Source organism: Rhinolophus hipposideros (assembly GCF_964194185.1).
Source record: "Rhinolophus hipposideros genome assembly, chromosome: X".
Classification (NCBI taxonomy): Eukaryota; Metazoa; Chordata; class Mammalia; order Chiroptera; family Rhinolophidae; genus Rhinolophus; species Rhinolophus hipposideros.
Genome location: NC_138046.1, coordinates 44,019,470 through 44,091,558, shown reverse-complemented (window position 1 = coordinate 44,091,558; position 72,089 = coordinate 44,019,470). Strand labels below are relative to the sequence as shown.

Here is a 72,089-nt window from a genome sequence, read left to right as displayed (position 1 = left end):
TGCCATAAAGACTGTGTAGACTGGCAAAAAAATAACTCTCAAAAAAAATCCACCAAAAGAACGGTTTATTTGGGAAAAGAAAAGAAACAAGGTCACCCCAGGAGTGTATGAATGCATACTTCTGACCGGCACCCCATCCTGCCACCCATGTGAGGAAAAAAGCCCGAATTCCAAAATGGCTATCCTATTTATTAGCCCCCTTCCCAGAAGTTACCTCAAAGTTTAACAGGAAGTCAGGACTAGAGAGTTAACAAGGGGCCCATCTCCACCGATAGTCCTCCCAGCTCTATGGTTAATTATCTTAAGATGCCAGTTCACTTTTACCATTCTGCCTCTTGATCAAGATCTTAAAAAGATCATTGATCAACAGTCAGATCTTCTAGTGTCAGGTTTCCCAGTGTCCAGCCTTTTGTCCCTAGATGTTTGTTCAACTTCTAGTATCTCAATGTCAGAAGGGCCTCTTTTGGGTGTCATCTCTTACATCATGGGGCAGAATGCATGGATCTGGAAACAGCTGATGTCCAGTGTTGACCGGTATCAAAAGCAGAGCGAGAGGAGTTTTCTACAAATCGTCACAAGGAGTCAGGAGGTAATGTGTTAATGTCAAGCAGCCATAAGGGGCTTCCTCAGTCTCAGGAGGAAGAAAATCCAGCATGATACTTCTCTAAGAAGTTTCTGTCTAATAAATGGGTAGGAGCAGAAGAACTAAGGAGAAAACAATATTAATATTAATCTCTTAAGGGAACTAGAAAAAAGGGAACAGGTTCAGATGCATAAACCTGTTTCTTCAAGATGATTAAGGGTAAGGACTGGTAAAAAAGCCCCTGTGATTCCTCAGAGCCCCATCACAGGAATTAGGAAGGCCTGAAAGAGACTGGTTCGTTGGCAGAGAGCATCTTGTATGCTTCAACTTATGGCAATCCCTTTCCCAATGTCCTTGCTCCTTGCAGTAGTGGCAGAAAGTTGGAGTCCTCTCATTTCCCACAGGATCTCCCATTTGCCACGACTGAAAATCAAAAGTCCTGGCAATCTTACTTCTAGGTGGTTCATCTAGGGTACTAGAAAGCTCATTAGCTATATTTACCAAGTCTAGAGTAGGCACAGTTCCCCATCTCATCCTGGATCTCTTAACTAGGAGGGAAAGGTTTTTATTAGCCCATTGACAAACAACGAATTAAAAGTTACACGTGTGGGGTTGCCGGTTGGCTCAGTGGTTGGAGTGCAGTGCTCGTAACACCAGGTTGGTGATTCGATTCCCACATGGGCCAGTGAGAAACAATGGCTTGAGCTTGGAGCTGAGCTGCTGGTGGGTGGCCAGTTCACTCAGTGGTTGGAGCATGGTGCTCATAGCACCGGAGTCGCCGGTTCCATTCCCACATGGGCCAGTGAGCTGTGCCCTCCACAACTAGATTGAAAAAAAACAAAACAACTTGACTTGGAGCTGAGCTGCACCCCCCCCACACACACAACTAGATTGAAAACAATGACTTGACGTGGAGCTGATGGGTCTTGGAAAAACACACTGTTCCCCAATAAAAATTGTTTGTTTTAAAAGTTACACATGTGGAGTCAATATTTGAAGAAAGACCAGAATTTTCCTTAAAAGCCACCTGAAACCTATTATAATAGTCATGAACAGATTCATCAGGCCTTTGTGAGCAAGTATGAATTTTGCTCCAATCGATAGACCTTGGAAAAGCCTTGGGAATTGCTCGATGTAGCTTTCGAGCAAGTTCCCTGGCTTCCTCCCAATAATTGGAGACTTGCTTTTCTCAATCCCTTTCAGGATGATCTCATCCGACAATCCTCATCCAATGTCTAGCTTGGCCTTCACCAACCAACGTATGGATTAGCTGGTACAAATGAGTAAACCCAGGTTGATATGCTTGAATAGTAATATCAAATTCCTCAGCAAACTTATTAGAATTCTCAGTTACCTTAGGAAATTCCTTTATAATGGTTCATAACTCAGCTGTTGTCCAGGGGATGTAGGAAATGTGGGGTTTATTAGGATCTCCAGAGGGTTTAATCTTGGAAAAGTACCGATAAGTTCTGAGGAAGAAGAGAGAGGAGGAGATTCTAGAGAAATGTGGCTGGGGGTTGAGTTGAAGGTGGAGGAGGTGATAATGAAGAGCAACAGAGGAGGCATCAGAGGTGGAGTGTGAGACAAAGGAACAGTGGAGGAAGGGCAAGCCAGTGCTGTAGAGAAAGAGCACGAGGTTTCAGGTGCCATTCTATCTCTTTCAGAATTTTTAACAGTCTTCGTTGAGACTTTATTTTGTAAAATGACAACTTTAGATTTGTAATCCTGTTTGGTAGCCTTGATATACCACTCCAAATAGGCATTCCATTCCTTTTTCTCAGTTACAACGCTGTTACTATCCAATTTAGTTTTAAGAAAATCAAGTTTGGGAATCTCAAAAGTTCCCCAAAGTGGCCACTGGTTTTTATAATTACTCTTAGTCAGACCTGTCCATTTAGTTAAATATGTGCACAAAAATTCCCTGCGGGTTTTAAACATACACTCCCTGGAGGAAGGACAGTTTTAGAAGGCTTAGACATCAGAGATCCTATTTTAAACACTGGGCCCTAAACAATTCACAACTCAAATAACCTGCAGGTCCTTCAGCTCACCTCACTCTGGAACAATCTGATCACTGTGAATCAGACCAAAGGCTAGAGCCAGTTCCAGACAAATAACCAACTCTCAGGGAGTTCAGTCACCAGCTGAGCTGAGTGGCACTCTGTTAACTTTCTCAATGAGACAGCACGATCTAAAACAGTCTAAAACTGACCAATTTCAGTAGAAATAACCTCTTATACTCAAAAGGGGCATTAGGCGAAGGCCAATTTTTTTTTCCTCAAAGGACAGCCTGCTTTTGAAAGAAATCAAGCCAATGTGCTACGAGTACACAGACAAAGAAATAGGCCTTAAAGCATCCACACACATTCATATCAATAAACAAACAAACAAATAACAATGACAAAAAAAATTAAAACAATTCCCAAATAAAGCCTGGAGAGTGCCAGATGCAATAACCCATTGGCTCAGATCCAGGAGCGAAACCCTCCTAAAGCTTCTAAGCTAGGGAGCAAAAGGATAGAGTGGAAACAGGCTCAGGCGTCATAGCTTTGCTCATCCCTCAGAAGCCATCGGAGTTCCGTTTCTCTCTGGATCCCAAATGAACACCCAAAAATGTTGACTGGCAAAAAACAACTCTCCAGAAAATCCACCAAAAGAATGGTTTATTTGGGTAAAGATAAGAAACAAGGTCACCCCAGGAGTGTGTGAATGCACACTTCCAACCGGCCGCCCACGTGAAGAAAAGAGCCCCAACTCCAAAATGGCTATTCTATTTATTAGCTCCCTCCCCCGGAAGTTACCATAAAGTTTAACAAGAAGTCAGGACTAGAGAATTAACAAGGGGCCCAGCTCCTCCCATAGTCCTCCCAGATCTATGATTAATTATCTTAAGATGCCAGTTCACTTTTATCAACTGCAATGTACAGAAGAGCTTCTGTGCCAGTGAAGTAAGTAGAATATACTCTGGAAACCAAGGAAGCACAGCCTTCAACACTGAACAGAGCAGAGCAAGGTAGGAGAAGGGTATATAGCCCAGGTGGGTCTGGAGTTCACAAGCCCTCCTCAGACTGTTTCCTGAACTTGAAAGTCTGCTCAGACACATTATCTGGTGCGGATAGCATTCTTATCAAGCTTTCTTTGGGCTGACTTAAGAACTTTTAGGTTGACTACCAGAAACTTCTGACAGCACCTTGGTCCTCCAGTATAGATACCAATTGCTAGCATTTCTTAAATTGTATTTCATGGAAACATACTAGTTTCCTATTAGATGTTAGTATGTAGTCATCAAAAAGAAAGAAAACAACAAAAATCCCTTCTCAAGTACATTTGGAAAACAGTTCACAGTAGATGCTTCTCCTAAAGATTCATAGCACATATGAGCTTTTAAGACAACTGAGAAGTACTGTAATAAATAATAAACCTGTTGAATATTTAAACCACTATTTCCCAAACATTTTTACTACCATACTGTTAGGTTTCTTTTCTCCCTAGCAACATCAATATATATGTGGTGGAACCCTAGTAGGCTGTATCAGTTATCTAAGGAATTGATAAAGACTGCCATAAGGCAGCATCCCACATATGCAGGATTTAGAACTGGGCTGAATAAGGAAGAAGTCGAGGAGATTTCCTCAACTTCAAGTGTGATTCGACTATCTCCAAAGTACCTGGAGTGATGATTTCTGCCAAAAGGTTAAACTAAATTTCAAATCCGTGAGTTCAAATTCTTTAAAACTGCTTACACAGAGCCAGCCTACTTCCCACTTTAGTTCCATAACTATTATTGAAGCTTCAGTGCCATCACTGTCCAGGATTGATGACTGAACCCTCTTATGCATGACTTCCTAGGCTACATTTTTCTCTTGCCTAGGCCTCTGAAAGACAGACACATTGATACGAATTTGGAAGAAAGATGAGAAGCAAACCACCTTTCAACTGAATACAAATAATGTGATTACCAAATAACATTGGCAGTCCTAAAGTTTCCCAGAAATTTATGAACATTACATTTCATTATGGACTAGAACAACATGGGATTGTCAGCCTACTTTAGCAGGAATGTGATGAAATCTAATGTCCTTGCTTGAGTGAATAGAACATCTCATTCTGGACAGATCTACTGGCACCATCAATTATATGAAAAACTCCAGAAATATCAGTGAAGCTTTCTAAACATTAAGTTTCTCATCCTATAAGAAATAAAGATGCTAACTACCAAGGTCCAGACCATTATCTATACATCAAAAATATAGCATAAATTGCCTAATTTTCTAGGGTTCAAGAGATATGAATGTAGACAATACCTAGGCATTCCATGGGAAACCTGTGGCATAGTGTTAAGAACACAAACATTGGAGTCAGATAGACTAAATTTAAATCCCAGCTCTGCAAATGAACATTTCTGTTACCTTAGCAAATTATTTTAAATAGAGTATCAATACACATCTAAATAGGGTTATTGTCACATAATATATATAAAATATCTAACATAATGCCATGCACATAGTAATAATAATAGAACCATTGACTGTATAACAAATATGTGTTCGTTGTGCTAAGTTGAGCATGGGACAAAGCTTTGCCAATTCAAGTTCTTCCTTGAGGTTTCCAATTTTGAGATAGAGAAAAAAGGCCTTGTTTTACAGGTCATAAATCTAGAAGATAGGGAACTACGAGCAATCCCCTTCCCCGCCATAAGGAAAAACCTACTTTACTAGAAGAAAATGAGGCCAACAAAGGAAAGCAAAGGCAAAAGATGGAAAGAGTTATTCCTGATAGCATCATTTGAGTACCTGGTCCATATATTCCAGTTCTACCTCTCGTTTCCTAGTTATGTGAACCAATAATTTCCTTTTTCCCCCAAATGAGTTTGATTTGGAATTAAGTCATCTGCATGTGTACTTTCCCATAACTGCCATTGTCTATCTGGTTGCTTGGCTCTCACCATACCTCATATACATATTCTGTCTTCCAGCAACTCTTGCTCCATTTGTATAAACAGGACCTCACTCTATACCTGGTTCTTTGTGGCCCACTACCATTGAGCACCAAGCCAGTAATATTAGAATCCACCTGATAATGGAGAAGACATTTGAAAAGCAGCCATCCAGTCAAGAAATTGGTTTTCAGCATCAGGGCAGTATACAGTAGGAGCAGATAGAGTTTACAATGAAACAACAGGACATCCTAATAGTGGACATGTTACAATAATGAGGAACTCCAGAGTAGACAATATCTATAATATGAGAATAAGAAGTTAAAGATGAGAGGAATGTGATTTTCACTTTTTTGGTGTCGTCAAGTTATTCTAGTTATCTCTAGTTAACTATTTACCTAGTTACCATTAGTTATCTAGTAACTCTTAGTTATTCAAATAAAAAATAGAACATTAGAATTGAATGGAATGTGTGTTTCTGATCCTCTCGGCTTACTCCAGTTATTCTAGTTGTCTATAGTACTGTGTTTCCCCGAAAATAAGACCTAGCTGGACAATCAGTTCTAATGCATCTTTTGGAGCAAAAATTTATATTAAAATAAGACCTGGTATTATATTATGTTACGTTATGTTACGTTATGTTATATTAGTTATAAAGACCTGGTCTTATATTACAGTAAAATAAGACCATGTCTTATATTAATTTTTGCTTCAAAAGACGTTTTGGAACTGATTGTCTGGCTAGGTCTTATTTTTGGGGAAACATGGTAGTTCTTACTTGTTATTCTAACAAGAAATAAGAAGTTAAATTTGAGAAGAATAGGTTTTTTAGCTTCTTGCTTTACTTTACTTATTCTAGTTATCTCTAGTTAACTATTTGTGTAGCCAACACTAGTTATATCCAATTATCAATCGTTGTTCAAGCAAGAAATGAGAATTTAGAGTTGAGACTATCATGCTGATCCTCTTGCATTATTCCAGTTATTCTACTTTTCTAGTTATTACTTAGCTAGTTACTAGTTAACTTTCTCCTCTATTTTTTTAGTTTTCTACAGTTCTCACTTATTCTAACAAATAATAAGCTAGATTTGAGAGGATTTTTTCTTTTTAGTTTCTTGACTTTATTTATTTCTAGTTACCTCTAGCTACTAAGTTACCTAGTTACCTCTAGTTATATCTACTTATCGATAGTTGTTCACTAAGCTTGTTTCCTTTTCTTAGGGATACAAATGAACTATTTTTCCCAGTCCTCCTTTGCTATGTGGGACCATCTTCCTATGCAAAATGAGCAGAAGTGATGTGTATCTTCTGGGCAGAGTCAGGTATTGTAAGATTGATGGGGTCTAGGTCCCTGAATGACTGGCTGGAGTGGAGGACCCTCTGCCTCTTTCTGACCACATTGGATTAGGAAAAAAACCTTTCCTGAGTCAAGTCACGGATATCTTGAGGTTTGTTATAGCATTTAGCCTGTCTTGTACTATGTGATACATCTTATAGTATTTATCATACGCTATTGTAAATTGCCTGTTTTATTTCTCCATCTCCTCCATTGGACTGTGAGTTCCTGGAGGGAAGGTAGCGCCAATGATTTATTCATCATTGTATCCCTAGTGTTTAGTGCAGCACACAGTAATTACAATAATGGATATTACTATAAGAATAAATGAAAGTATATGCACTGACAGGATCCCTCTTATTGTCTCACTAATAAGGATAACTCTTCACTAAAGAGAAGACGCTAATTCTTCACTAATGAAGACTCAGTGCCTCTCCCTCAAGTTTTGATTATAAGTAGGTAGAAGAGCTTTGTAATGATTTTGATCTAATTGATAAGGTTCAAAGATCAACCAGTGGCTTACTCACAGTAGACTTAAGACCCTTATTTTACATAGTTGAGTCAAACTTTAAGTTGCTTATAAGCAGCCAACAGAATTTTTCTAAAAAGCTGAATTTCTTTTATGAAGTCTATAGATGTCAGTATGTCATAAAACTAATGCACTGAAAATTGACTTCATGGGATATAAAGTGTGCATAGCCAGGATATTTTGACATTTATGTATATGAGGGTTATGAAATGAAAAATTGATTAGCCATTCTGTATAAAAATACAACCAAACAAACACAATTAGCCAAACTAGTATATTTGTCAATATACAACCAAAAATAAATCTGGTTATTAGAGAGGATTTTTCACTTTCACAGATTTAGCAATCATACATATAGAAATGAGCCTAGTGTTTTTAAAATCAGTGTTTATAAACAAGCAAATTTAAGGAAGATCTCATGAATCTCTAGCAAATATTTTTAAATGCAGCAGGCATTTTTTAACCTTTTAGAAACAAGAAACTTGCAGTGTTAGGCAGAAATGTTTTGTATTGAGACTTAGAAAAAAAGGTCACTGAAAAGATTTCTGAGAAACTTCTACAACATTCAGACTATGCTGTTTCTTGAATGGGTTTGTTCAGTTGAAAAGGAAACTGAATCCAATTTAAAAACCAAAACAAAGCAAAACTGGGGGTTATCTCAAGGTCTGTTTCATGCCAAATAACTATTTTGCGTTTATTTTTCAACTATCCTTTTGGCTTTGTTTGATGCAATTTGAGTACGTATGGTATTAGAGTGCTACAGAGCACTGATTGACTCTGCTATAATTCAATACACTGGGAATACTTTTTTAAAACTGCTCTACACATAGTTTTAAATAGACCTAAGGAAAGTGCAGAATGACAGGCAGCTATTGTGCTACTAAAAGACAATGAAGTTAAGGTTGCAATTTTCCAAATGAAAGTTTTTAGTTATAATTACACACATGGCACATTCCTTAACCCACTTACATAGAAGACATTGCTAATTACTGCTGAGATTCAAAAAGGGACAATTAGGTCCATATGCATACGCTAATAAGCACTGCATTATCTAAACCTGATTTTCTTTTTAAACTATGAAAATTAGAATTGAGCAATGGCAATGGAAACATAAAAGTAGTAATTACTTTCTTCAAAGTGCAGCTTTTCACATAAACACATTTCAGCTAGGAGGTTTGGTAGCTATTTTCCACATTGAAATTTGGTGAATAAACCTCATTTCCCCCCGTAGAAATAGCCTTTAAAATACAGAATATCAAGTTACTTCAAAAATCTCTCTAAGGAAAGCAAAGTTTGTTACAAATATTGCAAATTTCCCTTTCTTATTTTTGAAAGCCTGCCTTAGTGAAATATGCTACAACCTCTATTTCTTTTTTCCTTTTTTGAAAAAAAAAAAGAATCAGCAGGAAGGGGAGCAGAAGGTATCCCTAAATTCTAGTTAATTGGTGTTTTTTGTTAGACACCAAAGAGATTGGGGAACATGGCTATTTTATGTCTTATAAATTAATCCCAATAGATCTTACAGAATATCTCAATTTTGAGGTGTGACTCACAGTGAATATTCAACAGGCTAATGTTTGACATTTGTTAGGAGGGCTGGTTGATAGTTAATAAGAATCAAGCCATAAGAAAATTACTCCCTGACTTGCTTGAGGAGTAGATTTTAATTCACCAAGTTTATCAGGAAATAAACAATCATGAAATACAAACAAATTCACGCCTTAATCAGGGTGTTTTGTAGTACTTAGGTCACACTGCACATTGAGTATTTGGCACATAGTGTTTAGCATTAGCTCGTTAATGAACATTAGCTATCACATCTGCATCATGCCAATATCACCGACCAACCTTCATGTGTGCTGCTTCTGCACAACATCTAAACATACTGAAAACACTCGTTGAAATAAAGATGATCATGCCGCATACTGCTGTGAGATTTTCCTCTCAGGATTTATAGGGGAAAGAATAGTGAGTTCTTTAAATACCTCCATTCCTCATTTATCTAGCACAAAAGACAACGGATTCTTATGCATATCAACTAAGAGTGCAAGCTTGGGTAAGACATTTAACATTTTTGTGCCTGAATTTTTTCATTTATCAAATGTCTATAATAATGAACTCCTGTTCCACAGGGTTGGTGTGAGTATCAAATGAGATAATGGAATGTAAAAACCCTTTGTAAATTGTAAAGTGCTGTACAAGTGCAATGTCTTAATAATAATGGTCTGTTAAAAATGGATGTGGCTTTCATTTCTGCTGCTGCCTTTTTGCCTTAGAGGAGCTAGATATTTGCCCTTTAAAAAATCAGAAATTCAAACAAATATATGGTGATGGAAGGAGAACTGACTCTGGGTGGTGAACACACAGTGGGATTTATAGATGATATAATACAGAATTGTACACCTGAAATCTATGTAATTTCATTAACAATTGTCACCCCAATAAATTTTTAAAAAATCAGAAATTCTGAATCAATCGAGCTGCCTACTTTTGTGTTTATGAGGTTGCACCTGGGCTGCCTCAGCAAGCACTTCCCACCCCACACAGCCGGAAAAGACCTTCGCTTCCTCCAGCCTATGCTGGTTAGAGAACTGTCCACATATTCCCACCCCTCCACGGGGGTTCAGCTCTCCAGCAGCTGCACGGTTTTTTTCTCTGCTGGTCAGAGAAACTTCCACATCTTCACACTCCTCCACGGAGGTCCAACTCATAAGAACAGTGGCCCCCGTGCACTACATGCTGTGTGGGGGCCACATGTCCTCCTGCCCAGGCGCAGACGACTCCCTTACCTGAATGAGAAAAACCTGCTCACTGAGCCAAGTGTAATGCAGGGTTTTCTGCTCCTGCTCACAGCAGGTGAACACAGGATATGGTGAGGCTTGAAAGGAACAATGGAGTCATGGATAAGGGGTTCATACCAGTATATTCTCTCTGGCAGTCAGGTGAGACACAGGAAGTAGAATCCACATGATGTGCACCATCCACAATCCACAGTCCACACTTGCTAACCTCGCTTGCTGACTGCGCTTGCTGCCCCTCTTGCTGACCCCCATTGCTGACCCCCCTTGCTAATCCCCCTTGCTACTGTAGCTATGGCAGTTATATACAAAACAGTAGTGGCAAATAGCCAACTGGTTACAGCTGATGGCCAACTGGTTATAGCTGATAGCCAAATGGTTACAGCTAATGGCCATCTAAGAACCGAGCCAGCACCTTTCCATGTGAGGTTGAGAGCCTTGAAAATTTTCTCTAGGCCCTGTCCCTACAGCAATGTATTGTTAGGTCTGCAGGAAAACATTGCTTTGGAAAGCTGATTATGTAGCTGATCCGAATACTATGATTCCTCAGGTGCCAAGTAAGCCTGCTGCCCTTAAAAATGTGCCTATCCAATAGTAGACTGCAATCTGAATGTTCCTTTCTAGTTGGACCTTCATTCTATGATCTTAAGAATTTTAGTCTTGATTACATATAGAAATGGCAGTGTGAGGTGAGACTCTTGAAATCTCCCCTGGAATTTAAAACAAATTAAACAGCTATAATTTCACAAAGGACTCCCTGCACAGCAGAGAGGCAAGACTAAGAGATGTGCAATTGAAATCGCCTAAAGTTAGGCAAATTGGGTGAGTAGGGGAGGCGGGAAGGGGGAAGTGCGGGGACTCAGGCCAAGCAAGCTTAGAGCTCCCAGCTCCCTGCATTCAGGAGCTTCTGCAGTCATGGGAGAGGGGAGAATTCAGATTGCTAGCACTCCCCTTATGACCCACAGTCTCATCTGAGGGTTCAGCATATAACACAACTGAACCCAATCCTCATAGCAGAGATGTAGGAACAAAGACTGAGGAAAAAGGCTGAAAATTGTGGTCTAAGCCCTCACTGCCAAGCAGAGGACAGAAGGCATAAACACAGAGCCTAATGAACACCTACCCACATCCCAGAGCTCACCCCACCCGACTTTCTCAGTGCTATAGCAGAACAGTAGCAGTTTCAGATTGAAAAAACAGAATATTAGCATTTCTGAGAACTGTGGCCCACAGCTTCAGACTCCTGGCCCAACAAGTTCCAGTAAAGGGGACGGAGCCTTGGGTACAGGAAAGGCTGTGCTGGTGGTTGCCACAATTGCTCAGAGGCAACTCTCACAACACACCCCATCTCTGCCCCCACCTATCTGGGCAGATCGATGCAGGAGTAACCAGAACCATGGAAACACACAGGCCCTGAATTTGGAAGAGCTATGCAACTTCAGGAGCTCTGTACATCCGCCCCCCCACCTTAGACTGATATTCTGACACCCAAGTGACCTGCTCAAAGAGAAGAAGCCCACTTTTTCGGGAATCCCTCCATTGTGAGAGAAGCTGGAACAGTGCAGAGAAAATATAAACTACAGTTTGAGAGAGAATAAAAGGCTGCAATAAGAGAGAAAATAGAACACTCTACCAACACCTACTGGAGAGCAAAAGAAAGACCTCTTCCTACCCACCTGTTGCAGAACCGACTCCTGTACATACCTAGGAAGAGAAATAATAATTCAAAAATTGACATGAATAACCAAGGTAACAAGGCAGCTCAGAAAGAAACTGGAAAAATCCAGAAAATGAACTTAAAGACATGGAAATATGTGACTTAAATGACAGAGAATTCAAGATTGCAGTTCTGAAAAAACTCAACGAGATACAAGACACCACACACAGGCAGTTTAATAAACTCAACAAACATATCCAAAGAACAAAATGAACATTTTAACAAAGAGAATGAACTTTTAAAAAAGAACCAAATACAATTCTGGAGATAAAGAACTCAATAAAAGAAATGAAGGAAGAAAGAGCCAGCTTAGGTAATAGAGCTGAGCAAATGGAGGAAAGAATCAATGACATTGAAGATACAAATCTGGAAATGACACAGATGGAAGAAGAAAGAGACTTGAGACTTAAAAGAAATGCAAGAACTCCACAAAAACATTCTGATTCCATCAGAAAGCGTAATATACGAATGATGGACATACCAGAAGGAGAAGAAAGGGAGAAAGGAACAGAGAGTATATTCAAACAAATAGTCAATGAGAACTTCCCAAATTTGTGTAAAGAACGGGATCCTCGAATCCAAGAAGCAAATAGAACACCTAATTACCTCAATCCCAACAAGCCTTCACCAAAGCACATTGTATTGAATCTGTCTAAAATTAACGACAAAGAAAGAATCCTCAAGGCAGCCAGGGAAAAGAAGACGGTAACCTATAAAGGAAAGTCCATTAGATTATCATCATATTTTTCTGCAGAAACTTTATAAGCCAGGAGGGAGTGGATTCAAATATTCAAACCATTGAAAGAGAGACATTATGAGCCAAGAATAATATATCCAACAAAGATAATCCTTTAGATATGAAAGAGAAATAAAGAACATTCCAGACATACAGAAGCTGAGGGAATTTTCTAACATTAGACGTGCACTACAAGAAATACTGAAGGAGACTATTTGACCTGAGACAGAAAAGCAAAAGAATACAAAACCATGAGTAGCATTATGAATAGACAGAGGGAAGCAGGAAATGGCAACCCCTCCACCAAATGAGACACTCTACAATTAAACAAACATACATAATAAAGAAGAAGAAAAAATATTTTAAAAAGGGGAAAAATACAACTTGCTATTACTGTGCAGTAATCAACTCAGCACAAATAGGGATAACCAAAGCATAAAAAGGGAGAGAGCAAAGGTCTGAACCTGCACAAAGAAATGGACAAAATAAGCATACTGAAGAAAATGGAATAGTCTAAATATGAAAACGTTTTCATACTTAATGGCAACCACTCAAAAAGCAAAATCTAGAACTGAAATATATAACACAGAAAAAGAAGAAATAGAGGGGAATATCATAGAACACCACTACACTAAAATAATTGGCAGCAAAAAGAAGTCAAAGAAACAAATGGAGACACAGTCTTACCAGAAAACCAAAGACAAAATGACAGGAAATCCTCATATATCAATAATCACCCTAAATGTAAATGGACTGAACTCACCAATAAAAAGGCACAGAGTAGCAAATTGGTTCTAAAAACTAAACCCAGCCATATGCTGCCTCCAAGAGACACATCTCAGCTACAAGGACAAATATAGACTCAAAATGAAAGGATGCAAATTGGCACTCCAAGCAAACGGGATTCACAGAAAAGATGTGTAACCACACTGATATCAGATGAAACAGACTTCAGAATTAAAAAGATAACAAGAGACAAAGATGGACGTTTCATAATGATAAAGGGGACTACACAAGCCAAACAGTCATCAATATTTATGCCCCCAGTTAAGGATCACTGAAACATACAGAGCAACTGCTAACAGAACTAAATGGACAAATAGACCAAAACACAATTATTGTAGGGGACCGAAGTACATCATTGACAGCTATGGATAGATCATCCAAACAGGAAATAAATAAATAGCAGCCCTAAATGACACATTAGATGAAATGGACATAATTGACATTTATAGAGCACTACATCCTAGAATATCACACTATACATTCTTTTCTAATGTACGCAAAACATGCTCAAGGATAGACCATATATTAAGACATAAAACTTGTCTTAGCAAATTTATGAAGATTGAAATCATGACAGGCATATTCTCTGATCACAAGGCTTTGAAATTGGATATCAAGTGCAAAAAGGAAACAAAACCCACAAATATGTGGAGATTATACAACATCCATTTAAAGAAGGACTGGGTCAAAGAAGAAATAAGAGGAGAGATCAAAAGATACATGGAAACATATACAAAAATAAATTCAAAATGGCTTAAAGACTTAAATGTAAGATCTGAAACCATAAAATATCTAGAAGAAAATATAGGAAGAAACTTCACAGACATTACCCGGAGTAAGATTTTTACTGATATATCCCCTCGTGCGAGGGAAGTAAGAGAAAAAATAAACACGTGGGATTACATCAAACTAAAAAGTTTTTTCACAGCAAAGGACACCATCAATAAAACAGAAAGGGATCCTACTGAATGGGAAAAGATATTTGCCAATGATATCTGATAAGGGGTTAATATCACAAATCTATAAAAAACTCACTCAACTCCAAAAAAACAAACAACCCAATTAAAAAATGGGCAGAGGACATGAAGAGACATTTTTCTAAAAAGGACATACAGATGGCAAGCAGACATATGAAGAAATGCTCAACCTCACTAACCATCAGAGAAATGCAAATAAAAACCACAATGAGATACCACCTCACCCCAGTCAAAATGGCTATCATCAATAAATCAACAAACAACAAGTGCTGGCACGGATGTGGAGAAAAGGGAACCCTTGTGCACTGTCGGTGGGATTGCAGATTGGTGCAGCCACTATGGAAAACAGTATGGAGGTATCTCAGGAATCTGAAAATGGAACTACCCTATGATCCAGTAATTCCACTCCTAGGCATCTATCCGGAGAAATCCAAAACTCCAATTCAAAAATCTATATGCACTCCTATATTTATTGCAGCACTATACACAATAGCCAAGACATGGAAACAACCGAAATGCCCATCGGTAGATGACTGGATTAAGAAGCTGTGGTACATTTATACAATGGAGTATTACTCAACTATAAAGAAAAAAAGAAATCTCACCATTTGCAACAACATGGATGGAACTAGAGAATGTTATGTTAAGTGAAATATGCCAGAAAGAGAAAGACAAGTACCATATGATATCACTTATATGCGGAATCTAAGGAAAAGAATAAGTGAATGAACTAATCAGAAACAGTTCTGGGGACAAAGAGGAAAAACTGAGGGTTGTTAGATGGGCGGGGGTGTGAGGATAAGGGGAAAGCTGAGGGGATTAGAAAAGAGTCGGTAACCACAAAATGGCCTCAGGGTTTTTGAAAAATAATTTCGGGAACGTAATTAATAATGTTGTAAAGATTTTGTAAGGTATCTGATGAACACAGGTCCCATTTGGGAGACCACCTCAGGGAAGATGAAGATGCTTGATCAATGTACTGTACACCTGAAGCTGAACAATAATGAATGCCAACTATAATTTTATATATATAATGTGATGGCTCAGTGCGATGTTGTAGGGATAGTGGAAGGGGGGGTGGGGGAGGAGGGGTTCACAGTGTGAGGGACATAAATGATGAACGTCTAACTATTACCTTGTCTTGTGCACCTGAAACTAATAATAATAATAATAATAATAATAGTAATAATAAAAAAAGATACATGGAAACAAATGAGAAAGAAAATACATCCTACCAAAATATTGGGGATGCAGCAAAGCAGTTTTAAGTGGAAAATTTATATAATTAGAGGCCTTTGTCAAATAATAAAAATTCCAGATAAATAGCCTTACCTTACACCATAAAGAACCAGAAAAAAGAACAAATGAAACCCAAAATCAGCAGAAGGAAGAAAATAATAAAAATCAGAGCATAACTCAATGAAATAGATTACAAAAAGGGAGTAGTAAAAATTAATGTGGCAGATTAGTGGAAAAAATGGCAGCGTGAGGGGAGCCTCTGTAGCGCTCCCATGGAATTTACAACGAATCGGACAACAATAACTCCACAAAGGACTCCCTGCACAGCAGACAGTCAAGACGAAGAGGCCCACTACTGAATTCAAATCCTGGTGGGTGAATCGCACGAGCAGGGCAGGAGGGAAGGAGAAGTGCGGAGACTGAGCCGCACGGGCGCAGGACGCAGACCTAGCTCAGTGCTCGGAGCCCGCTGCTCCCAGAACTACCACATCTGCGAGAGAGGGAAGGACTCGGACTGCTAGGGCTCCGCGTACAGCCCACAGGGCTGAGGGGGCAGCATATAACACGGCTGAACCCAACACTCGCTCACGGCAGACCTCGGAGCAAAGACTGAGGGAAGAGGGCTGAAAACCGTGGTTTAAGCCCTCAATGCCTAGCGGAGAATGGAAGCCTTAGGCACGGAGAGTAGCCGCCCACTTCCTACCTTCCCAGAGCTCGCCCCGCCCACACTTGCCCGGTGCTAAATAAAATAAAGTAGCAGTGTCAGATCAAAAAACAGAATATTTGCTGCTCTGAGAACTGTGGACCGCAGACATAGATTCGCAGCTCAACTAGTTCTGGCAAAGGGGAAGGAGCTGTGGAAGCAGGACTGGCTGTGGTGGTGGTCGCCAACATTGCTGTGGGCCACCTCTCACAACTCACCCCGCCCCTGGCCCCACCTATCTGGGCGGATCCCTGCAGGAGTAAACCCAACTGCTGAAACATACTGGCTCTGAATCTGGTGCAGAAAGAGCTTTAGAACTTCAAAAGCTTTTCGCATACCTATCAACCTGTTGCAGAAGCCACTCCCGTAGATGTCTAGGAAGAGAAATAGGAAATCAGTGATTGCCATGAATAACCAAGGCAACAAGATAGCTCAGAAAGAAAGTGAAAAGTCTCCAGAAAAGGACCTTAGAGATATGGAAATATGTGATTTAAATGACAGAGAATTCAAGATTGCAATACTGAAAATACTGAAAGAGATGCAAGAAAACACAGAAAGGCAGTTTAATGAACTCAGAAACACAATCAAAGAACACCATGAGCATTTTACAAAAGAGATTGAAATTTTGAAAAAGAACCAAATAGAATTTCTGGAGATTAAGAACTCAATAGAAGAAATTAACAATAAAATATCCAGCTTAGGTCGTAGAGTTCACCAGATGGAGGAAAGAATCAATGACATCAAAGATAGAAACCTGGATTTCACACAGATGGAAGAAGAAAGAGACTTGAGACTTAAAAGAAATGAAAGAACTCTACAAGAACTTTCTGACTCCATCAGAAAGAGCAATATAAGAATAATGGGCATACCAGAAGGAGAAGAAAGAGAGAAGGGAACAGAGAATATATTCAAACAAATGGTCGATGAGAACTTCCCAAACTTGTGGAACGAACTGAATCCTCGAATCCAAGAAGCAAATAGAACACCTAATTACCTCAATCCCAAAAGGCCTGCACCAAGGGACATTGTATTGAAGCTGTCTAAAATCAATGACAAAGAAAGAATTCTCAAGGCAGCCAAGGAAAAGAAGACGGTAACTTACAAAGGAAAGCCCATTAGATTATCATCAGATTTTTCAGCAGAAACTCTACAAACTAGGAGGGAATGGCACCAAATATTCAAACTATTGAAAGAGAGAAATTATGAGCCAAGAATAATATATCCAGCAAAGATCTCCTTTAGATATGAAGGAGGAATAAAGACCTTTCCAGACATCCAGAAGCTGAGGGAATTTTCTAGCACATGACTTGCACAACAAGAAATTATAAAGGAGGCTATTAGACCACCATCAACAAGGACAACTTGTGGCAACGAAAACATAAAACGGGGGAGAGTAAAGGCCTGAATTAGAATATGGGAATAGAGAAAGTAAGCGTGCTGAAGAAACTGGAATACTCTAAATATCAAACTTTCTTTTACATTAACTTAAGGGTAACCACTCACAAAAAATCCAGAACTGAAATATATACTGTAATAAAAGAATAAATAGAGGAAAACATCATAGAATACCACCACGCAGAAATAACAGACAACACCAAAAAGGCAAAGAAACAATGGAGACACATCCTTACTAGAAAACTAAAGATAGAATGACAGGATATCCTCACATATCAATAATCACCCTAAATGTAAATGGAATGAACTCACCAATAAAGAGACACAGAGTAGCAGATTGGATCAATAAACTAAACCCAACCATATCCTGTCTTCAAGAGACACATCTCAGCTACAAGGACAAGCATAGACTCAGAGTGAAAGGGTGGAAATTGACAATCCAAGCAAATGGTACCCAGAGAAAATCAGGTGTAGCCATAATGATTTTAGATGAAACAGACTTCAGGGTGAAAAAGATAACAAGAGACAAAGATGGACATTTCATAGTAGTAAAGGGGACTATACAAGAAGAAGACATAACAGTCATCAATATTTATGCCCCCAATCAGGGAGCACCGATATATACCAAGCAACTACTAACAGAACTAAAGGGAGAAATTGACCAAAACACAATTATGCTAGGGGACCTAAATACATCATTGACAGCTATGGATAGATCATCCAAACAGAGATAAATAACGAAATACCAGCCCTAAATGACACATTAGATGAAATGGATATAATTGACGTATATAGAGCACTTCATCCTAAAACATCAGACTATACAGTCTTTCCGAGTGTACATGGAAGATTCTCAAGGATAGACCATATATTGGGACAGAAAATCATTCTCAGCAAATTTAAGAAGATTGAAATCATACCAAGCACATTCTCTGATCACAAGGCTTTGAAATTGGATATCAATTGCAAAAAGAAAGCAGGAAAAAACACAAATACATGGAGATTAAACAACATAATTTTAAAGAATGACTGGCTCAAAAGAAATTAGAGGACAGGTCAAAAGATACATAGAAACAAATGACAATGAAAATACATCCTACCAAAATTTTTGGGATGCCGCAAAAGCAGTTTTAGGAGGGAAATTTATATCATTACAGGCCTATGTCAAGAAACAAGAAAAATCCCAAATAAATAACCTCATGTTACACCTTAAAGAACTAGAAAAAGAAGAACAAGCGAAACCCAAGTTCAGCAGAAGAAAGGAGATAACAAAAATCAGAGCAGAACTAAATAAAATGGAGAACAAAAAGACAATAGAAAAAGTTAATGTGACAAAGAGCTGGTTCTTTGAAAAGATTAACAAAATGGACATACCCTTGGCTAGACACACTAAGATAAAAAGAGAGAAGACACTAATTAACAAAATCAGAAATGAAAAGGAGGAAATTATCACAGATACCACAGAAATACAAAGGATTATCCAAGAATACTATGAAGGACTATATGCCACCAAATTTAATAACTTAGAAGAAATGGACAAGTTCTTAGAAACATATAGCCTTCCAAGGCTGAATCATGAAGAACTGGAAAATCTTAACAGGCCGATCACCAGTAACGAAATTGAATCAGTCATCAAAAACCTTCCCAAAATCAAAAGTCCTGGACCAGATGGCTTCACCAGTGAATTCTACCAAACCTTCAAAGAGGATCTAATACCAATCCTGCTCAAACTCTTCCAAAAAATTGAAGAAGAGTCAGTACTCCCTAACTCATTTTATGAGGCCAACATTACCCTGATACCAAAACCTGGTAAGGACAACACAAGAAAAGAAAACTACAGACCAATATCTCTGATGAATACAGATGCTAAAATCCTAAACAAAATTCTAGCAAATTGAGTACAACAATGCATTAAAAAGATTATTCATCACGACCAAGTGGGGTTCATCCCCGGGGCACAAGGATGGTTCAACATTTGCAAATCCATCAATGTGATACATCAGATAAACAAAATAAAGGACAAAAATCATATGATTCTATCAATTCATGCAGAAAAAGCATTTGATAAGATACAACATCCATTTATGATTAAAACACTTACTAAAATTGGTATAGAAGGAAAATACCTCAACATAATAAAGGCCATATACGACAAGCCCTCAGCTAATCTCATAATTAATGGTGAAAAGCTGAAGCCCTTTGCTCTACATTCAGGAACACGACAAGGTTGTCCCCTATCACCTTTGCTTTTCAACATAGTGTTGGAAGTCCTTGCCAGAACAATCAGGCAAGAGAAAGAAATAAAAGGCATCCAAATTGGGAATGAAGAAGTTGAATTGTCACTCTTTGCAGATGATATGATGCTATATATAGAAAACCCTAAAGACTCCACGAAAAAGCTATTAGAAACAATCAATGAATACAGTAAAGTAGCTGGCTACAAAATCAACGTACAAAAGTCCATTACTTTCCTATGTACCAACAATGAAATCTCAGAAAAAGAGATAGAAAAAACAATTCCTTTTGCAATTGCAGCAAAATGAATAAAATACCTAGGAATAAACTTAACCAAGGATGTGAAGGACCTATATGCTGAAAACTGTAAGACATTTTTGAAAGAAATTGAAGAAGACACAAAGAAATGGAAAGACATTCTGTGCTCATGGATTGGAAGAATCAACATAGTTAAAATGGCCATATTACCCAAAGCCATATACAGATTTGATGCAATCTCCATTAAAATCCCAATGGCATTTTTTAAAGAAATAGAACAAAAAATCATCAGATTTGTTTGGAACCACAAAAGACCCCGAATAGCCAAAGCACTATTAAAGATAAAGAACAATACTGGAGGTATCACACTCCCTGATTTTTGCTTGTACTACAGGGCTACAAGAATCAAAACAGCTTGGTATTGGCGGAAAAACAGACACATAGACCAATGGAATAGAATTGAAAACGCAGAAATAAAACCACATAAATATGGACAGATAATTTTTGACAAAGATGCTAAAAACACACAATGGAGGAAAGACAGCCTCTTCAATAAATGGTGCTGGCAGAATTGGATAGCCACGTGCAAAAGAATGAAACTTGACTGCTGTCTGTCACCATGTACCAAAATTAATTAAAAATGGATCAAAGACTTAAGCATAAGACCTGACACAATAAACTGCATTGAAGAAAACTTAGGTACTAAACTTATGGACGTTGGGTTCAAAGAGCATTTTATGAATTTGACTCCAAAGGCAATGGAACTAAAAACTAAAATAAACAAACGAGATTATATGAAACTGAAAAGCTTCTGCACAGCAAAAGAAACTATTGACAAAATAATGAGGCAACCAACGGAATGGGAGAAGATTTTCGCAAACAGTTCCTCTGATAATGGGCTAATATCCAAAATATACAAGGAACTCATGAAACTCAACACCAAAAACCAAACAACCCAACTGAAAAATGGACAGAGGACCTGAAGAGACATCTCTCCAAAGAGGATATAGAAATGGCAAATAGACATATGAAAAAATGCTCAACATCACTAATCATCAGAGAAATGCAAATGAAAACCACAATGAGATATCACCTCACCCCAGTCAGAATGGCTTTCATCAACAAGACAAATACCAACAAGTGTTGGAGAGGCCGTGGAGAAAAAGGAACCCTCATACACTGTTGGTGGGACTGCAGACTGGTGCAGCCGCTATGGAAGGCAGTGTGGATGTTCCTCAAGAAATTACTAATAGAATTACCATATGACCCAGCAATAGCTCTCCTGGGTATCTACCCCAAAAATATGAAAACATTTCTCTATAAAGACATGTGTACTCCAATGTTCATTGCAGCTTTGTTTATGGTGGCCAAGACATGGAAACAACCAAAATGTCCTTCGATAGATGAATGGATAAAGAAGTTGTCGTATATATACACAATGGAATACTATTCAGCGTTAAGGAAAGATGATATAGGAACATTTGTGACAGCATGGATGGATCTTGAGAGTATAATGCTAAGTGAAATAAGTCAGACAGAAAAAGCAGAGAACCCTATGATTTTACTGATATGTGGTATATAAACCAAAAACAACAAAAGAACAAGACAAACAAATGAGAAAGAAAAACTCATAGACACAGACAATAGTTTAGTGGTTACCAGATGGTAAGGGGGGTTGGGAGTGGGAGATGAGGGTTAGGGGGATCAAATATATGGTGATGGAAGGAGAACTGACTCTGGGTGGTGAACACACAATGGGATTTATAGATGATGTAATGAAGAATTGTACACCTGAAATATATGTAAATTTGCTAACAATTGTCACCCTAATAAATGTAATAAAAAAATTAAAAAAATAAAAATAATGCAACAAAGAACTGGTTCTTTGAAAAGATTAATGAAATTGACCAAATCTTCGCTATACTCACTGAGATAAAGAGAAAAGACACAAACAAAATTAGAAATGAAACAGGGGAAGTTACCACAGATGCCACTGAAATACAAAGGATTATCCAAGAATATTATGAAGGACTATATGTCAAAAATTCAATAACCTAGAAGAAAAGGACAAGTTCTTAGAAACACATAGTCTTCCTAGGCTAAATTACAAAGAATTGGAAAATCTAAATAGACCAATCACTAGTAAGGAAATTGAATCAGTCATCCAAAAACTTCCGAAAAGGAAAATCTGGGACCAGATGGCTTCACTACAGAATTCTACCAAATATTCAGAGATGAACTATTATCTGTCCTACTCAATCTCTTCCAAGAAATAGAAGAAGAGACATTACCCAAATACTTCCTATCTCATTTTATGAGGCGAACATTACCCTGATACGAAAACTAGGTAAGGATAGCACAAAAAAAGAAAATTACAGACCAATATCTCTGATGAATACAGATGCAAAAATCCCAAACAAAATTCTAGCAAATCGAATGCAACAATGCAATATAACGATTATACATCATAACCAAGAGGGGTACATCCCAGTGGCACAAGGATGGCTCAACATACGCAAATTGACCAATGTGCTACACCACATAAACAAAATAATGGATAAAAATCATATGATTATATCAATAGATGCAGGAAAAGCGTTTGAGAAGCTACAGCATCCATTTATGATTAAAGCACTTAATAAAATGGGTATGGAAGAAAAATACCTCACATAATTAAAACCATACATGATAAAAACTAACTAATATCATATTTTAACGGTGAAAAACTGAATCCCTTGGCCCTACATTTAGGGACACAACAGGGCTGTCCCCTATCACCTCTGCTTTTCAGTGTAGCATTGGAAGTCCTAACCAGAGCAATCATGGAAGTGAAAGAAATAAAAGGCATGTGAACAGCAAATGGAGAAAATAAATTGTCGCTTTTTGCAGATGACATGATGGTATATATAGGAAACCCTAAGGACTCCACCAGAAAGCTATTAGAAAAAATAAACGGAAAACAAGGAATTCGAGGGGGAAAAAATGGCGGCGTGAGGTGAGCCTCTGTAATGCTCCCCTGGAATTTACAACGAATCGGACAATAACTCCACAAAGGACTCCTTGCACAGCAGACAGGCAAGACGAAGAGGCCCACTACTGAATTCACCTCCAGGTGGGTGAATCGCGCAAGCAGGGGAGGAGGGAGAGGAGAAGTGCGGAGACGGAGCCGCGCGGGCGCAGGACACAGACCTAGCTCAGTGCTCAGAGCCCGCTGCTCCGGGATCTTCCGCAGCTGCGAGAGAGGGAAGGACTCGAGCTGCTAGGGCTCCGCTTATGGCCCACAGGGCTGAGGGGGCAGCATATAGCACGGCTGAATCCAACGCTCGCTCATGGCAGACCTCGGAGCAAAGACTGAGGGAAGAGGGCTGAAATCCGTGGTTTAAGCCCTCACTGATGAGCGGAGAACTGAAGCCTTAGGCACGGAGACTAGCCACCCCTCCCTACCCTCCCAGAGCTCGCCCCGCCCCCACCTGCCCAGTGCTAGAAGCGATAAAGTAGCAGTGTCGGATCAAAGGACAGAATATATGCTGCTCTGAGAACTGTGGACCGCAGACACAGATTCGCAGCTCAACTAGTTCCGGCAAAGGGGAGGGAGCTGTGGAAGCAGGACTGGCTGTGGTGGTGGTCGCTGCCATTGCTCTGGGCCACCTCACACAACTCACCCCGCCCCTGGCCCCACCTATCTGGGCGGATTCCTGCAGGAGTAAACAGAACTGCTGAAACAAACGGGCTCTGAATCTGGTGCAGAAAGAGCTTTGGAACTCCAAAAGCTCTTCGCATACCTATCAACCTGTTGCAGAAGGCACTCCTGTAGATGTCTAGGAAGAGAAATAGTAAATCAGTGATTGCCATGAATAACCAAGGCAACAAGATAGCTCAGAAACAAAGTGAAAAGTCTCCAGAAAAGGAACTTAGAGATATGGACATTTGTGATTTAAATGACAGAGAATTCAAGATTGCAATTCTGAAAAAACTGAACGAGATGCAAGAAAACAAAGAAAGGCAGTTTAATGAACTCAGAAACACAATCAAAGAACACCATGAGCATTTTACAAAAGAGATTGAAATTTTGAAAAAGAACCAAATAGAATTTCTGGAGATTAAGAACTCAATAGAAGAAATTAACAATAAAATATCCAGCTTAGGTAGTAGAGTTGACCAGATGAAGGAAAGAATCAGTGACATCGAAGATAGAAACGTGCAATTTACACAGATGGAAGAAGAAAGAGACTTGAGACTTAAATGAAGTGAAAGAACTCTACAAGAACTTTCTGACTCCATCAGAAAGAGCAAGGCGCCGGGGTCGCCGTGTGGGTCTCGGAGGAGGGCTGAGTCGGAGGCGTTTTGTGCTCGGTGAGGCGGTATTTCGGGGACGATGGCGGAGGGAGATAATCGCAGCACCAACCTGCTGGCGGAAGAGACTGCTGGTCTGGAAGTTCAGCTGCAAGGATGGGGAGAAGTGATGCTGATGGCTGATAAAGTCCTGCGATGGGAAAGAGCCTGGTTTCCACCTGCCATTATGGGCGTGGTTTCTTTGGTGTTTTTGACTGTCTACTATCTCGATCCATCTGTTCTGTCCGGTGTTTCCAGTTTTGTTATGTTTTTGTGCTTGGCTGACTACCTTGTTCCCATTCTAGCGCCTAGAATTTTTGGCGCCAACAAATGGACCTCTGAGCAGCAGCAACGATTCCATGAAATTTGCAGCAACCTGGTAAAAACTCGCCGCAGAGCTGTGGGCTGGTGGAAACGCCTCTTCACACTGAAAGAAGAAAAACCGAAAATATACTTCATGACCATGATCTTCGCGCTCGCGGCTGTTGCTTGGGTGGGACAGCAAGTCCACAACCTTCTTCTCACCTACCTGACAGTGACTTTCTTACTGTTGCTTCCTGGACTAAACCAACATGGAATCATTTCAAAGTACATTGGAATGGCCAAAAGGGAGATAAACAAGCTTCTCAAACAAAAAGAAAAGAAAAATGAATAAGACATCTGTTTTATTCCCTGTGATGAAGTATCCCTTGCCTTGGAACAGTTTCTGTTAGGCTATCTGGATACTCAGCTGTTACAGAAGTAACTCTCTGCTCTCCCTCCTTCTGCCCTTAGTTACTAGAAATTCCGACCTGCCAGGTAAGCGTTTATGCGTAGTGTCTCCATGTCAAGTGTAGCTGGCTGCGTTCTCATCAGTTGGCCTGATAAGGATAACTCATTCGTGAATATGACTTGTTTTGATTTTGCGCCCCTGGGGTTAACTGAATTCTTACTTTTGGGCCCCTTCCTTTAAAAAAATACAGTGGTGAACTTCACCCTTTAGTGTAGTTGACAGTGACTTTGGATAATTGTTCGAATTGATCTTTGCTTTAGTTGGATGTACAAGGGGGAGTGGTCTGTGGCTACAGGAAGCCAGTTCTACTGTCTGCTCCCACAGTCTGCTTAAAATACGGTCTGGCTTCATGAATACAGAGAGCAAGTTTACCACTTCTGATGAAGAGACCAATTAAAACTCATTCCTCATTTTGTTTCTATACCATGGGAGATCCGCATGGAATACAATGGAACTGATTCCATGCCCCGGTAGATGTTGGTTTCTCCCTTGTGCAAAACTTAGTAGTTGGTAGGAAGCATTGCTCCTCATCCAGCACGGGGCTGGCAGGCTTCCAGCGCTTGTAACTTATAGTAAGTAGTAGTCCTTCAGGCTTCATAAGAACACGCTTCCAGAAGCTCGGAGTTCAGCTTTTTAGCATACTTTCAATCTCAGATTCTCAGCTGACTGAAAATAAAGGACACGAGAGGTAAGACTCCTGTCCGTGACCTTCACTCCAACACCAGCCTAGCCAATCAAGGACTCATGTCTTCCTGTGTTTAGTCCAGATTCACTAGAAAATCATCTTATCCTACTAACTATTCCAGACCAGAACCAGCCTTTAAAGGTAAGCCTCAGGAGTCTCATTTTATGGTAACGTTGGCTGCTTTTGTCCCCATAGATTTGGCTTAGGAGGTGGTGCCTACGCTGGCGTCGGACTTTTTTCCTAGATATTTCCCGGAAGAGTACAGGGCTGTGGGTGAGAGCAGACATGTGGAGATGCTAGATGGCCTTAGGTCAACAGAGATTTTTAAATTCCTTGGAAAGTGTCTTAGAATCATTGTCCCTCTTAATAGCTAGAAATTTAAAGTAGTTGAAATCTGTAGGAAGGAACCTCTGAGGGCCAAAAATGTGACACATTTGGGAACAATTCTTCAACTCTGATTAACTAGCTGTAATACAGTTCTGTGAATTTATTGCACTGATGCCGTTAGACCTGGACCTTGTGGTATGTTTGTCTCTAAGACTTTTCCTTCGCTTCAGTATTGCTGTAAACAGTGGCCCCCATGTAGCAGATGTTTGATTTTTGTTTTTAATGTTTCATATGAAAACCACAAACTACCTTCCATGTGTTTCTTCATTGTAAATAAGCCTGTTTTCTTAGCTGGGTTTTTTCATGTGTACGTGTTTTACCAAGTTAACTACTTTTATGGTTTTAATCCTGTATTTCTTCTACTTTGTTTTGAGAAAAGGGGGAAAAATTAAAAGCTGGAATCCAAAAAAAAAAAAAAAAGAGCAATATAAGAATAATGGGCATACCAGAAGGAGAAGAAAGAGGGAAGGGAACAGAGAATATATTCAAACAAATCGTCGATGAGAACTTCCCAAACTTGTGGAAAGAACTGGATCCTCAAATCCAAGAAGCAAATAGAACACCTAATTACCTCAATCCCAACAGGCCTTCACCAAGGCACATTGTATTGAAGCTGTCTAAAATCAATGACATAGAAAGAATCCTCAAGGCAGCCAGGGAAAAGAAGACGGTAACTTACAAAGGAAAGCCCATTAGATTATCATCAGATTTTTCAGCAGAAACTCTACAAGCTAGGAGGGAATGGAACCAAATATTCAAACTATTGAAAGAGAGAAATAATGAGCCAAGAATAATATATCCAGCAAAGATCTCCTTTAGATATGAGGGAGGAATAAAGACCTTTCAAGACATCCAGAAGCTGAGGGAATTTTCTAAATCACGACCTGCACTACAAGAAATACTAAAGGAGGCTATTAGACCACCATCAACAGGGACAACTTGTGGCAACCGAAACATAAAAAGGGGGAGAGTAAAGGCCTGAACTGGAATATGGGAATAGAGAAAGTAAGCGTACTGAAGAAATTGGAATACTCTAAATATAAAACTTTCTTTTACATAAACTCAAGGGTAACCACTCAAAAAATATCCAAATCTGAAATATATACTGTAATAAAAGAAGAAACAGAGGGAAACATCATAGAATACCACCACACAGAAATAACAGACAACAACAAAAAGGCAAAGAAACAATGGAGACACAGCCTTACCAGAAAACTAAAGACAGAATGACAGAAAATCCTCACATATCAATAATCACCCTAAATGTAAATGGACTGAACTCACCAATAAAGAGACACAGAGTAGAAGATTCGATCAAAAAACTAAACCCAACCATATGCTGTCTACAAAAGACACATCTCAGCTACAAGGACAAACATAGGCTCAAAGTGAAAGGGTGGAAATTGACACTCCAAGCAAATGATACCCAGAGAAAATCAGGTGGAGCCATAATGATTTCTGATGGAACAGACTTCAGGGTGAAAAAGATAACAAGAGACAAAGATGGACATTTCATAGTAGTAAAGGGGATTATACAACAAGAAGACATAACAGTCATCAATATTTATGCCCCCAATCAGGGAGCACCGAAATATACCATGCAACTACTAACAGAACTAAAGGGAGAAATTGACCAAAACACAATTATGCTAGGGGACTTAAATACATTATTGACAGCTATGGATAGATCATCCAAACAGAAGATAAATAACGAAATCGCAGGTCTAAATGACACATCAGATGAATTGGACATAATTGACATATATAGAGCACTTCATCCTAAAACATCAGACTATACATTCTTTTCTAGTGTACATGGAACATTCTCAAGAATAGACCATATATTGGGGCACAAAATCAGCCTCAGCAAATTTAAGAAGATTGAAATCATACCAAGCATATTCTCTGATCACAAAGCTTTGAAATTGGATATCAACTGCAAAAAGAAAGCAGGAAAAAACACAAATACATGGAGATTAAACAACATACTTTTAAAGAACGACTGGGTTAAAGAAGAAATTAGAGGAGAGCTCAAAAGATACATAGAAACAAATGACAATGAAAATACCTCCTACCAAAATTTTTGGGATGCCGCGAAAGCAGTTTTAAGAGGGAAATTTATATCATTACAGGCCTATCTCAAGAAACAAGAAAAATCCCAAATAAATAACCTCATGTTACACCTTAAAGAACTAGAAAAAGAAGAACAAGCGAAACCAAACGTCAGCAGAAGAAAGGAAATAACAAAAATCAGAGCAGAACTAAATGAAATAGAGAACAAAAAGAAAATAGAAAAAATTAATGTGAGAAAGAGCTGGTTCTTTGAAAAGATTAACAAAATCGACAAACCCTTGGCTAGACTGACTAAGATAAAAAGAGAGAAGACACTAATTAACAAAATCAGAAATGAAAAAGGGGAAGTTATCACGGACACCACAGAAATACAAAGGATTATCCAAGAATACTATGAAGGACTATATGCCACCAAATTTAATAACTTAGAAGAAATGGACAAGTTCTTAGAAACATATAGCCTTCCAAGGCTGAATCATGAAGAACTGGAAAATCTTAACAGGCCGATCACCAGTAACGAAATTGAATCAGTCATCAGAAACCTTCCCAAAATCAAAAGTCCTGGACCAGATGGCTTCACCAGTGAATTCTACCAAACCTTCAAAGAGGATCTAATACCAATCCTGCTCAAACTCTTCCAAAAAATTGAAGAAGAGTCAGTACTCCCTAACTCATTTTATGAGGCCAACATTACCCTGATACCAAAACCTGGTAAGGACAACACAAGAAAAGAAAACTACAGACCAATATCTCTGATGAATACAGATGCTAAAATCCTAAACAAAATTCTAGCAAATCGAATACAACAATGTATTAAAAAGATTATTCATCACGACCAAGTAGGGTTCATCCCCGGGGCACAAGGATGGTTCAACATTCGCAAATCCATCAATGTGATACATCAGATAAACAAAATAAAGGACAAAAATCATATGATTCTATCAATTCATGCAGAAAAAGCATTTGATAAGATACAACATCCATTTATGATTAAAACACTTACTAAAATTGGTATAGAAGGAAAATACCTCAACATAATAAAGGCCATATACAACAAGCCCTCAGCTAATCTCATAATTAATGGTGAAAAGCTGAAGCCCTTTGCTCTATGTTCAGGAACACGACAAGGTTGTCCCCTATCACCTCTGCTTTTCAACATAGTTTTGGAAGTCCTCGCCAGAGCTATCCGGCAAGAGAAAGAAATAAAAGGCATCCAAATTGGGAATGAAGAAGTTAAATTGTCACTCTTTGCAGATGACATGATGCTATATATAGAAAACCCTAAAGACTCCACCAAAAAGGTATTAGAAACAATCAATGAATACAGTAAAATTGCTGGCTACAAAATCAGCGTACAAAAGTCCATTGCTTTCCTACATACCAACAATGAAATCTCAGAAAAAGAGATAGAAAAAACAATTCCTTTTGCAATTGCAGCAAAATGAATAAAATACCTAGGAATAAACTTAACCAAGGATGTGAAGGATTTATATGCTGAAAACTATAAGACATTTTTGAAAGAAATTGAAGAAGACACAAAGAAATGGAAAGACATTCCGTGCTCATGGATTGGAAGAATCAACATAGTTAAAATGGCCATATTACCCAAAGCCATATACAGATTTAATGCAATCCCCATTAAAATCCCAATGGCATTTTTTAAAGAAATAGGACAAAAAATCATCAGAGTTGTTTGGAACCACAAAAGACCGCGAATAGCCAAAGCAATATTAAAAAAAAAGAACAATACTGGAGGTATCACACTCCCTGATTTTTCCTTGTACTACAGGGCTACAATAATCAAAACAGCTTGGTATTGGCGGAAAAACAGACACATAGACCAATGGAATAGAATTGAGAACCCAGAAATAAAACCACATAAATATGGACAGATAATTTTTGACAAAGAAGCTAAAAACACACAATGGAGGAAAGACCGCCTCTTCAATAAATGGTGCTGGCAGAATTGGATAGCTACGTGCAAAAGAATGAAACTGGACTGCTATCTGTCAGCATGTACCAAAATTAATTCAAAGTGGATCAAAGACTTAAGCATAAGACCTGACACAATAAACTGCATTGAAGAAAACATAGGTACTAAACTTATGGACCTTGGGTTCAAAGAGCATTTTATGAAATGACTCCAAAGGCAAGGGAAGTAAAAGCTAAAATAAATGAATGGGACTATATGAAACTTAAAAGCTTCTGCACAGAAAAAGAAACCATCGACAAAATAAAGAGGCAACCAACTGAATGGGAGAACATTTTTACAAACAGTGCCTCCGATAAGGGGCTAATATCCAAAATATATAAGGATCTCATAAACTCAACAGCTAAAAGCAAACAGTCCAATTAGAAAATGGGCAGAGGACCTAAAGAAACATTTCTCCAAAGAGAGCATACCAATGGCCAATAGATATATGAATAAACGCTGAACATCACTAACCATCAGAGAAATGCATATAAAAAGCACAATGAGATATCACCTCACCCCAGTCAGAATGGCTATCATCAACAAGACAAATAGTAACAAGTGTTGGAGAGGATGTGGAGAAAAAGGAACCCTCATACACTGTTGGTGGGAATGCAGATTACTGTAGCTGCTATGCAAGGAAGTTTGGATGTTTCTCAAAAACTTAAGAATAGAATTATCATATGACCCAGAAATCCCTCTCTGGGGTATCTACTCAAAGAATCTGAAAACATTTATCCATTAGATATATGTGCTCCGATGTTAATTACAGCTTTGTTTATTGTGGTCAAGACATGGAAACAAGCAAAGTGTCCTTCAGTAAATAAATGGATAAAGAAGTTGTCGTATGTATATACAATGGAATATTATTCTGCCATAAGAAGAGATGAAATAGTGCCATCTGGGACAACATGGATGGATCTCAAGATAATAATGCTAAGCAAAATAAGTCAGGCAGAAAACACCAAGAACCATATGATTTCTCTGATATGTTATGTAAAATTGAAAACAACAAAGGAACAAGACTGTCATGCAGGTTGTCACGCTCAGTCTCAGCTCCTGCTCTTCTCATAAGCACACAGAGGCCAAAAAGGAAAACCAACAGAGCCATAGATAGGGGAGTCATACTGCTATGGTCTCCCTGGCACCTGGGTTGGAGACAAAGGAAGCAGGAGCCACACAATCTGTAATCTGCTGTCTGCTTCTCTGCCAACCAACCAACCCCTTGCTAACTGCAATTTGTGCTTGCCAGCCACCATCTTCTTGTTAGCCCCCATTTTTCTGCTAGAGTAGCCACGGCAGTTATATTAGTGGCCAATGGCTCACTGATTACAGCTGACGGCCAACTAGCCACAGCTGATGGCCATCCAATCACAGTTGATGGCCATTTACTACCTGAATGAGCACCTTTCCACGTGAGGGCGAGAGCCTGGAAACTGCACTCCAGGCTCTATCCCCATAAAGACAAACAAATGAAGAAAAAAAATTCATAGATACAGTCAATAAATTAGTGGTTACAGGAGGATGGGGTGAGGGGGTTGTAGACAAGGGTAAAAGGGATTTAAAATATGGTTATGGAAGGACAACTGATTGTGGGTGGTGAACTGTGGGTGTCGGTGTTACACAACGTAATACACAGATGACATATGGCAGAATTGTACACCTGAAACCTATGTAACTTTACTAACAATTGCCACCCCAATAAACATTAATTTAGAAAAAAAATAATTTTACTCTTCTCAAAATTTTTCTTATTAATGTATTTCAAGTACTTGTGTGTTATTTAAAATCATAGAAATGTGACCTGTTATTTACAGCTGAAAGTTCAAAAAACAAACAAACAAAACAAAGAAACAAAGAAACAAACAAAACAAACAAAAAACAAACACGTACTTTTCAGACTAAGAGAAGTGATCCTTTACACTAAGAGGCTTCAGATCTATTTGTTGTGTGGGGCGGCCTGCGGGGTCTCTGGTCCCACTCCCCACATAAGAACGCAGGATATGGCTAGGCCAAAAAGGAACACCCACAGAGCCACAGATACGGGAGTCATACCACTTTATTCTCTCTGGTGGCTGGAGGAGACACACGCAATAGTAGCCACACGATCCGCAGTCCACCATTCACTTCTCTGCCTGCCAACCAACCAACCATTCAACGCAGCCCTTCAGCTACATCAGTACCCAATTGGCTAACCAGTCACAGCTGACGGTCATTCACCACCCAAGCCAGCACCTCCTCACGTGAGGCCAAGAGCCTGGAAACTGCTCTCTTGGACTCTGTCCCCACACTCCACCCCTCCAGGGTCTCGCCTCACAATCTATGCGACAAGCATAGAAAAAAGCATTGGCCAAGTCCACTACATAGTGATGTGTTCCTAAGCGGAGAGTCAGACGATCCATCAAATCGTGAATTGAAGGTACTGCCACGTGCAAAAGTGGCATCACCTTATTTAACTCCCTATAGTCCACAGTCATTCACCAGGTCCCATCTGGCTTCTCAACCGGCCGTACTGGGGAGTTAAAGGGACTGTGCATTGGCCTCACAATATGTGCCTTCTCCAATTCCAATATTGTATGACCAATCTCCTCCTGCCCTGGCAGGCGGTACTGTCACACTCTAACCACGCACCAGGGCTGCGGCAACACTTGAGGAGGGTGGTGAGCATGCCCGCATGTCACCCTTTTCACAACCCGGATCCGGGGACAGAACTCTCCTACCGACGCCTGTAAGCTGAGGCCATGTAGCACGTCCACCCCTAGAATATACTCTGGAACAGGAGAGACATAAATCTCATAGGTACAGGGGAAAGCCTTCCTATACCGAGTGGTAAGGAAACAGCTTTCACAGTCAGTATTTCCCCTGGAGCCATCAATGCAGATTGCTGTTCCGGGGAGCAGTTTTGGGTTCCCATAAACAAGACTATGGTCTGCGCCAGTGTCAACTAGGACTAAAACCCTCTGCACATTAGAAGGGGCCAATGTATGGAGAGTTCCACGTGGGGCCTCTGGTCCCTGCTCGTCTCCTCTGATCCGGTACCTTGTCCCCACCCCTAATCAAGCTGAAAGGAGTCAGCCTCAAGCGACTGTATGAAGTGTTGGAGGGACACGAGTCACGCTTTGTCAGACTTCTCCTTTAGGCTTCTCTGGAATTGCTGTTCTGGATGCAACTGTTTCCAAAGTTCCAGCAGGAGTGCATTGGGTTGTCGCTCTATTTTTTCCCGATCAAACCCTGCTGCCATGAGATCACGCCACATCTGTCTGCGTGTTATTCTCTGAGGCCCGCGACCTCGCCCCTTTACTTTTGATTTGGGTTTCCAGGTCTCAACTGTTCGGACCTCCTGTCTTAACTTGCTTTGCCTCTGGCTTTCACCATCCCCTATGGTGGCCATGGTAGTTGTAACTTCATGGATCTGTTGCCCCACATAGGGTGTACGAATGGTGACCAAGGATCCAAAAGCACTCGCAGGTGCAGTATCCAAAACCAGATCTCTCATGCTGGCTGTAAAAAGCTCATCATCCGGCCCCTGTAGGGTTGAAAACAGTATGTCTCATACCCATTTCACAGATAATTTGAGTAAGTTCCATCTATGACTGCCATTGACTCACAGTGTCTGGCAGCTCACCAGCCTGTCTCCATAATGTGCATACCACAGCAATGAGCAATTCCATTAGAGAGTGGTTGACCTGGTCTTGGGCCAACCTATGGCTATTTGTAACCTTTGTTGCAGGGACAGATGCACTGTCACAAAGGGTAGCTTTTCCATCTCGCCTGAGGAGCAGATAATGTTGTCTGCTCCCTCATCCCACAAACATAGTAGCCAAGCCAAGATTGGCTCTCCAGGGCGCTGTCGGTACCACCTCCCCAGCTCCTGCAACTCAGTGGGAGTGTAAGGGGTGTAGGATGTGAACTCAGTCACAGCTGTGTTGCTCATGTTTACCTTTTGTTTCAAGATTGGCGGGGGCTTGGAGGTTAGAAGCTACATTGTCTCCATTCTTCCTCTGCCTCTGCCTCAGAGTTTCCACCTTGTGGCCCCTCTTCTAACAGACAGACATGAGCTTACAGCGCCTCCAACCAGGACACCTGGTCTGGCACCTGGGCTATTTCTTTTTTTTTTTTTCTTTCTTTTTATAAATTTATTGGGGTGAAAATTGTTAGTGAAATTACATAGATTTCAGGTGTGCAATTCTGTATTACATTATCTATAAATCCCATTGTGTGTTCACCGCCGAGTCAGTTCTCCTTCCACCAACATATATTTGATCCCTCTTACACTCATCTCCCTCTCCCACGCCCCTTACCCTCTGGTAACCACTAAACCATTGTCTGTGTCTATGAGCTTTTGTTTCTCATTTGTTTCTCTTGTTCTTTTGTTGTTTTTGGTTTATATACCACATATCAGTGAAATCACAGAGTTCTCTGCTTTTTCTGTCTGACTTATTTCGCTTAGCATTATACTCTCAAGATCCATCCATGTTGTCACAATGGTCCTATTTCATCTTTTCTTATCGCTGACTAGTATTCCATTGTGTATATATACCACAACTTCTTTATCCGTTCATCTATCGAAGGAAATTTTGGTTGTTTCCATGTCTTGGCCACCGTAAACAAAGCTGCAATGAACATTGGAGCACACGTGTCTTTATGTATAAATGTTTTCAAATTTATCGGGTAGATATCCAGGAGAGGCATTACTGGGTCACTGGGAATTCTATTCATAATTTTTTGAGGAACCTCCACACTGCCTTCCATAATGGCTGCATCAGTCTGCATTCCCGCCAACAGTGTATAAGGGATCCTTTTTCTCCACAGCCTCTGCAACACTTGTTACTATTTGTCTTGTTGATGACAGCCATTCTGACTGGGATGAGGTGACATCTCATTGTGTTTTTTATTTGCATTTCTCTGATAATTAGAGATGTTGAGCATTTTTTCATATCTCTATTTGGTATTTGTATGTCCTCTTTGGAGAAATGTTTCTTCAGGTTGTCTGCCCATTTTTCAATTGGGTTGTTTGTTTTTTGTTGTTGAGCTTCATGAGTTTCTTGTATATTTTGGATATTGCCCCTTATTGGAGGCACTGTTTGCAAAAATCTTCTCCCATTCAGTCGGTAGCCTCTTTACTTTGTCGATGGTTTCTTTTCCTGTGCAGAAACTTTTAAGTTTCATATAGTCCCATTTGTTTATTTTAGCTTTTACTTCCATTCCCTTTGGAGTCAAATTCATAAAATGCTCTTTGAACCCAAGGTCCATAAGTTTAGTACCTATGTTTTCTTCTATGCAGTTTATTGTGGCAGGCCTTATGCTTACGTCTTTGATCCATTTTGAATTAATTTTGGTACATGGTGACAGATAGCAGTCAAGTTTCATTCTTTTGCATGTGGCTATTCAATTCTGCCAGCACCATTTATTGAAGAGGCTGTCTACCTCCATTGTATGTTTTTAGCTTCTTTGTCAAAAATTATCTGTCCATATTTATGTGGTTTTATTTCTGGGTTCTCCATACTATTTCATTGGTCTATGTGTCTGTTTTTCTGCCAATACCATGCTGTTTTGATTATTGTAGCCCTGTAGTACAAGCTAAAGTCAGGGAGTGCGATACCTCCAGTATTGTTCTTTTTTCTTAAGATTGCTTTGGCTATTCGGGGTCTTTTGTGGTTCCAAACAAATCTGATGAGTTTTGTTTCTATTTTTTAAAAAATGCAATTGGGATTTTGATGGGGATTGCATTAAATCTGTATATTGTTTTGGGTAATACGGCCATTTTAACTATGTTGATTCTTCCAATCTATAAGCACAGAATGTCTTTCCATTTCTTTGTGTCTTCTTCAATTTCTTTCAAAAATGTCTTCTAGTTTTCAGCATATAGGTCCTTCACATCCTTGGTTAAGTTTATTCCTAGGTATTTTATTTTTTTTGCTGCAATTGCAAAGGGAGTTTTTTTTTTATATTTCTTTTTCTAAGATTTCATAGTTAGTATATAGGAATGCAATGGACTTTTGTACGTTGATTTCGTAGCCAGCAACTTTAATGTATTCGTTGATTGTTTCTAATAGCTTCTTGGTGGAGTCTTTAGGTTTTTCTATATATAGCATCATGTCATCTGCAAAGAGTGATAATTAAACTTCTTCAATCCCAATTTGGATGTCTTTTATTTCTTTCTCTTGCCTGATTGCTCTGGCAAAGACATCCAAGACTATGTTGAAAAGCAGAGGTGATAGGGGACAGCCCTGGTGTGTTCCTGAACATAGAGCAAACAGCTTCAATTTTTCACCATTAATTATGAGATTTGTTGAGGGCTTGTCATATATGGCCTATATTATGTTAAGGTATTTTCCTTCTATACCTATTATATTAAGTGTTTTAATCATAAATGGATGGTGTCTGTTGTCAAATGCTTTTTCTGCATGAAATGATATAATCATAGGATTTTTGTCCTTTAGTTTGTTTATGTGATGTATCACATTGAAGGATTTGCAGATGTTGAACCATCTTGTGCCCCGGGGATGAATCCCACTTGGTCGTGATGAATAATCTTTTTAATGCATTGTTGTATACGATTTGCTAAAATTTTGTTTAGGATTTTTTCATCTGTATTAATCAGAGATATTGGTCTGTAGTTTTCTTTTTCTGTGTTGTCCTTACCAAGTTTTGGTATCAGGGTAATGTTGGCCTCATAAAATGAGTTAGGGCGTACTGTCTCTTCTTCAATTTTTTGGAAGAGTTTGTGCTGGATTGGTATTAGATCCTCTTTGAAGGTTTGGTAGAATTCACTAGTGAAGCCATCTGGTCACGGACTTTTGCTTTCGGGAAAATTTTGGAAGACTGATTCAATTTCGTTGCTGGTGATCGGTCTGTTTAGAATTTCCAGTTCTTCATGGTTCAGCCTTGGAAGGCTATATGTTTCTAAGAACTTGTCTATTTCTTCTATGTTATTGAATTTGGTGGCATATAGTCCATCATAGTATTCTTGGATGGATCCTTTGTATTTCTGTGGTGTCCATGATAACTTCTCCTTTTTTCATTTCTGATTTTGTTAATTAGTGTCTTCTCTCTTTCTATATTAGTGAGTGTAGCCAAGGGTTTCTCAATTTTATTAATCTTTTCAAAGAACCAGCTCTTTGTCATATTAATCTCTTCTATTGTCTTTTCGTTCTCTATTTCCTTTAGTTCTGCTCTGATTTTTGTTATTTCCTTTCTTCTGCTGACCTTGGGTTTCACTTGTTCTTCTTTTTCTAGTTCTTTAAGTTGTAACATGAGGTTATTTATTTGGGACATTTCTTGTTTCTTGAGATAGGCCTGTAATGATATAAATGTCCCTCTTAAAACTGCTTTTGCTTCATCCCCAAAATTTTGCTAGCATGTATTTTCATTTTTATTTGTTTCTATGTTCTTTTCATTTCTCATCTAAGTTCTTTTTCACCCCGTCGTTCTTTAAAAGTATATGGTTTAATTTCCATGTATTTGTGTTTTTTCCTGCTTTCTTTTCAAAGTTGATATCCAATTTCAAAGCCTTGTGATCAGAGAATATTCTTTTTTTAAAAAATTTATTTATTGGGGTGACAATTGTTAATTAAATTACATAATTTCAGGTGTAAAATTCTGTATTACATCATTTATAAATCCCATTGTGTGTTCACCACCCATAGTCAGTTCTCCTTCCATCACCATATTTTTGAATTCCCCTTTTCCTCATCTCCCTCACCCCACCCCCTTACACTTTGGTAACCACTAAACTATTGTCTGTTTCTATGAGTTTTTGTTCAGAGAATATTCTTGGTATGATTTCAATCTTCTTAAATTTGCTGTGGCTGATTTAATATCCCAATATATGGTCTATCATGAGAATGTTCCATGTACACTAGAAAAGAATTTATAGTCTGATGTTTTAGGATGAAGTGCTCTATATATGTCACTTATGTCAATTTCATCTAATTTGTCATTTAGGCCTGCTATTTTGTTATTTATTTTTTGTTTGGATGATCTATCCATAGCTGTCAATGAAATGTTTAAGTCCCCTAGTATAATTGTGTTTTGGTCAATTTCTCCCTTTAGTTCTGTTAGTAGTTGCTTGGTATATTTCGGTGCTTCCTGATTGGGGGCATAAATATTCATGACTGTTATGTCTTCTGATTGTATAATCCCCTTTACCATTATGAAATGTCGATCTTGTCTCTTGTTACCTTTTACACCCTGATGTCTGTTTCATCTGAATTCATTATGGCTACACCTGATTTTCTCTGGGTACCATTTGCTTGGAGTGTCAATTTCCACCCTTTCATATTGAGTTTATGCTTGTCCTTGTAGCTGAGATGTGTCTCTTGGAGACAGCATATGTTTGGGTTTAGTTTTTTGATGCAGTCTGCTACACTGTGCCTTTGTATTGGTGAGTTCATTCCATTTACATTTAGGGAGATTATTGATATGTGAGGATTTCCTGTCATTATATCTTTAGTTTTCAGGTAAGGCCGTGTCTCCATTGTTTCCTTGTTTTTTTGTTGTTGTCTATTATTTCTGTGTGGTGGTATTCTGTGATGTTTTTCTCTGTTTCTTCTTTTATTACAGTATATGTTTCATTTCTGGATTTTTTTTTTGAGTGGTTACCCTTAAGTTTATGAAAAAGAAAATTGAATATTTGGTGTATTCCATTTTCTTCAGCATTCGTACTTTCTCCATTCCTATGTTCCAGTTCAGGCCTTTACTCTCCCCCTTTTTATGTTGCCACAAATTGTCCCTGTTGATGGTGGTCGAATAGCCTCCTTTAGAATTTCTTGTAGTGCAGGTCGTGTATTTGAAAATTCCCTCAGCGTCTGGAAAGGTCTCTATTCCTCCTTCATGTCTAAAGGATATCTTTGATTGATATATTATTCTTGGCTCATAATTTCTCTTTCAATAATTTGAATATTTGGTTCCACTCCCTCCTGGCTTGTAGAGTTTCCGCTGAAAAATCTAATGATAATCTAATGGGCTTTTCTTTGTAGGTTACCGTCTTTCTTTTTTCTGACTGCCTTGAGGATTCTTTCTTTGTCGTTGATTTTAGACAGCTTCAATAAAATGGGCCTTAGAGAAGGTCTGTTGGGATTGAGGTAATTAGGAGTTCTATTTGCTTCTGGAATTTGAGGATCCAGTTCTCTCCACAAGTTTCGGAAGTCTCATCAACAATTTGTTTGAATATATTCTCTGTTCCTTTCTCTCTTCTCCTCCTGGTATGCCCATTATTCTTGTATTTCTCTTTCTGATAGAGTCAGAAAGTTCTTGTAGAGTTCTTTCATTTCTTTTATGTGTCAAGTCTCTGTCTTCTTCCATCTCTGTAATTTCCAGATTTCTGTCTTCGATGTCACTGATTCTTTCCTCCATCTCCTCAACTCTACTACCTAAGATGGTTATTTCATTCTTAATTTCTTCTATTGAGTTCTTAATCTCCAGAAATTCCATTTGGTTCTTTTTTAAAATTTCAATCTCTTTTGTAAAATGCTCATGTTTTTCTTTGATTGCTTTTCTAAATTCACTAAATTGCCTTTCTGTGTTTTATTGCATCTCGTTGAGTGTTTTCAGAATTGCAATCTCGAATTGTCTGTCATTTAAGTCACATATTTCCATATCTCTAAGTTCTTTTTCTGGAGAATTTTCACTTTCTTTCTGAGCTGTCTTTTTGCCTTGGTTATTCATGGCAATTACTGATTTATTATTTCTCTTCCTAGACATCTACAGGAGTGGCTTCTGCAATAGACTGATAGGAAGAGGTCTTTCTTTTGTTTTCTACTACTTCTTGTTAGAATGTTTTATTTTCTCTCTGACTGCAGCCTTTTTTTTCCTCTCTCACACAGTAGTGCTATGTTTTCTCTGCACTATTCCAGCTTCTCACACAATGGGGGATTCCCTGGGAAACCGGCTTCTCCTCTGTTAACAGTTCGCCTGTGTCATAGGGAAACACGTTCCTGTGGGGATTTGGAGAGCTTTTGAAGTTTCAAAGTTCTTCCTGCACCAGAGTCAGAGCCCGTTTGTTTGAGCAGTTCTGTTTACTCCGGCAGGGATCCACCCAGATAGGTGGGACCAGGGATGGGGTGAGTTGTGAGAGGTGGCCCAGAGCAATGGCGGCATCCACCATCACAGCCGGTCCCGCTTCCACAGCTCCCTCCCCTTTGCCGGAACTAATTGGGCTGTGAATCTTTGTCTGCTGTCCACAGTTCTCAGAACAGCAAATATTCTGTTCTTTTGATCTGACACTGCTATTGTTCCGCTTCTAGCGCTGGGCAGGTGGGGGTGGGGCGAGCTTTGGGAGAGTAGGGAGCGGGTGGCTATTCTCCATGCCAATGGCTTCCATTCTCTGCTCGGCAGTAAGTGCTTAAAGCACCATTTTCAGCCTTCTTCCTTTGGTCTTTTCTCTGAGGTCTCTGCCGTCAACGTTGGGTTTATGTGTGTTATATGCTGCCCCCTCAGCCCTGTGGGCCATAAGTGGAGCCCTAGCAGTCTGAGTTCTTTCCTCTCTCGCAGCTGCTGTAGTTCCAGGATTCAGCGAGCTCAGAGCACTGAGCTAGGTCTGCGTCCTGCGCCTGCACAGCTGTGTCTCCGCACTTCTGCCTTCCCTCCTCCCCTGCTCTCACAATTCTTTCACCTTCAGGTGAATTCAGTAGTGGTCCTCTTCGTCTTGCCTGTCTGCTGTGCAGGGAGACCTTTGTGGAGTTGTTGTTCGATTAGTTGTGAATTCCAGGGGTGCTTTACAGAGGCTCACCTCACGCCGCCATTTTGATGACGTCTTACCTGGGCTATTTCATTGGGCGCGTTTTCCATGTTGAGACTCAAGGCCGTGAGGAATATCTAGCCCACGTGGCTGGCTGTAGCCTTTGCCTCTTCCGGCAACCGTTCAGCAGAGCCTGCAGGACCTTCTCTACGGTGGCTGGAGAGCCATCCATGTCCTCCCATCCCTCCTTGGGGGTCCAAGTCCTGAGAACAGTGGCCACCGGACACCACACGCTGTGTGATGGCCACACACCCTTCTGCCCAGAGTCAGACTCCATTCCTACCTGGCCGGAATTTTGCTCCTCATGCTAGGCATCCGGTTGGGTGGAGGCCTCAGTTCAAGATGTTCGCAACCCTCAGAGCCTACAGCAGCAACACATTACTAAAAGGAAGGTGATGACTTCTATGCCTATGAGGGAGGTGAACCATCCGGAGGCTCGAGTCTCCCAGTCAGACCGCACCTCTCATTCCTGGCGCAACTCCTCTCGGGCCTTCTGAAACTGAACTTTTACATCACAAACTGCTCCACCATGCTTCCGTAGGTTTTGGTTGGCACCATACCCTGCTCGCTGTGCCATTTGTCGTGCAGGGCAGACTCTGGGGTCTCTGGTCCCACTCCCCACATAAGAACGCAAGACATGGCTAAGCCAAAAAGGAACACCCAAGGAGCCACAGATAGGGGAGTCATTCTACTATATTCTCTCTGGCGGCGGGGTGATTCACACGCAGTAGTAGCCACTTGATCCGCAGTCCGCCATTCACTTCTCTGCCTGCCAACCAACAAACCAATCAACACAGCCCCTCAGTACGTCAGTAGCCAATTGGCCAAACGCTTACAGCTGATGGCCAACCAATCACAGCTGACGGTCATTAACCACCTGAGCCAGCACCTCTCAACGCGAGGCAGAGAGTGTGGAAACTGCTCTCTGGGACTCTGTCCTCACACCATTTCTGAGAGCAAGGATGCATCATGAAAAATCATTTGGAGAAAGAGAGCCTGAGGTTATCATGTGCCCCATGGGAGGGATAAAAGTTGGTGACCAAAGAGACCTCACCAACTTCAACATTTTTCCCTTGTACACACATTCAAAATAAACATTTTACATGTGCAGTGACCTTGGAAGATACCATTGCACAATTATACACACCTGTTACAGTGTCAGTCTTTAGAAGTTTGCTTCTAAGAGGCGTCCTGGCCAGCTTAAAAGAATTTTAATCAAGCAGAGGTTTATGAGGTAACATCGCTTGGACTCTCTTTCTGAAGCCCTTTTCATACCAAGCAGAATGTTGGCCTGTCAATCAGTTGCTTATCGAGCCTATCTTAATTGGACCTTGGAAAGCAGTATGCAAGTTAAATTGTTGTTAAGCTGTTACTATACTGTCTAAGAAAGTGTTCACTGTAACTGTTCATTTCTGAAAGAGATTTTCTTCATCCTGATAGTCACAGCTGGAGCATGACTGAAACCTAACACCAACTAGGAAACCTCCTGTTTTGTGCAGTTTTCTGGCTTTCAGCATAATTATGCAAATCCATCTTTGACATTAGAGAAAAGCCAGTGACAATGTCAGGCAAATGTTATTCAATTTTCACTGAGGCTCATGATAGGTATTCACAAAGCTGATGTTCAGACACTAAAATATGAACGCCATTTAAATGTCTAAATGAGTTGCAGTTTGGTCCTGCAACTGGAGTAGTTTAATTAAGAGTAGAAACTCACTAGTCTGCACAAAGGCCTCTCCCCCTCTATCTCCTCAACAAGCAAATGTGCTTTCAGTTTACTGCTGATTCTTTTTTTTTCTGTTTTGTTTATTTATTTATTTTGTTTTATTTTTTAAAAAATATATTTATTAAAATATAGATAACATACAATATTGTGGGGACAGAGTCCCAGAGAGCAGTTTCCAGGCTCTTGGCCTCACCAGCCTCACATAGAAAGGTGCTGGCTCGGGTAGTAGATGGCCGTCAGCTGCGGCTAATTGGCCATCAGCTATAACCAGTTAGCCAATTAGCCACTGATATAACTGCCTCAGCTGCACTAGAGAGTCAGGAGTCAAGAGAGAGTCGGTCGGCATATGATCTCACTTATATGTGGAATCTAAAGAAAAGAATAAGTGAATGAAATAATCAGAAACAGTTTTGAGGACACAAAGAAAAATCCGAGAGTTGTTAGATGGGCGGGGGCGGGGGGGGGTTGGGGATAAGGGGAAAGGTGAAGGGATTAGGAAGCAGCTGGTAACCACAAGATGGCCTCAGGGTTTTCTGAAAATTAATTTGTAAATTCAATAATGTTGTAAAGATTTTGTTGGGTATCCGATGGACATGCGTCCTATTTGGGAGACCACCTCAGAGATAATGTGGATGCCTGACCATGGCATTGTACACCAGAAGCTAAACATTAATGAATGCCAACTATAATTTTATATATATAATGTGATGGTTCGGTGTGAGATCGGAGGGATAATGGATGGGGGGAGGGGGGTTCACAGTGTGAGGGATATAAATGATAAACGTCTAAGTATTACCTTGTCTTGTACACCTGAAACTAATAAAAAAAATTTTTAAAAAATAAAAATAAATTAAGAAATTTAAAAAAAAAAGAGAGTCGGTCGGTTGGCAGGCAGCGAAGTGGACAGCAGATTGCAGGTCATGTGACTCCAGCCTCCAGTGAGACTATAGTACCTCTTATGAGACTATAGTGGTATGACTTCCCTACCTATGGCTCCGTGGGTGTTCATTTTTGGCCTAGCCATATCCTGTGTTCTTATGCAGGGAGTGGAACCAGAGACCCCGCAGGCTGCCTCCCGTGACAAATGGCGGAGCAAGCAGAGTCTCCCGCATAACAATATTATATTACTTTCAGGTGTACACCACAGTTTTTCAACATCTATATACATAAAGACGTGATCACCATGATATAAGTCCAGCAATCATCTGACACAGTACCATGCTATCACAATATTATTGACTATATTCCCTATGGTGTACATTACATCCCATTACTTATTTGTTTTATACCTAGGAATTTGAACCTCTTATTCACCTTTACCTTTCCCCCCGCCATTTTTTACTTTTTCAATTACAATTGACATTCAATATTATTTTATATTAGTTTCAGGTCTACAGCATAGTGGTTAGACATTTATATAATTTACAAAGTGATTTCCATTACTAGTCTAGTACCGACCTGGCACTATACATAGTTATTATCATGTCATTGACTATATTCCCTATGCTTTACATTCCCATGACTATTTTGTTACTACCAATTTGTACTTCTTAATCAATTCTACTGGTGATTCCTAACACTCCCAGGTGGCAATTTCCATGACATGGACCACCATGAACTCTGCTATTCTGGTTGTGTCTGAACAGAAGCACCTGCAGCCAGGGTTTTATCCTGAGTTTTCAGTTTTGTTTTATTTGTTTTTATGCAGCTCTACCCAGCACAGACACGACGGTATAGGAAAATATAAGCTTTATGTGACTTTTAAAATGGAATAAAAATGCTGACAGAAATCTTTCTTACTGGTTACAAAGACTACAGAAATAGATTTTTAGGCCTTGTGAGCTAGACACAACCATAGTATGACCTCTAAACAACCATAGTATGACCTAGAATGGCTTCAACATTCTGCATCTGAGTTACCAAAAACTTGATGCAAAGGACTTGTTTAAAGTCTCTGAGTTAAACAGTGACACACAAAGGAGGAGAACTTAGATTTTTGACATTCAATCCACTGTTTGTTCTACTACATTCATTATATTGTTTCCAGGGGATGTTTGAGGGTTAGGATCCAGCCTTCTATACAGACTCTATGGGGATCTTCTTATGCCATAAAATTTGGGAGGTTTTAAAAACATCTTGGAAAGGACCAGAATCCAAAGACTTACCTCTACCAAAGAAGAAAGTTTGGATATTTGCCAAACAACAATGTGACCATGAAGATCAAATGACCCAGATGATAGTGTTTTTAAGAGGGGTGACTGCTGTAGAAGCTTCCCACATTCCAGAGTACATTAGATGGCATTGAGAGACTCTGATGACTTCACTGAAGTAGGTTTCTTTGGTTGGGCAAGTTGGATTCTATGATAGATGTGCCAGCCTTGGGATCCAGGAAGTCTGGAAAACATGCACAGTCTATTAAGAAATGTGTTATAGGTTTTCAAGCCTTATCATAGAGTGACTTAGGAAATTAACAGGGTTTAAAAGGGTACAGGCCAGAGAACAAGGAGGAAGAAGCAAGAGGAATGGAAGGGGAAAATGAGATAAATATGGATTAGAGGATAATAGAACAAAAGAGAGATGTAAGAGCATAATTTAACGAAAGGAGACAGGGATCTTAGTTTCTATAATGGGCTGGCAGACAAGTTAGACTCCTGCTGCTAAGGTAGAAATAGCAAAGCCATATTGGCAGATTCTGTGAATATTGTAGACAGGATACAGGGTGCCAAAGAGTGGATATCATGTGAAAGTAGTGTTGCTGATGAACCAAGCTTTGATACCCAAGTCTAAAAACAGCGTCTCCAAGTCTGAGGAAGGACAAACAAAAATCAGAGTTGAAAGGGACTAATCTGATATAAGAACCAATAAAATGGAGCCAGGAGTCTTATCTCCTGAGCAATTTGTAGTGTTCTGTGTTAGTGGTGGAGCAAGACCCAATTAAGGAAGGTGTTAGATGTTTCTACAACACTTTCATTCCCAACATCTGGCATAGTGCCTGGCATATAGTAGGATGTTGAAAAATGTTTGTTGAATGAATGAATTATTGAAGTATGTTCTCTCTCAAAGACCTGTTTTTCTGAGTTGGGTTATTAGCCATAGTGACAGAAAAAAAAGTCTAGAGGATATGTAGAATGAGAAGAACGTGTCAGAAAGGTATGGGAGTAGAGGTTGAGGGTATAACATGGGGGCCCAGACAGATGCCTAAAAGATAGACTTAATATACTTTATGATTTTATTGAAGGCAAACTTTGGTTTTCCTTTTATATAAAATAAGATGATGTCTCTTTGTGAGCATATTTTGAAGTTTGGAATGTCAATGTCAACATGAATTATTACCATCACTGTGCACCTAAGTTGAGTAAAAATATGTTTGTTCTTCCTGATCCATTCCCTTGGAACTTTTCTGAGTATAGAATGAGTGTGGAATATACATAGATTGGATAAATCGTAATGTATTTCTTTTCTTACCCATATGAAAAAGATTAATGTGAAGACATTTCTTGTTAGGCTCATATGCACTAAGTATAGTGACATAAAACGGAAGTCTTTAATGCCCTTATTGTCAAGGGTACAAGCAGAGTCACTGAGTTACCATGCCTAAATATTTATTGGTCATGAAAATTCAAAAGGACCCTGTTTATAAGAGTCTACCATCTCCTCAATTGTCTGTTTCTCCATGTTTTCATGGCAAATTCTAGTTCAATTTAGGTTCATAGGAGCTATTTAACAAATGTGTAATAAACAAATCAATGAATGGATGGACTCAGAGGTACATTGTACAATAAAGGAAATGTTTAAATGTCTCACTGGTACACATTAAAGAAATGAAACGGTATTATAACCTGCATTTTCTCAGTCAACTTCTTATAACCCCAGCTTCTGGGTCATGATGTCCTTGGCATTCAGCAAAATGGACTGTTTGAAAATGAATCATTGGATTATGTCATAGACATAGCAGCATGAGGTGAGCCTCTTCAAATCTCCCCTGAAACAAATTGAACAGCTATAATTCCACACAGGATTCACTGCACAGCAGACAGGCAAGACTAAGAGATGCACAATTGAAATTATCTGATGGTGGGCAAATAAGGACGAGTGTGGGAATAGCAGAGATGTGGGCTATGCCTGCCACAGAATAAAGACCGAGCTCAGGGCTCTGAGCTCCCTGCATTCCAGAGTTACCTTAGTCACAGAGAGGGAAGAATTCAGACTGTTAAGCGCACCCCTTATGGCCCACAGTCCCACCAGAGGGACCAACATATATCAGAGTTGAATCCACCCCTCTTGGCAGAGACCACAGAGTGAAGACTGAGAGAAGAAGAGTGAAAACGGCAGTTTCAGACCTCCCTGCTAAGCAGAGAATGGAAAGTTTAGGCACTGAGCCTAACCCGCCTCTCCCTACCTTCCCAGACCTCACCCAACCCCACCTGCCCAGTGCTAGAAGCTGAACAGTGACAGTGTCAGATCAAAAGAACAGAATACTTGCACTTCTGAAAACTGGATCAAAGACTTAAGCATAAGACTTGAAACAATAAACTGCATAGAAGAAAACATAGGTACTAAACTTATGTACCTTGGGTTCAAAGAGCATTTTATGAATTTGACTCCAAAGGCAAGGGAAGTAAAAGCTAAAATAAATGAATGTGACTATATGAAACTTAAAAGCTTCTGCACAGCAAAAGAAACCATCAATCATCAATATTTATGCCATAATCAGGGATCACAGACATACACAAAGCAACTACTAACAGAATTAATGGGAGAAATAGACTGAAGCATAATTGAGTAAGGGACCTAAATAGATCATTAACAGCTATGGATGGATCATCCAAAAAAAATCAATAAAGAAATATCAGCCGTAAATGACACACTACATGATATGGACATCACTGATATATATAGAGCACTTCATCCTAGAACATCAGAATATACATTCTTTTCTAGTGTACATGGAACTCTCTCAAGGATAGTACATATATTGGGACAAAAAACTCATCTCAGCAAATTTAAAAAGATTGAAATCATACGAAGTATATTCTCTGATAACAAGGCTTTGAAATTGGATATCAAGTGCAAAAAGAAAGCAGGAAAAAACCCCAAATGTGTGGAGATTAAACAACATACTTTTAAAGAACGACTGGGACAAGAAGAAATCAGAGGAGAGATCAAAAGATACATAGAATAAATCAGAATTAAAATACAGCCTACCAAAATTTTTGGGATGCAGCGAAAGTTGTTTTAAGAGGGAAATTTATATGATTACAGTCCTATCTCAAGAAAGAAGAAAAATCTTGGATAAATAAACTCAAGTTACACTGTAAAAAACTAGAAAAAGAAGAACAAATGAAACCCAAAATCAACAGAAGGAAGGAAATAATAAAAATCAGAGCAGAACTAAATGAAATACAGAACAAAAAGACATTATCAGAAATTAATGCAACAAAGAGCTGGTTCTTTGAAAAAATTAATAAAATTGACAAACCCTTGGCTAGATTTACGAAGCTGAAAAGAGAAAAGACACAAATAAACAAAATCAGAACTGTAAGAGGGACAGTTACCCCAGATGCCACAGAACCACAAAGAATCATCCAAGAATACTATGAAGGATTGCATGCCACCAAATTCAATAATCTAGAAGAAATGCACATGTTCTTAGAAACATATCGCCTTCCTAGACTAAATCACGTAGAACTTGAAAATCTAAACAGACCGATCAACAGTAAGTAAATGGAATCAATCATCCAAAAACTTCCCAAAAGCAAATGTCCAGGACCACATGGCTTCACTAGAGAATTCTACCAAACATGCAAAGAGGATCTCATACCTTCTTACTCAAACTCATTCAAAAAATTGAAGAAGAGACAATACCCCTTAACTCATTTTATGAGGCCAACATAACCCTGATACCAAAACCTGGTAAGGATAACACAAAAAAAGAAAATTACAGAACAATATAGCTGATGAATACAGATGCAATAATCCTAAACAAATTCCTAGCAAATCAAATGCAACAATGAACTAAAAAAATTATACATCACAACCAACTGGGGTAAATCCTCAAGTCGCAAGGGTGGTTGTACATAAGCAAATCCATTAATGTGATACACCACATAAACAAAATAAAGGATAAAAATCATATGATTATATCAATGGATGCAGAAAAAGCATTTGAGAAGATACAATATCCATTTATGATTAAAACACTTAATAAAATGGGTATAGAAGGAAAACATCTTTTTTTTAAATTAAAGTTTATTGGGGTGACTATTGTTATTAAAATTACATAGATTTCAGGAGTACAATTCTGTATTACATCATCTATATATCCCATTGTGTGTTCACCACCCAGAGTCAGTTCTCCTTCCATCACCATATATTTTATCCCCTTTACCCTCATCTACCACCCCCTCCCCCCTTACCCTCTGGTAACCACTAAACTATTGTCTGTGTCTATGAGTCTATATTTCTCATTTGTTTGTCTTGTTCTTTTGTTGTTTTTGGTTTGTATACCACATATCAGTGAAATTGTATGGTTCTCTGCTTTTTCTGTCTGACTTATCTCTCTTAGCATTATAATCTCAAGATCCATCCATGTTGTCACAAATGGTCCTAAGCAATCTTAAGAAGAAAGAGCAGTGCTGGAGGTATCACACTCCCTGACTTTAGCTTGTGCTACAGGGCAACAATAATCAAAACAGCATGGTATTGGCAGAAAAACAGACACGTAGACCAATGGAATAGAATTGAGAACTCAGAAATAAAACCACATACACATGGACAGATAATTTTTAACAAAGAAGCAAAAACCATACAATGGAGAAAAGACAGCCTCTTCAATAAACGGTGCTGGGAGAATTGGAAAGCCACATGCAAAAGAATGAAACTGGACTCCAATTTCTCACCATGTACCAAAATTAATTCAAAATGGATCAAAGACTTAAGCATAAGACTTGAAACAATAAACTGCATAGAAGAAAACATAGGTACTAAACTTATGTACCTTGGGTTCAAAGAGCATTTTATGAATTTGACTCCAAAGGCAAGGGAAGTAAAAGCTAAAATAAATGAATGTGACTATATGAAACTTAAAAGCTTCTGCACAGCAAAAGAAACCATCGACAAAATAAAGAGGCAATCAATTGAATGGGAAAAGATTTTTGCAAACGGTGCCTCTGATAATAAAGATATCCAAAATATCTTAACATAATGAAGGCCATATATGACAAATCTTCAGTTAATATCATAATTAATGGTGAAAATCTGAAGCCCTTTTCTCCATGTTCAGGAATGTGACAGGGATGTCCCCATTACCTCTGCTTTTCAAAATAGTATTGGAAGTCCTAGCCAGATCAATAAGACAAGAAAAAGAAATAAAAGGCATCCAAATTGGGAATGAAGAAGTTAAATTGTCAATTGTTGTGGATGACATAATGCTATATATAAAAACCCTACAGACTCCACCAAAAAGCTGTTATAAACAATAAATGAATACAGTAAAGTTGCTGGCTACAAAATCAATGTATAAAAGTCCATTGCATTCCTATATACGAACAATTAAATCTCAGAAAAAGAAATGAAAAACAGAATTCCTTTTCAATTGCAACAAAAAGAATAAAATACCTAGGAATAAACTTAATGAAGGATGGAAAAAAATTGTGCACTGAAAACTATAAGACATTTTTAAAAGAAATTGAAGAAGGTAGAAATAAATGGAAAGACATTCCATGTTCATGGATTGGAAGAATCAACATAGTTAAAATGGCCATATTACCCAACACAATCTACAGATTTCATGTAATCACCATCAAAATCCCAATGGGATTTCCTTAAAGAAATAGAACAATTTACTAACAACTGTCACCCCAATAAAATTAATTAAAAAAAAAGAAATAGAACAAAAAATTCATCATATTGTGTGGAACCACAGAGGACCCCAAATAGCCAAAGCAATCCTAAGGAAAAAGAACAATTCTGGAGGTATCACACTCCCTCACTTCAGCTTGTAGTACACTGCAACAGTAATCAAAACTGTATGGTATTTACAGAAAAACAGACACACAGATCAATGGAATAGAATTGAGAATGCAGAAATAAACTCACATAAATATGGACAGATAATTTTTGACAAAGAAGCCAAAACATACAATGGAGACAAGACAGCCTCTTCAATAAATGGTGCTGAAAGAATTGGAAAGCCACATGCAAAAGAATGAAACTAGACTGCTATCTTTCCCCATGTCCCAAAATTAACTCAAAATGGATCAAAGACCTAAATATAAGACCTGAAACAATAAACTCCATAGAAGAGAACATAGGTACTAAACTTATGGAGCTTGGGTTTAAAGAGCATTTTATGAATTTGACTCCAAAGGCAAGGGAAGTAAAAGCTAAAATAAATGAATGGAACTATATCAAACTGAAAAGTTTCTGCACAGTAAAAGAAACCATCGACTAAATAAAGATACAACCAAACAAATGGGAGAAGATTTTTGCAAACATCATCTCGAATAAGGGGCTAATGTCCAAAATAGATAAGGAACTCATACAAGTCAACCAGAATCACAAAAAAAAAAAAGAAGCAGTTCAATTAAAAAATGGGCTGAGGACCTAAAGAGATATTTCTCCAAAGAGGTCATGGAAATGGCCAATATACATATGAAAAACTGTTCAACATCACTAATGATCAGAGACATGCAAAAAAAAAAAACACAAATGAAAATCACCTCACACTAGTTAGAATGGCTATCATCAACAAGACAAATAGTAACAAGTGTTGGAGAGTCTGTGGAGAAAATGGAACCCTCATACACTGTTGGTGGGAATGTGGATTGGTGCAGCCGCTGTTCAAGGCAGTGTGGATGTTCCTCAAAAAATTAATAGTGGAATTACCATATGACCCAGCAGTCCCCCTCCTGAGTATCTACCCAAAAAATCTGAAAACATTTATCTATAAAGACATATGTGCTCCAGTGTTCATTGCAGCTTTATTTACTGTTGCCAAGACATGGAAAAAACCAATATGTCCTTCGATAGATGAACGGATAAAGAAGATGTGGTAAATACACATAATGGAATACTATTTGGCCATAAGAACAGATGAAATAGTCCCATTTGCGACAACATGGATGGATCTTGAGATTTTTATGCTAACCCCAATAAGTCAGAAAAAGTAGAGAACCATATGATATCACTGATATGTGGTACATAAAACTGAAAGCCACAAAAATCAAGACAAACAAATGAAGAAACAAAAACTCATAGACACAGACAATAGTGTAGTAGTTACCAGAGTGTAAGTGTGTGTGAGGTGGTAGATGAGGGTAAACGGGATCCAATTATATGGCGATGGAAAAGAACTGACTCTTGGTGGTGAACACACAATGTGATATATAGATGATGTATTACGAAATTGTACAGCTGAAATCTTTGTTACTTTACTAACAGTTGTCACCTCAGTAAACTGTAATTAAAAAAACAAACAAATTGATTAGAGGGGAGCAATCAAATACCACCCCTCATCCCACACACACATGCATACTCAACGCCAACCATCTTAGTGGGGAAAAGTGATTTTCCTGATGTTGAAAATAACCATTTTGTAACTGCCGCCTGCTTCTCCCTGTGTTTATGAAGTGGTTAAATAACTTTTGGGTAGATCAGATATTTGTTAAAGCAAATATTTAATGGAGCCCTGAAGTACATAAAAAGGAATTAAAAATTATCATTGACATTCATTATTGTTCAGCGTCAGCTTCAGGTGTATAGTGCAGTGATCAGGCATCTACATCATCCCTGAGGTTGTCTCCCTAATGAGACAAGTGTCCATCAGATACCCTACAAAATCTTTACAACATTATTGATTACATTACCCAAATTGACTCTGGTAACCCCGCGGCAATCTTGTGGTTACTGACTGTGCTTTCTAATCCCTTCCCCTTCCAATTAAGGGTATCTCCAACCCCCTCCCATCTAGCTACCCTCAGTTTTCCCTTTATGTCTCTCAGACTTTCTGATTGGTTCATTCATTTATGTTTTTATTTAGATATATAGTTACAAGAAGTTGAGTATAGCATCAGGAATAGAGACAATGGAAATGCAATGGCTGTGTGCAATGTCAGAGGGATAGTGGATGGGGGGAGCGTGGTTGTCATATGAGGGATATAAATGATAAATGTCTAACTATTACGTTGTTTTGTGCACCTGAAACTGATAAAAAAAGTGATTTAAAAAATAAAACATTTCATGTTAAGTAACAAAAAAAATTATCATTGAGAAATCAAATAAAGTCTGCGGTTTAGTTAATTAAAAAGTGAATAGTAAAATACATTTTAAAATGTTTCATTTCTTAAAACACATTAATATATTTATTGTACTATATGAATGATGCTAAATAATTTACTTTGATAATAATAAATCTAAATACCATGCATTTGTGAAAACATGACTGTTTTGAAAAGATAGGAAGTTATAACACTTTGGCTATTTCCAATTCTGATCATGTCTGCATAATGTTAATCTTAATTAACAAATTACGTCCTTTGGTCCTGATGAATTCATTTGAGGAAACTAAAGATTTTCCCTACCTAAGTATTCAAACTGTCATATTATCCAGGAATCACTGACTGCATCCATTCAAGTTGTAGCATGCGCCAAATCCTTATAATTTTTTTTTTGAGAGAGAGAGAGAGAGAGAGAGAGAGAGAGAGAGAGAGAGAGAGAGAGAGAGCATTTTGAGAGAGCCTAGATGTTTTTTGTTGGACCAGTATCCGGTTGTAAGAGCTTTAGGACTTGTTTTACAATATTGGGAAATCAAAGCAGCTAAACTTTCTTGATTGTGAAGGAGTTCAAATTAATTTAATCCTTTTTTTTTTGTGTATCAACTAAATGCTCAGTACTCTGCCAGGTACTGCATCTGGAAAGGGAGATAAATGAAGCAGAGTGCTACCCTGTTCATTTAGAGCTCAGACAGTTGGCATCTGCAAATGACTAGAATATTTGCAAACTGCAATAAATAAAGAAGCCTCTAAATGCAACCAGTTTCCCCAAAATAGAGGAGAAGATGCAATGTGTTTGGACAATTTTCCAAGCAGAATAAAGGAATGTTCTGTTTGACTAGTGATGATGGCTATAAAAGTCAAACCTTGACAGTGACAATGTATTCCACTTTTCATAAGTGGAAACCAAAAGTATGACAATAAAGTTTATTTTCACCAAACAGTTCCAAAACTTGGGCAAAAACCTGTCGTTTTATATTATTTTTAGAAAAAAAATGCTTAAAATTCTGAAATAGTCAAGGACTTCACTAATTTTCTAAGGATTTCTCTCTTTTTTTTATAGTTTTATTTTATTTTATTTTATTTTTACATCCCTCACACCGTGAACCCCCCTCCCCACATCCACCACCACCCCAACCTCACACCGAGCCATCACATTATACACATAAAATATTAGTTGGCATTCATTAATGTCCAGCCTCTGGTGTACAATGCCATGACCAGGCATAAGGATTTCCTTAAACCTTTGATATTCAAATCCTTATCTTTTTATGTGTCTACTGTTGTATCATCCTTATTAGTTTTCTTCACTTGTTAACTAGTCTTAGGCTACCAGAGTTGCCAATAGTGTTGCATGTGATCAAAGTAGTTCTTCAGTATCACATTCACCAAATGATTTGCAATTTCACTTAGAAATTGGTTTGCATTGTATTGTCTGGCAATATCAGAAAATATGCTGGACAATGATCAGCTGAGGCTCATACTAAGCAGGAAGAGATATTTGAGTAGAGAGTAATTTTATAGGTCTAATTTTATTCATTAATTTTAGTGAATAATTCGTGTTATGAGTTTTGCTTCCCTTCATATCCTCTAAATTTCAGGGACATGAGTAACGGAAATTTAGATAATGAAGACCACCTGTCCTTGTGTTTCATGCAAACCAAAGCAAATTCAGAGCCTTTAAATGAGATCAAAATTACTAAAGTGTGCTAAATGTGAAACTTTTCTGTACTATTTCATTCTTTTTTTTTTTATTAGTTTCAGGTGTACAAGACAAGGTAATACTTAGACGTTCATCATTTATATCCCTCACACTGTGAACCCCCCTCCCCCATCCATTATCCTTCCGACCTCACACCGAGCCATCACATTATATATATAAAATTATAGTTGGCATTCATTAATGTTTAGCTTCTGGTGTACAATGCCATGATCAGGCATCCACATTATCTCTGAGGTGGTCTCCCAAATAGGACGCATGTCCATCTGATACCCAACAAAATCTTTACAACATTATTGAATACGTTCCCCAAATTAATTTTCAAAACAACCTGAGGCCATCTTGTGGTTACCAGCTGCTTCCTAATCCCTTCAGCTTTCCCCTTATCCTCAACCCCCGCGCCTCCGCCCATCTAACAGCTCTCGGTTTTTTTTTTGTGTCTTCAAAACTGTCTCTGATTAGTTCATTCACATATTCTTTTCTTTAGATTCCGCATATAAGTGAGATCATATGGTACTTGTCTTTCTCTTTCTGACTTATTTCACTTAACATAATGTTCTCTAGATCCATCCATGTTGTTGCAAACGATAAGATTTCTTTCTTCTTTATGGATGCGTAATACTCCATTGTATAAATGTACCACAGCTTCTTAATCCAGTCATCTACCGATGGGCATTTTGGTTGTTTTCATATCTTGGCTATTGTGTAAAGTGCTGCAATAAACATAAGAATGCATACTGATTTTTGAATTGGAGTTTTGGATTTCTCCGGGTAGATGCCTAGGAGTGGAATTACTGGATCATAGGGTAGTTCCCTTTTCAGATTCCTGAGATACCTCCATACTGTTTTCCATAGTGGCTGCACTAATCTTCAATCCCACCAACAGTGCACTAGCATTCCCTTTTCTCCACATAAAAGCCAGCAATTGTTGTTTGTTGATTTAGTGATGATAGCCATTTTGACTGGAGTGAGGTGGTATCTCATTGTGGTTTTTATTTGCATTTCTCTGATGGTTAGTGAGGTTGAGCATTTCTTCATATGTCTTCTTGCCTTCTGTATGTCCTTTTTAGAAAAATGTCTCCTCAAGTCCTGTGCCCATTTTTTAATTGGGTTGTTTGTTTTTTGGAGTTGAGTTGAGTAAGTTTTTTATAGATTTGTGATATTAATCCCTTATCAGATATATCATTGGCAAATATCTTTTCCCATTCAGTAGGATGCCTTTTTGTTTTATTGATGGTTTCCTTTGCTGTGACAAAACTTTTTAGTTTGATGTAATCCCACATGTTTATTTTTTCTCTTACTGCCCTCGCGCGATGGGATATATCAGTGAAAATCTTACTCCGGGTAATGTCCATGAAGTTTCTTCCTATATTTTCTTCTAGATATTTTATGGTTTCAGATCTTACATTTAAGTCTTTAAGCCATTTTGAATTTATTTTTGTATATGGTGTAAGGAGGTGGTCCAGCTTCATTTTCTTGCATGTGTCTGTCCAGGTTTCCCAACAGCACTTATTGAACAGACTGTCTTTACCCCATCGTACATTCTTGCTTCCATTGTCATAGATTAGATGGGCATATAGGCATGGATTTACGTCTGGACTCTCTATTCTGTTCCTTTGATCTATGTGTCTATTTTTATGCCAGTACCATGCTGTTTTCATTACTGTAGCCTTGTAGTATAGTTTGAAATCAGGTATCGTTATACTTCCCACTTTGTTCTTATTTCTCAAGATTGCTGAGGCTATCCGGGGTCTTTTATGGTCCCATATAAATTTTAGGATTATATATTATATTTCTGTGAAAAACGTCATTGGTAGTTTGACAGGAATTGGATTGAATACGTATATTGCCTTAGGCAGTATGGACATTTTAACTATATTAATTCTTCCTATCCATGAACATGGAATGTGTTTCCATCTATTTATGTCTTCTTTCATTTCTTTCTTCAGTGTCTTATAATTTTCTGAGTACAGATCTTTTACATCTTTGGTTAGATTTATTCCCAGATATTTTATAGTCTTTGGAGCAATTGTAAATGGAATTGTTTTTTTAATTTCTCCTTCTGATATTTTATCATTGGTGTACACAAATGCAACTGATTTCCGAATATTAATTTTATATCCTGCTACTTTACTAAATTCATCTATCAGTTCTAATAGTTTCTTAGTGGAGTCTTTAGGGTTCTCTATATATAGTATCATATCATTTGTATATAGTGATAATTTTACTTCCTCCTTACCAATTTGGATGCCTTTTATTTCTTTCTCTTGTCTGATTGCTGTGGCTAGAACTTCCAGCACTATGTTGAATAGAAGTGGAGAAAGTGGGCAACCTTGTCTTGTTCCTGATCTTAGGGGGAATGGTTTTAGCTTTTCCCCATTGAGTACGATGTTAGATGTGGGTTTGTCATATATGGCCTTTATTATGTTAAGATATGATCCCTCTATTCCCACTTTCTTAAGGGTTTTTATCATAAAAATTGCTGTATTTTATCAAATGCTTTTTCTGCATCTATTGCTATGATCATGTGATTTTTATTTTTCATTTTGTTAATGTGGTGTATCACATTAATTGATTTGCGGATGTTGAACCACACCTGCATAACAGGGATGAATCCCACTTGATCGTGGTGTATGATCTTTTTAATGTATTTCTGAATTCTGTTCGCTAATATTTTGTTGAGAATTTTTGCATCTATGTTCATTAGAGATATCCGCCTGTAGTTTTCTTTTTTTGTGGTGTCTTTGTCTGCTTTTGGGATCAGGGTGATAGTGGCTTCGTAAAAAGTGTTTGGGAGTCTTCTCTCCTTCTGGATTTTTTGGAAGAGCTTGAGGAGAATAGGTGATAATTCTTTTTTGAACGTTTTGAAAAATTCACCTGTAAAGCCATCTGCTCCAGGGGTTTTGTTTCTTGGGAGATTGTTGATTACTGATTCAATTTCCCTGGTGGTAATCAGACTGTTCAGGCTTTCTGTTTCTTCTTGAGTTAGCCTTGGAAGGTTGTGAGCCTCTAGAAAATTGTCCATTTCTTCCAGATTGTCAAATTTGTTGGCATATAGTTGCTCATAGTAATGTCTTAAATTTTTTTTGTATTTCTATGGTGTCTGTTGTCACTTCTCCTCTTTCATTTCTGATTTTGTTAATTTGGGTCCTCTCTCTCCTTTTTTTAATGAGTCTGGCTAAAGGTTTGTCAATTTTGTTTATCTTCTCTAAGAAGCAACTCTTGGATTCATTGCTCTTTTGTATTGTTTTTCTGGTTTCTATTTCATTTATTTCAGCTCTGATCCTTATTATCTCCTTCCTTGTGGTCCCTTTGAGCTTATTTTGCTGTTCTTTTTACAGATCCCTTAAGTGTGAAGATAAACTGTCAAATAGTGATGTTTCTTTTTTCTTTAGGTAGGCATGAAGTGCTATGAACTTCCATCTTAGGACTACTTTCGCAGCATCCCATAGATTTTGGGTCGTCCTGTTCTCATTCTCGTTTGTCTCGAGATATCTTTTGATTTCTTCTTTGATCTGCTGCTTGACCCATTCATTATTTAATAACATGTTATATGGTGTGTCTTCCTGGTTTTTTTTCCCTGTAGTTCATTTCTAATTTCATAGCACTGTGGTTAGGGAAGACAATTGGTATGATTTCAATTTTCTTAAATTTATCAAGGCTTGTTTTGTGTCCTAACATATGATCTATCTTGGAAAATGTTCCATGTGCACTTGAGAAGAACGTGTATTCTGCAGCTTTGGGGTGAAATGCTCTGAAAATATCAATTAAATCCAAGTGGTCCAAAGTATCATATAAGGCTGTTGTTTCCATATTGATTTTCTGTCTAGAGGACCTGACCCTTGTTGTCAGAGGTGTGTTGAAGTCCTCTACTATGATAGTGTTGCTGTTGATCTCTGTCTTTATGTCCATCAGTACCTGTTTTATATATTTAGGTGTGCCTATGTTAGGTGTATAGATGTTTACTAGGGTTATGTCCTCTTGTGGGATTGATCCCTTTAATATTATATAGTGCCCATCTTTGTCTTTTAATATGTTCTTCATTTTAAAGTCTATTTTGTCAGATATAAGTATTGCAACCCCAGCTTTTTTTTCGCTTCCGTTTGCATGAAATATGTTACTCCATCCCTTCACTTTCAGCCTGTGTGTGTCTTTTGATCTGAAATGAGTCTCTTGTTTGCAGCATATACAAGGGTCTTGCTTCCTTATCCATTCATCCACCCTATGTCTCTTGATTGGAGTATTTAATCTGCTTACATTTCAAGTGATTATTGATAGGTATATAGTTATTGCCATTTTTAAATTTGTAGTAAATTGTTTTCATCTTTCTTCTATTTCCAGAAGTCCTTTTAGAATTTCTTATAATGCTGGCTTGGTTGTAATAAATTCTTTCTGTTTGTTCTTTTCTGGGAAGCTCTTTATCTCTCCATCAACCTAAAATGATAGCCTTGCTGGATAAAGCAATCTAGTTTGTAGGTTTTTGTTTTCCATCACTTTGAGTATCTCCTGCCACTCCCTCCTGGCCTTCAATGTTTCTGTAGCCTTATGGGAGTTCCCTTGTACGTAACCTTCTGCCTTTCTCTTGCTGCTTTTAAGATTCTCTCTTTATCTTTAAGCTTTGCCATTTTAACTATAATGTGTCTTGGTGTGGGCCTGTTTGGGTTTATCCTGGTTGGAACTCTCTGTACTTCCTGGGCTTGTATGTTGGTTTCCTTGATCAGGGTTGGGAAGTTTTCGGACATTATTACCTCAAATATGTTCTCAATCCCTTGCTTCCTCTCTTTGCCTTCTGGTATTCCTATGATGCGCATGTGTTGCGCTTGATGTTATCCCAGAGGTCTCTTACCCCATCTTCATTGTTTTTTATTCTTTTTTCTTTCTGTTGTTCAGTTTGAGTGATCTCTGCTAACTTGTCTTCTAAGTCACTGATTCGATCCTCTGCTTCATCTAACCTGCTGGTCATTCCTTCAAGTGAGTTCTTACTTTCGGTAATTGTGTTCTTTAGTTCTAGCTGGTTGTTCGTTAAGATTTCTGCATAGTTTTTTAGTTCTAACTGGTTGTTCTTTATGCTTTCTATATCCTTCTTTATGTCTTCTCTAAGCTCCTTAAACATTCCTATCACCAGTGTTCTGAACTCTGTCTCTGAAAGGTTGGTTACCTCTGCTTCATTTGGTTCCAGTTGTGGAGGTTTCTTCTGTTCTTTTATTTGGGACATGTTTCTTTGTCTCCCCATTCTGACTGACCCTCTGTGTTTGCTTTGATGTATTAGGAAGATCCCCTAGAACTCTTAGTTCTTGCTGGGTTAACTTATGTTGTATGTGTCCTTTATATTTGACTTGGACTACTTCCTTCTTCTCCTCTGCATGTGCTCCACAGGTTGTTCGTATGTTTAGTATATTGTCCTGTTCAAGAACAACTTTAATTGCTTTTTGCTTGTGAGTAGGTGGGTTTAACTCCTAGGCCGTGTAGTTGTGAAACTTGGCTCTGCCCACCGCAGGGTGATCTGCTGGGTGAGGGTTGGCCACTTAAATGAGGTTTGGCCTCTATTGGCTCTTGTGCCTTCAGAAAATTCCCTCTGGGTGTGTGACTTGTCGGTCAAAGCTGGTAGTACTCTGGTTTGGTCAAGAGTTGGCTTCTGGATATGTTGAATCTTGTGCCTCTTAATCTGGGCCCTGTTAGGGCAGTTTCAGCACAAAGTAAGTTACCAAGTACAACAAGAACAACAACAACGAAGAAAACAAATCAAGTAAATTCACATGTAAAATACAACCGACAATCCCCACTTAACATAGGCAAAGATATCACAGAAAAAAAGGCAGAACAAAGCAAATCACAACAAGCAGAAAAAAAAAACACACCAAGCAAAGCAAAACTGAAAGCAGCACAAGTCTTGGCTTAAGCCCACCAAGTTATCTCCAGGTTGTCCTCCGCTGTGCCAAAGAGTTCCCTGCCTATTGCGGAGGCAGCGCTGGTCACCTAGTGCCCAGAGTAAATTTGGGAGTGTAGATTTAAATGCGAGGGGCTGAGGGGTCTGGATGACAGTTTTCAGAGAGACCATGCAGTTTCTGCCCTTTCCTGCACAAATGCATGCTGAGAGTAGCTCCATTAGCCCTGTGCCCAGTACTCCTGAGTCTTAGGGCCCTCCTTCCGTGGGTGTGTGGGAGGGGGCGGGTGGGAGATCTCTAAGCTGCTGAAAGCCTGGAGCTGTGTCTGCCGCTTACTGCTGAACTCAGGGAGTGCTTCCGTGGTTGCCCTTGCCCCGCCCCAGGCCAGTCAGAGAGGGTGGAGCCTGGGGATGGAGGGGTCTTCTCTCTCCCAGGCCAGCCACGTCACACTCCTCCCGTAGGCCCGAAAAGGTGGTGGCTGGGGGTGTGGGAGTCTCCTCTCTCCTCTTCCAGCAAAAATCCCCTCCTCGCAGCCTCTTCCAAAGGTCAGAGCTGGTTGCCAATCTTCCCAGCGCCTGAGCACAGACGCCCCTCTGTAATCTGACACTACTCCTCAGTTCAGGGGTCAGTTTAAATCTCTGGAAAGGCAAGGGGAGGATTGGAAAAGTGGGGTAAAGGGCCCAGGTGTGGCGTCTGTGTTCTTTGTCTGCCCTAGGGCCCACGAGCTGCCTGCCCCGGCGGGAGCGATCAGCTGTGGGATGCAGGGAAAGAGCCCACCTCCTGTACCTTGTGCTCTCCGCTGCACCCTGGGTTCCCATGGGACTCTAGAGCCCCGGGTGCTGCCTGCTGTTGCTGCTGTTGGCACGCTGCAGGGCCGCGGCTCTACCGTGGGGGGTTGGGAGAGCATGGCACGTTTCCTCTTGCCCTCCTCGCTCCTCCCCCGCTTGCCCAACTAGCGCACCCCAAAGCAAACCACGAGTCTCCGCTCCGTCCTGGGATTCGCGCAGCGGTCGCCGTCAGGCCTGGGCTGCGCCGTGGAGGGGGGGTGGTGTGTTTCCACTTTGCGCCTCTCTCTCCTCCCCTGCTTGCCCAACTAGCGCACCCCATAGCAAATTTTCCAGGAGTCTGCGCTCCGTCCTGGGCGCCGTGGCGGCGTCGCTGCCGGCCTCAGCTCCGCCGTGGGGGTGGGGGGGAGCACGCTTCCACTTCGCTGTCCTGCCTCCTCCCCTTCTCGCAATCAGCGCTCACCTTCAGGTAATTCCTCCACGAGTCTCCCCGCTGTTCTGTGTGATGAGCAATGGACTCCTCGGTGTTCTATATCTCCCTGTGTCTTTAGAGCTGCGGTTTACCGCCGCTGCCGCAGCCGTTGCCGGCCTGATTCCATCACGAGACCGCGCATTTCCACTCCGCTCCCTTCCTTCTTCCTCTGCTTGCCCAATTTGCGCACCTTCAAGTAATCCTTCCACGAGTCTCTCAGGAGTCTCTTAGCTGTTCTATAAAGAATTGTCTTCCAGTGGATTCCCCCAAAAGCAGATTCTGAGACAGGGGTTTGGCAACCCCAGGAAATATCTAAATTTTTCAATGTGCCTGAATGAACACATATTGCTTATCTGGAGGTTGGTGAGAGCGCCCCTCTTTCCATAGAGCCTGTGCACGCCCAGCCTGCGCACACTCATGCACACGTGCAGGCGCACACAGAAGCTTCTGGCTGCTCTGTCCCAGAAACTGGAAGGATCATATGAAGCTTGTCTTCTGTAGCCACATCTGCCTGCCAGAATCTTAAAAGTGTATGTAGAGGTCTTACTGAGGTTCACTCATGAATTCAGTCCTGATCGTCTCAACAAGACGTGGCTCTCTCAAGGCTGCATCCTTGAAAATGGCCTGTACTATTTCATTCTTAAATAGAATGTACTTATCTGTTAAATTTAAGCCTTGAGTACATACTTTTATTGTTCTAATTGTTAAATGTGAATATGTTCTGTCTCCTCTAAATGATCGTGAGCTTCCCAGGGGCAGGACAGCTGGTAACAAAACCCAGAATATATCTCGAATGGTGGAAGAATACTTTTTGAGGTAGCATGCAGCCTAGAAGTTGTACGTTTTTCTTGTCAAAATCCAGGATGCCTTATGATATTGTCTCCCAAACTATGTTCTTTGGTATTCTGATTTTCCATAAGAAGTTAATAAATGACCCAAGAGAAAACATTTCTGTGTTCAAAATTAATTTGGGAAAGGAAACAAAATGGAGCATCCACTATGTAAAACAGTATTGAAGTTTCTCAAAAAATTAAAAATAGTACTACTATATGATCCTGCAATCCCCCTACTGGAAATTTATCCAAAGGAATTGAAATCAGGATCTCAAAGAGGTACCTGCACTCCTATGTTCATGGAAACAGTATTCACAGTAACCACGATATGGAAACAATTTAAATGTCCATCAAAGGATGAATGGATAAAGCAAATGTGGTACATACATACAATGGAATATTATTCAGCCATAAAAGGGAACAAAACATGCTACAACTTGGATGAACATTGAGGACATTGTGCTAAATGAAATAAGCCAGTCACAAAAACACAAATACTGCATGATTCCACTTGTACAAGGTGTCTAATGTAATCAACCTTTTAGAAACAAATACAGTGGTATTTGGGCTGAAACGAGGAATAAAAGGGGGACTTGTTTTCCAATGAGTATAGAGTTTTACTTTTGCAAGATGAAAAATTTGTAGATCTCTATTGCATGACAATATGTATATAGTTAAGCTACTGTATTATACACTTAAAAATAGTTAAGATGGGAGGAGAAAAATGGCGGCGTGAGGTGAGCCTCTGTAACGCTCCCCTGGAATTTACAACGAATCGGACAACAATAACTCCACAAAGGACTCCTTGCACAGCTGACAGGCAAGACGAAGAGGCCGACTACTGAATTCACCTCCAGGTGGGTGAATCGCGCGAGCGGGGGAGGAGGGAGAGGAGAAGTGCGGAGACGGAGCCGCGCGGGCGCAGGACACAGACCTAGCTCAGTGCTCGGAGCCCGCTGCTCCCGGAACTACCGCCTCTGTGGGAGAGGGAAGGACTCGGACTGCTAGGGCTCCACTTACGGCCCACAGGGCTGAGGGGGCAGCATACAAAACCGCTGAACCCAACGCTCGCTCACGGCAGACCTCGGAGCAAAGACTGAGGGAAGAGGGCTGAAATCAGTGGTTTAAGCCCTCACTGGCCAGCGGAGAACGGAAGCCTTAGGCACGGAGACTAGCCACCCCCTCCCTACCCTCCCAGAGCTCGCCCCGCCCCCACCTGCCCGGTGCTAGAAGCGATAAAGTAGCAGTGTCGGATCAAAGGACAGAATATTTGCTGCTCTGAGAACTGTGGACCGCAGACACAGATTCGCAGCTCAACTAGTTCCGGCAAAGGGGAGGGAGCTGTGGAAGCAGGACTGGCTGTGGTGGTGGTCGCCGCCATTGCTCTGGGCCACCTCTCACAACTCACCCCGCCCCTGGCCCCACCTATCTGGGCGGATCCCTGCAGGAGTAAACAGAACTGCTGAAACAAACGGGCTCTGAATCTGGTGCAGAAAGAGCTTTGGAACTCAAAAAGCTCTTCGCATACCTATCAACCTCTTGCAGAAGACACTCCTATAGATGTCTAGGAAGAGAAATAGTAAATCAGTGATTGCCATGAATAACCAAGGCAACAAGATAGCTCAGAAAGAAAGTGAAAAGTCTCCAGAAAAGGAACTTAGAGATATGGACCTTTGTGATTTAAATGACAGAGAATTCAAGATCGCAATTCTGAAAAAACTGAACAAGATGCAAGAAAACACAGAAAGGCAGTTTAATGAACTCAGAAACACAATCAAAGAACACCATGAGCATTTTACAAAAGAGATTGAAATCTTGAAAAAGAACCAAATAGAATTTCTGGAGATTAAGAACTCAATAGAAGAAATTAACAATAAAATATCCAGCTTAGGTAGTAGAGTTGACCATATGGAGGAAAGAATCAGTGACATCGAAGATAGGAACCTGGAATTTACTCAGAGGGAATAAGAAAGAGACTTGAGACTTAAAAGAAATGAAAGAACTCTACAAGAACTTTCTGACTCCATCAGAAAGAGCAATATAAGAATAATGGGCATACCAGAAGGAGAAGAAAGAGGGAAGGGAACAGAGAATATATTCAAACAAATTGTCGATGAGAACTTCCCAAACTTGTGGAAAGAACTGGATCCTCGAATCCAAGAAGCAAATAGAACACCTAATTACCTCAATCCCAACAGGCCTTCACCAAGGCACATTGTATTGAAGCTGTCTAAAATCAATGACAAAGAAAGAATCCTCAAGGCAGCCAGGGAAAAGAAGACGGTAACTTACAAAGGAAAGCCCATTAGATTATCATCAGATTTTTCAGCAGAAACTCTACAAGCTAGGAGGGAATGGAACCAAATATTCAAACTATTGAAAGAGAGAAATCATGAGCCAAGAATAATATATCCAGCAAAGATCTCCTTTAGATATGAAGGAGGAATAAAGACCTTTCCAGACATCCAGAAGCTGAGGGAATTTTCTAATACACGACCTGCACTACAAGAAATAGTAAAGGAGGCTATTAGACCACCATCAACAGGGACAACTTGTGGCAACTGAAACATGAAAAGGGGGAGCGTAAAGGCCTGAACTGGAATATGGGAATAGAGAAAGTAAGCGTACTGAAGAAACTGGAATACTCTAAATATCAAACTTTCTTTTACATAAACTCAAGGGTAACCACTCAAAAAACATCCAAATCTGAAATATATACTGTAATAAAATAAGAAACAGAGGGAAACATTATAGAATACCACCACACAGAAATAACAGACAACAACAAAAAGGCAAAGAAACAATGGAGACACAGCCTTACCAGAAAACTAAAGACAGAATGACAGGAAATCCTCACATATCAATAATCACCCTAAATGTAAATGGACTGAACTCACTAATAAAGAGACACAAAGTAGCAGATTGGATCAAAAAACTAAACCCAACCATATGCTGCCTACAAGAGACACATCTCAGCTACAAGGACAAGCATAGACTCAAAGTGAAAGGGTGGAAATTGACACTCCAAGCAAATGGTACCCAGAGAAAATCAGGTGTAGCCATAATGATTTCCGATGAAACAGACTTCAGGGTGAAAAAGATAACAAGAGACAAAGATGGACATTTCATAATGGTAAAGGGGTCTATACAACAAGAAGACATAACAGTCATCAATATTTATGCCCCCAATCAGGGAGCACCGAAATATACCAAGCAACTACTAACAGAACTAAAGGGAGAAATTGACCAAAACACAATTATACTAGGGGACTTAAATACAGCATTGACAGCTATGGATAGATCATCCAAACAGAAGATAAATAACGAAATCGCAGCCCTAAATGACACATTAGATGAATTGGACATAATTGACATATATAGAGCACTTCATCCTAAAACATCAGACTATACATTCTTTTCTAGTGTACATGGAACATTCTCAAGGATAGACCATATATTGGGACACAAAATCAGCCTCAGCAAATTTAAGAAGATTGAAATCATACCAAGCATATTCTCTGATCACAAAGCTTTGAAATTGGATATCAACTGCAAAAAGAAAGCAGGAAAAAACACAAATACATGGAGATTAAACAACATACTTTTAAAGAACGACTGGGTCAAAGAAGAAATTAGAGGAGAGCTCAAAAGATACATAGAAACAAATGACAATGAGAATACCTCCTACCAAAATTTTAGGGATGCCGCGAAAGCAGTTTTAAGAGGGAAATTTATATCATTACAGGCCTATCTCAAGAAACAAGAAAAATCCCAAATAAATAACCTCATGTTACACCTTAAAAAACTAGAAAAGAAGAACAAGCGAAACCCAAGGTCAGCAGAAGAAGGGAAATAACAAAAATCAGAGCAGAACTAAATGAAATAGAGAACAAAAAGACAATAGAAAAAATTAATGTGACAAAGAGCTGGTTCTTTGAAAAGATTAACAAAATCGACAAACCCTTGGCTAGACTGACTAAGATAAAAAGAGAGAAGACACTAATTAACAAAATCAGAAATGAAAAAGGGGAAGTTATCACGGACACCACAGAAATACAAAGGATTATCCAAGAATACTATGAAGGACTATATGCCACCAAATTTAATAACTTAGAAGAAATGGACAAGTTCTTAGAAACATATAGCCTTCCAAGGCTGAATCATGAAGAACTGGAAAATCTTAACAGGCCGATCACCAGTAACGAAATTGAATCAGTCATCAAAAACCTTCCCAAAATCAAAAGTCCTGGACCAGATGGCTTCACCAGTGAATTCTACCAAACCTTCAAAGAGGATCTAATACCAATCCTGCTCAAAGTCTTCCAAAAAATTGAAGAAGAGTCAGTACTCCCTAACTCATTTTATGAGGCCAACATTACCCTGACACAAAAACCTGGTAAGGACAACACAAAAAAAGAAAACTACAGACCTATATCTCTGATGAATACAGATGCTAAAATCCTGAACAAAATTCTAGCAAATCGAATACAACAAGCACTATTAAAGAAAAAGAACAATACTGGAGGTATCACACTCCCTGATTTTTGCTTGTACTACAGGGCTACAATAATGAAAACAGCTTGGTATTGGCGGAAAAACAGACACATAGACCAATGGAATAGAATTGAGAACCCAGAAATAAAACCACATAAATATGGACAGATAATTTTTGACAAAGAAGCTAAAAACATACAATGGAGGAAAGACAGCCTCTTCAATAAATGGTGCTGGCAGAATTGGATAGCTACGTGCAAAAGAATGAAACTGGACTTCTATCTGTCACCATGTACCAAAATTAATTCAAAATGGATCAAAGACTTAAGCATAAGACCTGACACAATAAACTGCATTGAAGAAAACATAGGTACTAAACTTATGGACCTTGGGTTCATAGAGCATTTTATGAATTTGACTCCAAAGGCAATGGAAGTAAAAACTAAAATAAACAAATGGGATTATATGAAACTGAAAAGCTTCTGCACAGCAAAAGAAACTATTGACAAAATAATGAGGCAACCAACTGAATGGGAGAAGATTTTCGCAAACAGTTCCTCAGATAAGGGGCTAATATCCAAAATATACAAGGAACTCATGAAACTCAACAACAAAAAAACAAACAACCCAATTGAAAAATGGACAGAGGACCTGAAGAGACATTTCTCCAAAGAGGATATACAAATGGCAAATAGACATATGAAAAAATGCTCAACATCGCTAATCATCAGAGAAATGCAAATGAAAACCACAATGAGATATCACCTCACCCCAGTCAGAATGGCTTTCATCAACAAAACAAATAATAACAAGTGTTGGAGAGGCTGTGGAGAAAAAGGAACTCTCATACACTGTTGGTGGGAATGCAGACTGGTGCAGCCGCTATGGAAGGCAGTGTGGAGGTTCCTCAAGAAATTACGAATAGCATTACCATATGACCCAGCAATCGCTCTCCTGGGTATCTACCCCAAAAATATAAAAGCATTTCTCTATAGAGACACGTGTACTCCAATGTTCATTGCAGCTTTGTTTACGGTGGCCAAGACATGGAAACAACCAAAATGTCCTTCGATAGATGAATGGATAAAGAAGTTGTGGTACATATACACAATGGAATACTATTCGGCGTTAAGGAAAGATGATATAGGAGCATTTGTGACAACATGGATGGATCTCGAGAGAATAATGCTACGTGAAATAAGTCAGACAGAAAAAGCAGAGAACCCTATGATTTCACTGATATGTGGTATATAAACCAAAAAGAACAAGACAAACAAATGAGAAACAAAATCTCATAGACACAGACAATAATTTAGTGGGTAAGGGGGTTGGGGGTGGGTGATGAGGGTAAAGGGGATCAAATATATGGTGATGGAAGGAGAACTGACTCTGGGTGGTGAACACACAATGGGATTTATAGACGATGTAATACAGAATTGTACACCTGAAATCTATGTAAATTTACTAACAATTGTCACCCCAATAAAATTAATAAAAAAAAATTAATTTAGGAAATATGGTGCACTGAATCTTCTTTTGGGCATTTGCCATGAATATTAGCATATTATTAGTGTTAAGAATAACTCCAATAAGGAAACTTGTTTACCTTTCTTACCCCACTATTTCCCAAGCTCATTTGACAACAGAATGTTTTTGGTTTTTAGGCAGGAACATTTATTAACATCCTGGAGGACATTAGTGTTTTGTGGACTACAGTTTGGGAAACACTGCCCTACAGGGATCTTACCCCATCACAGCACAGAGAGAAGGAAATATCTCCAGGAATATGTAATAGATTCAGTTTTGAAGAAATGTGTTTAATGGAGCATATGCTGGAAGAACCTCTCCACTTTTAGTTCATCAAACATTTGTAAAAATTATTGCAGTAGTAAATAGAAAGCAAGAGCTATAGAAATGCATCTGATGAAAACTGTACTTAGTTCAATGGTTCCCAAACCTGACTGAATACTCTGGGCTGCTTTAAAAAACACAGTTTGGGCTTCACTACCCAGAGATCATGATTTAATAGATTGGAAGATCAGCCAGGTTCTGGACCACGGCTTTAAAAGTTTGAATTTTGAAATAATTGCTTACAGAGAGATTGAGAATCATTTGAAATTTTCATATTTGCCCTGATATAAAGAAATGAGGATACAGATAATGAATGAAGACAGAATAACAAAAGATAAAGATGATCTGGACTAAAAACAGAACAGAGCTTTTTGTCTAAGGGTTTCATTAATTCCTAAGAAAGGACTGGAAGTAAGTCAATACCCACATACCTGTTAGTGATGCTTAGAATGATTTGTATATTGATGTATGTATTCTAAAGTTAACTGCTTAATAAATTATACAAATAGTTTATCACAGAGGGTAGGCTTTTCAACCTGTAGGTCAAGATTTAAGAATTTTCTGTTATTATTGATGTATTTGAACCGGTGTTCTCTTTTGAGAACTGTGATCAAGATTCTTGTCCACAGGGTGGGCGGACAAGCTAAAAGCAGTGCTTGTGCAGTGCTAGTGTAGCAAGACCTACTTCGTTCTGGATTATAGTGTCTAAATATTAGACAAACACTGGGAAATAGAGTCACAGAATCAATCTTATAGAAACAGAAACTGAACAAGTATAAAAATAAACAAGAAAATATGAGAATAGCATAAAAATAACTTTAGGCTGCACACTCTTGTTAAGTCAGTATGAGTTTAAACCCATTCAACACATAAGCAATTTGATAAGTTGTCTGAGAAGATGGATCTCAGCAACAGTAATCAAATTAATGTGCCAAATGATATTTTTGAAAAAAATAACTCAACGAAAAAAATGAAATGATAACGTCAATAAGTCTATTACCCATCTGACACTATATATAGTTATTACAATATTATTGACTATATTCCCTGTGCTGTACTTTATATTGAGCTGTTTTTTTAAAGGATAAAAAAACCTGAAATGGTGGCCTCAATCTGGGGATTTTGAGTTAATGCATACTCAACATGATATAAAAGGTGCTAAAATACTGACTCAATTATACTATCTTCCGTACCTGATACTTGAAATTCAAACTATGGGATTTTATTTCTTTATTTTAAGATTATACTTCTGACATTACAAAAAGCAAAACTAACATAGAATGGTAAGCAAGGTAATAGGTGCTCCAGCTGGAATACCTGGGTTCAAATAAAAGCCTAGCCACTTAGTGAGTGCTAATGGATAAGTTACTTTGCCTCTCTCAGCCTCTCCTTAACTGTAAAATGTGGGGTTAAAATCACCTATCTCATAAGGGTGTGAGTATTAAATAAGGTTATGTATGTAAACCACTCAGAATAGTACCTGACATATGAAAAGCACTCAATAAATGGCAGCTGTTATTATTATCAGTCATTGAATTCTCACCATGGGCAAGTTTCAGACTCTTCCCTGAGCCAGGATTCTAGGAAGAGGGTAGGTCAATGTGGGGTGAGTAGAGTTGGGGGTTAGAAAATTGTGAGGGACAAAATTTACTTGCTGAGCACTAGATCTATCTCATGGCATTCCAATCCAATATTTTCCTTTTCTGTAGGTAGGATAAATCTCAGTCCATATGATGTTTATATTACATTATAAAATGTCATTTTACATTATAAAATTAGCTCTCTTGACTGCGTTGGGGAAGAAAATATCCTTGATATTCTAATTTGTTGAAAGTAATGGCTTCTGATAAATTCTTTTGTCTCTTAGCACTTAATATGGCAACTGCAAAATAATACTATTAAGGTTGTCAGAGCTCATTTTCCAGGAAATTGCTATCTGAAGAGAACCAATCACTTAGCAGAAAGAAAGCCTTTCTAAAGTTTGGCATATTTATTGTCTCCAGGAAAAGTTATTGGTGTGGGGCTTTGGGTTTAATATCTAGGCTAAGAGACAGAATTAGATACTTTCCAGGTACTGAATTCTTTATTTTAATGTTGGTGATGATATTTGGGTTTCTCAAACCACCCAGCAATCCTTCTGACCCATTACTTTTAATTTGTTTTGTCACTAGAGTGTACACTTGATATACTATATGTTATCATGTCAAATCCCGTTTGATTTTGTTATGATTGTAGGATTGGGGAGGCAAGGAATGGTTAAAGGAAACGGGAGATCTCCTAAGATATAGCCTTAACCCTCTGTCCTCTGCCTGCTACCTGCATTAGCTTCCACCACAACCCATCTAATACAGTCACTGACAAAGGGTTGTGTGATTGCCATTGCTGGCTTAAATAATTTATGATTCATCCCCTAGGTCTGACATGCTGTTGCCAGAACAATATTGGTGATCTGTTAGGAGAAAAAGAGTGAGCAATGATTGCTGGCTAGGAAATCAACCATGTATACCAGGTGTTTATGATTTTGATTTGTGCATTTATTAGCTATGCTACCTTTGACAAATTAGCTAACCTTTCTAGTTCTCAGTAAATACATCTACAAAAGTGGGCATAATAATACCTATCTCATATGGTGGCTATGGACATCAAATGAAATGCCTATTGTAAAAATGCCTCACACATAGTAGATGCTCAAGAAATGTTTCCTATATAAAGAGATTAGACATGGCTATAGAACAGCAGACCTCTAACCTGCTAGATTCTAATCGGTAGTCTCTATCCCAGTTTATACAAATAATTATATAGTAAAGCTTTTCAATGTTTGTTCTACATATAGGTCCTGTAAGTGATTGCCTATGATTGTAA

General features: G+C 39.0%; 1 protein-coding gene across 1 annotated transcript; it reads left to right on the top strand.

Moving 5' to 3' along the window:
• Positions 1 to 24,603: 24,603 nt before the first annotated feature.
• LOC308495231 (ADP-ribosylation factor-like protein 6-interacting protein 1) lies at positions 24,604 to 25,754 on the top strand (the record flags this gene model as incomplete). The annotated part of the gene is made up of 1 exon (XM_081043154.1): positions 24,604 to 25,754. One exon carries the CDS (start codon positions 24,604 to 24,606, stop codon positions 25,213 to 25,215), a length of 612 nt encoding a protein of 203 aa, XP_080899280.1. The 3' UTR covers positions 25,216 to 25,754.
• Between the last annotated feature and the right edge of the window lie 46,335 nt (positions 25,755 to 72,089).